The sequence below is a fragment of the Erpetoichthys calabaricus genome, chromosome 1, assembly GCF_900747795.2.
Source record: "Erpetoichthys calabaricus chromosome 1, fErpCal1.3, whole genome shotgun sequence".
Taxonomy (NCBI): domain Eukaryota; kingdom Metazoa; phylum Chordata; class Cladistia; order Polypteriformes; family Polypteridae; genus Erpetoichthys; species Erpetoichthys calabaricus.
This window is the reverse complement of record NC_041394.2, coordinates 61,723,773-61,795,861: the sequence shown is the minus strand read 5'-3', so window position 1 is coordinate 61,795,861 and position 72,089 is coordinate 61,723,773. Positions and strand designations below refer to the sequence as shown.

Sequence of the window (72,089 nt, the reverse complement as noted above, 5' to 3'; positions counted from 1 at the left end):
GAAAGTGAAAGTAAACATTTTGTTAATGAAACAATGATTATCCTAAACGGAATAGAGTTCTATATAGTGTAAATGCTTAGTGTTAGCTTCACTAAAGCTGAGAGAAAGACATTCTTGGGGTGTACATCTGATGATTTTTGAAAGAACATTATGAATTGTCGCTTATTGTTAGAAAAGGAATAAAGTAGTCAAATGATAAATAATCAATACATTGTATTTACCTTGGCTTTAATAGCATGCTTTTTCAAATAACATTTTTCAAATGAGAGCCGCCATTACCAATACAGACAGTTCAGCATATCCCATTTAACTGACTGTATATTATACGGGTATTGGATAAATCTTAATGAATAATTCGGCGAACTTACCCCTTTTAAATGTTTAATGCTGCCGACTGACAATTGCTGAAAATCTACACCTTGTCTCGACGTTTTGATATTTTCTGGTGTTCTTACGGTTCTCTATGTTTCGAACATGTAATTCGCACTACCAGTAGATTGATATTTATCCAAGCGCTTTAAGTGTGATGAAATGGTATTCGTCTTCACTGGGGCACATTAAACTTAACGCAACGAGTGCCTGAACAGCGAGTACGCGAACTATAGGACATGGCGACTGAAACTGATTTTAGTATTCAACGTATATACTGTACCCCAATCCTATCCACTCACCCCTTCCTAATACTCACATTCTTGTGCCGCACCTATTAATCTTATTTTGACATTTCAAACTACCGTAGCTTCATGATTCCCTCACTTTACAATGTCATCGGTCATTTCCTCCTCTTGTCCCTTTTCTTATTCTTACCTTTGCCTGTCAGTCAACTCAGTTTGATTATTTCACTGGTTGTGACAGGGAGGCTGGTCTCGTAAGGAATATTTTTTTTACATTTTCGTGCCACAGAAAGGAAATCTCGGTGATGATATAAGAGTCCAGCTCTTTGTGATACGGTTGAAAACTATACGCATGCGCATAAAGCAGTGGGGAATTCTCATTTTCATGGAGATCTAAATTCTTAATCACAACAGCGTTGTTTCGCACGGTAAATAGAAGTCGATATATAATTTGCACTTGGACTAACTCATGACATGTGGCGACCCATCATAAACGTATCTCCATAGTTTAAGAAACACTTGTCTAACGGTTTGAACAGGACGCTTTGAAACAACCTGTTGCAATCCTGACCACGCGTGCATGCTACGTGGATTGGTAAACGTGAAATGGTGAGATTTCCCACTGCTCCCCAGCTCATTCCAAACAGTTGCTACGCTCCTCGTCTCTATAAAGATATGGGGACTGGTTTATACTAAAACTGACCAGAAATTATAAGTCATTCCAATTCCTTTAAAATCAACATTTTGGGTGATCTCGAATTCATGACCTACAGAAAAGTTATGAAGCCTTTCTTTCACTTTTCACAACTCATTAAATATTACAGTCGCGTGCATCAGTCAGGAAGTGTAGGCGGTGGTGATTGGTAATTAAATAAATATCACCAAAAATTACATATTATTGTAATTCCTGAAACAGCGACTTTATTGCTCACTTTTTAATTAACATCATGCACTTCCCTTGTGAACAGTTTAATTCCCCTTCCACAACCTTTAACGTTTCCCTTCTACAACTTCCCATTATCCATCCATCCATCCATTTTCCAACCCGCTATATCCTAACACAGGGAGTCAAACCCAGCCAACACACGGCACAAGGCAGGAACAAATTCCGAGCAGGGCTCCAGCCCACCGCAGGGCACACACAGGATCACCTATTCACCATGTCTTTGGACTGTGGGAGGAAACCCACGCAGAGATGGGGAGAACATGCAAACTCCACGCAGGGAGGACCCGGGAAGAGAACCCGGGTCTCCTTACTGCGAGGCAGAAGCGCTACCACTGCGCCACCGTGCCGCCCTCCTACACATCCTCATAAAGGTAAAGGAGCTGGATATACAGTAAACGGTGGAATACAAGTATCCAGAAATGACACGTCATTTTTTTTAAGGGTAACTATGGAGTGAGTTCTTGTTTTCACAGTCCTTCCATAATGTGTAAATCTTTAATGTTACTTTTCACAATCTGTCAAATTTAACAAAACTGTGAATCCCACTGAGTGTATGTGAACAGGCTTTTGCAACAGAATGAAATTGTCCAGAAATAAGAAATAAGAACTGGAACTTTAAAATGGAAAAAAAATGTCCAGGAATACTATCATTTTAATTCCTCATGAAATATAGTAACATGGGAATCAGATATTTAATGTATTTCCCACAAGTTGTGAATGTTTTGTTTTTATTCTCACGAATAACCTGAAAAATACTGTGCTTCTGTGTCCCTCTAAACATATTAGGATTGCAGTTTTTAACTGTTTAACTTTGTTTTTACATGACACATCATTTTATTTACTTGACAAATGGCATCTTCACTGCCTTATATTTAGTTCACAAGCAGAAATGTACTTGTGATTCAGTTTTCATAACTTATTAAACATTACACTTCATTATACTGCCATATGAAGGCATAAAGATTGGAATTTTAAAGTGGGTTAAAATTTCCTAGGATTGACACGTTACTGTAATTTCTTTTGAAAAGGCAATTTAAGTGTTTCAAATTCACACAACCTTCATTGAATTTGTGAATCTTTTATTTGACTTTGATCAACTTGTCAACATTTTTTAACTCTTCTTTTCTGTGAAAGAATTAAATTGACAAGGAAAAACATATCATTCTAATTTCTCCATTTTCACTTTTTAGAATACAGCGAAATATTGCACTGGTATGAAAAAGTTTGAACGAATTGTTAATCTGCTTGAACGAGTTAGTAATTTCTTTGCACAGATTAATAATTAGTTCGATTGGATTAATAATTCATTCGAACGGATTTTTTTTGCTTGACTGCTACGGGGTTCCGTACATTTGAAAGCATTGGGACTGAAGTGACAAAACACTGTAAATTTCTTCAAGGAAGACCTGCCATTCCAGTCCTTGTCTAAACAGTAACATAAGGGTCTGGATTTCAAAGTATCTCCCTCATACTTTTTGATAGTTTTTTTGTTACTCTTCACAACTTGTCAAATATTATACTTCTATGCTTACCTGATAGGGACCAGAAATGAGAAACATTATAAATCTGTTCAGAGTTCATAGCTAATTCTAATTTGTTTTAAAAAAGTTTTGTGGGTGTCTGGTCTTAAATTCAGTACACAGTTGACTTTATTAACTTTATTAACCTTTATTTTACTTTTCACAACTTGCCCAATATGGCACTTTTATGCTTCCTATGAAGGTAGGGACTATACAGCTTAAAGCGGAATAATGTCATTCAGGAAAGACATATCTTTTTAGTTACTTTTGTGGTGGTTGTTTTCAAAGTCAAGTCAAGTCAAGTTGAGGAGCATGCACTGGTACCGTGTGTTGCTGCACCCACTACACAACGAAACAATTTGGGATCCTGGTTGGCAACCCCCCAGGCAGACTGGTGGTCCAGTCCCACTCTCCAAAAATGACCCTCTATCTGCCACAGCCAGGTGTTACGTGGGTGACCCCTTGGCCTGGTCCAGCCACTTGGGTCCCCAACAATGAGGATCTTATGAGCCGGATCACCTTCAGGGAAACACACCACATGGCCATAGTGCCGTAACTGACGCTCCCTCACAATGCAGGTAATGTGCCTCATTCGGGACTCCATGACCAACCGCTCATTCGACACAAAGTCAAATCAACAGTACCCATGGATTTTCCGGAGAGACATAGTACCTGTCTCGCAGTTAGGAGATCCGGGTTCGCTTCCCGGGTCCACCCTGTGTGGAGTTTGCATGTTCTCCCCGTGTCTGTGTGGGTTTCCTCCAGGTGCTCCGGTTTCCTCCCACAGTCCAAAGACATGCAGGTTAGGTGGATTGGTGATTCTAAATTGGCCCTAGTGTGTGCTTGGTGTGGGTGTGTTTGTGTGTGTCCTGCGGTGGGTTGGCACCCTGCCCGGGATTGGTTCCTGCCTTGTGCCCTGTGTTGGCTGGGATTGGCTCCAGCAGACCCCCGTGACCCTGTGTTCGGATTCAGCGGGTTGGAAAATGGATGGATGGACACAGTACCAAAGGAGTCCAGTCTTTGTCTCAGGTTACTGGATAGTATCCATGTCTCGCAACCATATAGCAAGACAGGAAGCACCAGGACTCTAAAGACTTGGACCTTTTTTCCTTTTGCATAGATATCGGGAGCGCCACACACCCCTTTCCAGTGACCTCATGACCCCCCATGGTCTCCCAATGCATCTACTGACTTCATAGGAAGAGTCACCAGAGACATGAATGCCATTGCCAAGGTAAATAAACCTCTCAACAAGGTCGACACTCCCTCCGCAAACAGACACACTGCTGATGGCTGTGCCTAAGAGGTCATTAAAGGACTGGATCTTGGTTTTTATCCAGGACACTCACAAGCCCAGAAACTCAGACTCCTTGCTCAGTCTCTCGAGTGCCCCAATCAGAGCCTCCATTGACTCCGTGAAGATCACAGCATCGTCAGCAAAGTCAAGATCTGTGAATCTTTCTTCGCCAACAGATGCCCCAGAGCCACTGGACCCCACGACCTTGCCCAACACCCAGTCCATACAAGCATTGAACAGAGTAGGAGCAAGAACACACCCCTGATGAACCCCAGAATCAACTGGGAAAAATGCAGAGGTCCTGCCTCCGCTCTGCACAGCACTCACTTTACCAGTGTATAGGCTGGCCATGATATCCAGCAACCTCGAGGGAATCCTGCGAACCCTCAGGATGTCCCACAGGGCAGCTCGATCAACTGAGTTGAACGCTTTACGAAAATCAACAAAGGCTGCAAAGAAGCTCTGCCGATATTCGCGTTTGCACTCCATGAGAACCCTCAGTTCTAGGATGCGGTCAATAGTAGACTTTGTAGGAGTAAAACCAGACTGTTCTGGTTGCTGATAGGTGAGAAAGTGATCTCAGATGCTATTGAGGACGACCCTAGCAAGGACTTTACCCGGCACCTAGAGAAGTGTTATCCCCCTGTAGTTGCTGCAATCCAGGCGATCACCCTTCCCTTTCCAGATAGGGAGAACAAGTCCCATTTTCCATTCAGTTGGGATGATGCCAGTCTCCCAAATGGAAGCAAAGATATCCATGGACCATGGACCCAGAGATATCCAACGTCCTAGCTGGAGGATCAGCTTTGAACATCTGGTCAAAGTAGCCAGCCCAGCGGGTCATAACTGCAGTGTCATCCTTAAGGACCATTCCATCAGCCGCCCTGACTGCTACTCTCCGAGGAACAGATTCAGATGTGCGTAATGCTTCGATTCCTCTGTAAGCAGGACGTGGGTCGCTAGACCACAGATGGTGTGTCACTTGCTCACAGATTCCTCTAACAAATGCCTCTTTATCTGCCCTCAGAGCCCTCGCAGCCATCCTTCTCAGTTCCAGACCAGAATTACCATTAAGCCGTGTGCTGCAACTCCTTTCAATGATATCCAGGGTGCCCTGCAAGATGAAACACCTCCTTCTTGGAACACCGGTAACACCAACACAACCCTCAGCAACCTTCAGGGTCTTGTCACGGAAGGTCTCCCACATCACATTAGGATCGGCAGTTGCACTCAAACCTGCAAGTTCCTCACACAAACTGCGTGCAAACTCATTAGAAACAGCCTGGTCTTGGAGTCTAGCCTAGTCCAGGCTCATTTTCCTAGTAGGTGGTAACCTACAGGACCTAAGCTGGATCCTAAGAGTAGCAACAACAAGTCTGTGGTCAGAATTCACAAACTGGGCAAAGACTTCTTTAAATATGTAAACATTTATTGGTGGTCGTGGTTGGGAGCATGCACTGATACAGTGCGTTTCCACAAACTGTCATTATTAATAAAACTATGCACTATAATGAGGATATAGGGACCAGGCTGTGGCAATGTAATTAAATTGTCCATAGGCAGGGCCGGATTAAGAGCTTTGGGGGCCCGTAGCACATTTCAAATTTGTGGGCCCTTTTGGTCTGCATCATCTGAAGTTTAGATTCTGAACAGTTCAAACCGGACTAAATAATTATTTTACTCTCGATTATAATAAGAATCTTATAATATTTATGTGAATTTTATGTGTTGGGCCCCTAAAGTTTTGTTGTGTAAGAAATTTACAGTTTAAAAACGTAAAGATAATATTTTTAAAGACCAGTTTTTCAATGCTACACTTTTTCATTAAATATTGGGTCCACCATTTGGGGGCCCCCGAAATTGCGGGGCCCGTAGCATATGCTACATGTGCCTATTGGTTAATCCGGCACTGTCCACAGGTGATTTTTATTTTCAACCTGTAGTTAGGATGTAGCGGGTTGGATAATGGATGGATGGATTTTTATTTCCATTGTAAACTATAACTATCTGGTCTGGTTTTCACAATGTGTATTTAAGATGTTCAGTACATCACATCCAGTATAGGGACTGCAGTTTTACTTTAGAATAAATCTTTCCAGAAGCATCGTAATGCAGTATTTGAAAAGCTGTAAAAAGTTAAATAAAAGATTAAAATAAAAGTTAGTTTTGAATTCATGTTCTGATATTACATTTCTGTTTGTAATAGAATGGTAATGACATGTTATTTCTGTACATATTTATTCAGACGTAAAACCCCAAAGTCTTCATACCTTCATTGAGATACAGTACATTGCTGTGTCAACTTCGACACGCTGAGAACAGTATAATAAAGGATTGGCAAATCATCTACAGATTGTGATTTCAGAAGTAGACCCTTAAATTTCTGCTGCTGAAAAATGTGGTTAATTTTCAAATCTTCTGCTTATTTCTTTCTATGGCTGCATACGAGTAAAATCTTTAACATGCCCTTAAAGCTGAAATAAATGAGTCACACAGTAAATTAAGCCTGTGAAATTAGTACCAGGTACTAATGGTGCTATAAAAAGGACATAAAATATCAAGTCATATTCGGGAGACGTTTATTCCTTTGCAAATATACAATAACTATGTCTTTATTTGGATTATTGAAAGTGTAAAGTTTGAATGACTGTTGGAAACGAATAGACGAATGTCAGAAAAATATTTGGGACAACTGCCGGTGATCTCCCTGTATTGAAGAACAAAATGAAAAATAGTTTTTGCAAACTCAAAAACAAGCCGTCTTCTCAGACGAGAGTGTGATAAGGCAGGTCCAACGCTCGATAAGTAAATGAAGGTCTACACTCGCGTCCTCGGGTGGGTCGTGGTAGTGTGGCAGGAGCGGTGGGGGCGGACGGCCTCGCACTTTGTGCGCAAGTGCAGGAGCGCCCGCGACCTTAATTAGCTCTGGAGCTGACTGCAGAGAGCAGTAAGAAGTGGCTGGGTCTCTCCTGTTGTGCGATTACGAGAGAAGGAGCCATTGTACTGATTTAAGTGAACCCTTGCCGGGAATCGCCAAAGGTGTGAGGATAGAGCAAGGTTCGGAGTGGGCGCCTCATGGTTGCACCCTGGGGACACGGACGAAGGAAGGCTCCGCAAGTGACCCGTCTAGCGGCAGGAAGGATGGGGAGGCGGGACGAAGTCCAGATTTGCAGCTCCACGAACTCGGGCCAGTGAGGAAGGGTGTCTGCACCTGCTGATGGACTTCTCCTCTGTCTGAAGGTCCGAAATGGGCAAGACGAGGAGGAGTCAGATTTTTAAAGGGCACCGAGGCTCGATGGTTTTAAAAGGAGAACACCCGTGTTGATTTTTTTTTAAACCTCGTTTTAATGGATTTTTTATTTGATTTTAACCTCCACCTGGGGATTGTTCTTTTTATGGATTATTTATTGCAAGATTTGCGCTGCACTTTGATTTGAACACTGTTTTTTTTTTAAATAATAAACGGTGGCGGGTTCAAAAGGCTCCTAAAATGAAGTGGGAGTATGGAGCTAACCAGCTTCGTCACATTGAGTCCATGAATTGACAGGTGGGGAGTTGTATTGCTTCTTGACCAGGTGAGGTGGGACTGGAAGTGACATCACAAATACTCAACATTTTGAGCTTTTAGTGTGTATATGAAATAATCATAAGATAGGAATAACAGCAGTCGCTCTCGATTCGTGGTAGAAATTTTGACGCTAAACAAGCCCCCCAAATGTCCCCTATTGGCACGTGCGTGGTGCTGTCAAAAGTGAAATGAATTATTCGCAAATTACATGTGTGTTGTGAATTCAATCTAATTTCCTTTTTACAATTTCAAAAGAAATTAGAATGATGTGTAGATCATTTTAAATCATTTCAAAATTTCAGTCCCTATTCCTATAAGTGTATTTGCTATTCTGAAAGGTGAAATAAACGATTGACAGTTCATCAGTTTGTGAATTAAAGATCTGATGTCTATGTAACTTTTTCTATGGGAATTAAAAAAAAATACCTTCCTGTTCTTGTTCACTCAGGTGGATAAGCTGGCCTCCTGGGTGTTGCTGTACTTTATAGGTGCCCCATGCTGCCATACTGTTTCTTTATCACTGGCATCTCCTCCATCCAGATTTGGTGACTCATGGCCTAGTACAGTGGACATTCTTGTAGTAGATAACCTGTTGTCTGGCTGCTCATTTTGCATGGGCACTGGTCTGACTGACCAGTCTTAGACTTGGTGTAGAGATGGTGGTTTAGGTCTTTGTGGCCTGTCCAGAGCCTGAAGATGGTTAACTGCTCAGATCTTGTAAATATGTAGTCATTCATATTACAGCACCGGTGCTGATGAAACAGCCTGGTATGTGTGTTTATTGGACAAGATGATGATTCTAGATTGGTGATAAGTGGTAGACTTGTCTTTCTGTTCTTTTATAGGTCCTGACTTCACATTGTTGTGGGACAGAATCTGCAAAAGAGTGACTGAGCGGACTGTGCATAGGTAAATAACAGCGGTAGACAGAGTACAGCACTTTTTTTCCCAGCAGACTGCAGGGCCTGCAGAACAGACAGGGTGTCTGTAAAGAGCACAGAGTCATTAGAGGGGTCAGTCCTGTTTTTTACATTGTCTGCACCAGTCTAAATAGCCATTGCTTCATCCTTGAAATTGCTGGAATAAATGTTGATAGTAAAGGAGAGCCTTTCTTCTCTGCCCCCTGGGTACTTGATAAAGTTTCCAGAATTGCTGTTTTTTGCTGCAGGATTTGTTGAGCTGTTGGTAGAGACACATGTCCCTTTGTCTGAAATGTAGTTATTCTGGATGTATTCCATGGTGAAGGTCTTCATCTCAGCACTGCTCTGAGAGCCTTTATTGCTGGCACCTTGGATGCTGCAGTGAGTTATGGGTGCATTAACGTTGCTTCATGCAGGGATCTCAGGATACTAAGAGATTTCTCAGGGATCATGGTCCAAGATGTCCTGGTACCTCCATTTGAGGATTTTTGTCTAATGATTGATTTTTTACCTTTTCAGTCTTCCTTTTGTTGGTGAAGACAGCCTGCCTTTCATAGACTGAACTAAAATCCAATTTCAGAAGCATTGTATTCATTGTAAAATTTCAGTTCCTATATCTCTTTAGGTATTCATAAGAGTGAACAATCTGACAACTTATTGAAAGTGAAATAAAAGATTCTCAACTGAAATGCACATAATGAAATTAAGATCAGCTCACTTTAGTTGCTGTTGATGAGAATATTCATTCCAATAAAAAGCCTGTGCCCTATACCTTCATAAGCGTGCATAGTTTTGTTAAGTTTGACCAGCTGAGAAAAGAGAAAGTATAATCCAAACTAAATAAGGACCATCAAAGCAGGAAGGCTGTCCTAACTTAATGATTCAAAAAGTAAAGGATTTATGTTTCAAGAGAAATTAGAACGATATGTAGATAATTTTAAATCATTTCAAAATTTCAGTCCCTGCACCTACTGTATATTGTGTAAGGTGAAATAAAAGTTTGACAGTTTATCTGCAGGATATGAAAGATCTGATGTCTGTGTAACTTTTTCTAAAAGAATTAAAAGAATACCCTTCTTCTTGATGTTCGCTCAAATGGACATGCTGGCCTCCCAGATGCTGCTGTACTTTGTAGGTCCACTGTACATCTACAGCCCCTTTATTTTAACACATATCCATAAAGTTGTAAGTTTGACATGTTGCAATAAAGAAATAAAATGGAACTTATGAATTTAACACCAGGCACCAAAGTCACTGTTTCCAAAGGATATTAGAATGGTATGCAATTCTTGGGCACACGTATCACATTACAAATCCCCAAGGCAAGGCACAGAAGTATAAAAAAGTACTTAAGACAGACCAAAAAGTATATAAGACAGACCAATAGTTTTGCTCCAGGTTTCAGATTCACAATTAGGCCCTGCTTTCACTCTAAAAAGAGAAAAAGGGCTCTTTTTGATTTAAGGTAATTTTAGTAGTTGTAATGAACTATATTATTATGTTTGTTCACCTAACGTAATTTTTTGCTTTACTTCAAACTGAAAAACCTTGCTGTTGCTTAATGTAACTTCTATTTAGTCTAAAGCAAAAAATCGCTTTGGAGACCTTGCCGGCTCTGACCCCTGTGATGTCACGTCCGGGCTCGCACCAATGGCAGAAGACCTACATGAGCTTTGACTTCACTTCCTGTCTCCCCCTTTAAAAGCCTCCACCTTTTCCCTACTCCCTCAGTTCTGTTTGGACTCAGTTTTGTGCACATCAGTGCTGTATTATTTTGAAAAGCAACTTTGCAGCCAGGAAACCAAATTATACGGGTGGCTGCCCCAAACCTTTATATGACTCTGCCTCGAGTTTTGACTATATATATATATATATAAAATTTAAGTTCGCATTACAGTGAATACAATAATGGACAACATTTTAATTTGAGTTCATCCATCCATTATCCAACCCACTATATCCTAACTACAGGGTGACGGGGGTCTGCTGGAGCCAATCCCAGCCTGGGCAGGGTGCCAGCCCACCGCAGTTAATTTGAGTTTTTAAAGAAATTTGGTTTGAGCTAAATACATTTTTTGCTTTTGTTAAAGTTTTTGAAAAGGTTAAAACAAACTCAAATACTTTTTAAAATTTGAAAGAAATCAATTAAATTGCTTGTTACCTTGTGAAGTCATTTATTTAGGTTGATCCAACAAAACATTTTTTACAGTGTTGAAATGAATTTGAATAACAGGTCACTTTTCAACACATTTATTGTATTATCAAACCTTAGTCCTTACACATTCAGAGGCATATTTTTAAGTGTAATAAATATGTGCAAAATTAAATAAAATATTCACAAAGTGAAGGTTGTAAATTCAAAACCAGGAATTCAAGTTTCTGTATGGAAAGGGATAATACATCTTGTTCTAGTCAATTTTGTACCATTTTAATACTTCCGTTTTTAATGCTTATATAGTGATATATATCTTTTGATGTTATATAAAAGGATTTGAAAGATTTGCAAATTAAATAATGATTGTAAATTCAAAATTTACACATTAAAGTTAAATTAAAGGTACTATTTTGAAGGGGATTAAAATTGTATATTTTTCTGCATGCATTTTTTCAAATTCAAATATTCAGTCCCTGTTCTTTCTTTCATTGGATATATAGCGGTGTAAACTTTGACAGGTTGTGAAAAGTGAAGTAAAAGATTCACGGATTTAACATTTGTTGTGAAATCAAGAAAAGTCCCTCAAATGGCCATTTCAAAAGGAACTGGCAATAGATGTCATTTGTGGATCCACTACAAGACACCAATCCCTACAACTTCACAGTGATGCACTGATTGGTGATATTTGAAAAGATGTAAAAGTGCAATAAATGATTCACAAATTAAATAAAGGCTGTGAATTCAAGATCATTCAGCAATGATTCAGAAGTAATTACAGTGATTTGTCACTTTTGAAAACTTTGAATCTATTACATACATATCACACCCTCTAAAGCTTTATTCAGGTGCATATAACTGAATGATTGTATACATTGAAATAAAAGATTAAAAATATTAAATAAGGGTTGTGAAAACCAGACTACATAAATAGGGATGCATAGAAGCACAATATGTGTCAAGCTGTGAAAACAGAGATAGAAGATTAACAAACTAAATTCAGTTTGCAAATTCAAGTTCTGAATTACTGTTTTAAAAGTAATCACAATAACACTTCTTTACTATGGTGGCTGAGAAGTGCAAAGAGGATATGTGACTGCCATACTCTTCTTGTGAATTTCATTCCATTTTAAATCTTCAGTCTTTATTATGTTTTTACAGGAAAGAACAAATGTGAAAACTTTGACAAGCTGTGAAAAGTGAAATAAACGATTTACCAATGACTGTAATTTTGGCTGTGAATTCAAGCCTATAGGCACCAAAGAATTTGAAAAATTTATGAAATGAAATGTAATTCTTGGACCATTATAAAATGATTTTAAGACTCCAGTTCCTGCTTTCATATAAAAGCATAGACATACGATATTTAACAACTTGCACCTAATCTTGTTTGTTGTATGTTTTATTTTAACCTCCTTTTATTTCATTTTGTAAAGCACTTTGAGCTACATTGTTTGTATGAAAACATGCAATATAAATAAATGTTGTTGTTGCTGTTGTGGAAACAGAAATACAATATGCACAAAGTAAGTTAAGGTTGTTATTTGACGATCAAACTCCTACCTTACTCATTCAAAAAGACTGAGAATGATATGTTATTCCAGGGCCATTTTAATTCATAGCAAATTTCAACGTGTATTGGTGTATAAATTCTGAGTGACTGTCCAAACTGATATAAGGTATTTTACAAATTAAATAAAGGTTGTGAATTACAGATCAGGCTCATAGTTACTACTTTACTTAAGATGTATCTAGAAATTGATTGGTGTCCACTCAGGGCAAATTGAGTTGATTGGACGTTGTTTAGATGGGCACACAATATTTTGTATATAAGGTCCCAGAATTTGCATGTCAGGACCAAAACCAAGTCATGAAGTCCAACAAACTCTTTGCAGACCTCCGGAACAAAATTGTGGTGAGGCACAGATCAGTGCTAGGTTATAAAACCATTTCTAAATCTTAAAAATTAGTGGATCTGTACAAACATTTTCAAAACCTGGCAGGATCTAATCAATAACATTTTAGAATAAGCATTTAAATTGAGGAAACAGGTTCTCTCCCCTCTTTTACTCCATTTATCTTTATTCATTTATTATTTTATCTATTCATTTGTTTTTACTAGCATAAAGTTTTACACTGCTGGCCTAGCTCTCTTTCTCAGGAGTGGGGGTTGATTTGTTTCGAACCTTTTTCCTTTCTTTTTCTTTTTGTAAAACTTGAGTTATGCGTATGATAGATAGATAGATAGATAGATAGATAGATAGATAGATAGATAGATAGATAGATAGATAGATAGATAGATAGATAGATAGATAGATAGATAGATAGATAGATAGATAGATACTTTATTAATCCCAAGGGGAAATTCACATACTCCAGCAGCAGCACACTGATAAAGAACAATATTAAATTAAAGAGTGATAACAATGCAGGTATACAGACAGACAATAACTTTGTATAATTTTAACGTTTACAAAGCCCCTCACCCCCCCCCCCCCCCCCCACCCCCCACCGGGTAGAATTGAAGAGTCGCATAGTGTGGGGGAGGAATGATCTCCTCATGTCTGTCAGTGGAGCAGGACGGTGACAGCAGTCTGTCGCTGAAGCTGCTCCTCTGTCTAGAGATGACACTGTTTAGTGGATGCAGTGGATTCTCCATTATTGACAGGAGCCTGCTCAGTGCCCGTCGCTCTGCCACGGATGTCAAACTGTCCAGCTCCGTTCCTACAATAGAGTATCAATATGGAGTGTTATTTGATTTTAATAAATTCAATAAAATAAAATAAAACGAACATTTCTTAATCTTTCAGTGTTCCCAGAAGCACAGTAGCCGACTTGTGAAATGGAAGAAGTTTAGAACCACCAGAACTCTTCCTAGAGTTAGCTGTCTAGCCAAAATTAGTAACCTGGCAAGAAGTGCCTTGGTCAGGGAGGTGACCAAGAACCCAACTGTCACTCTAAAAGAGAGTCAGAAGTTCTGTTCTGAGATGGCAGAAACTTTTGGAACGACCGCCATCTCAGCAGTACTCAAATCAGGCATGTGACAGCCCACCCAGAGTATGCCAAATACCAATTAAAAGAGGAGGAGTAAAATGTTCTCTGGTCTGATGAGACAAAAATGTAACTCTTTGGACAGAACACAGAGCACTGTGTCTGGCAGAGACCAGTTACTGCTTGCAAATATCATGCCTATTGTGAGCTGGGGGGGCTAATCGTACCCCTACAGGTTAAAAAACGCTGAAAGACTACCTTCACATTGCTCCCTTGCTTGCTGGGCTTACTTGCGGCCGATCTATCGCGCGATCCACTCAGTACTTCGCAGACTTAAAATCCAAACAGCACCTGTTGATTTTTGATTGATCGTTTGTCTTTTTCTCTCTCTGTCCTTCCCTGCTCATGAGGCGCACTCCTTTGAAGAGGAACATATGTTTTCATTCTTTTAATTGTGAGAAGGAACTGTGATCTCTGTCTTGGCAAGGAGCACGTTTAAACTTTTGAAAAAGAGACATGTTTGTTTGCAGTGTTTGAATAAAGTTCCTGTGTCTACAACCTCCTGTGTTTCTGTGCAAATCTGTGACCCAAGCGTGACACTATGAAGCATGTTGGTGGTAGCATCATGGTATGGTGGGGTACTTCTCTGCACCAGAGACAAGGAAACTGGTCAGAATTGAGGGAAGGATGAATACAGTGAAATACAGAAAGAACCTCGAGGAAAACCTGCTACAGAGGGCACATGACCTCAGACTGGGGTAACAATTCAAGTTTCAGCACAAAGATGACCAATAGCATACAGCCAAGACAATGTTGGAGTGGCTTCAGGACAAGTTGACTGTCGTTGAGTGGCCTAGCAAAATCACACACTTAAACTTCCTAGAACATCTGTGGAAAGACCTGAAGTTCGTAGTTAACAGTTGCATCCCAGCCAATCTAACAGAGCTTGAGAGGATCTGTCAAAAAGAATCAGATAAACCGCCCAAATCCAGGTGTGAAAAGCTTGTAGAGATTGATGCACCCGGTTTCCACAGCCCGGTTTCTTCACCATTCCCAGGAATTCAAGATTCATTAGGGTGAATGAGGACACAACCAACAAGAGTTCATAGTGTTTATTCCAACCAATCCATTTCCAAAAAAACAAACAAAAAATGCAGCGAAAAAAATCTTCCAATCGTTAAACCGTAAAAACAGTGTATTTGGCGATTACTATCAATAAGTAAATGAATTTCTCGAATCCAAAGCCCGTCAGCCCATTAAGCGACAGGCGGCGTCTTCTAAGGTGCAACGGATACCGTGGGGCGCCGTTTAAGTAATTATGGAATACGCGCCCCGGACATTGTGGGCGACCCATATACCGCTCGTCGATGTCCCGTAGTACTGACTCCGATCTCGGGATTACAGAGTGGAATTTCTCCCCTGGTAAGAACTAATATGGGCTTGTAACGTCACTGCTGGAATGTGCTAATGTGTGCATGTATCTGTCTGTCTGTCCATCTTCTCCTTCTTCTTCTAATACTTCCTTTCTGGTCTTGATCTCTTCCTCCCCCTCATCCTTTTCAGATACTTTTTATCCTTGTAAGCGTGGCTGTCACTTTGTCATTATGTGTTATTTGGGAAAAAAATTCCAAATGTTCTATTTAAACTTAAATTTACAACCCTAAATTATGCAGAAAGTGGAGGACACTGAATACTTTCTGAATCCACTTGTCTTTCCTTAATTATTGTATTCCACCTTTAATCTTTAGTCAGTACTTTCATATGAAGGCACAATTGTTTAAATGTTTTGACAGGCATTTTTAATATAATCTGGGGACGCTTAAGGGCTTCTTTGAAAAAAAATATATAGTGAACACTTGTGAAATTTGAATCAATTTACAGTTTAGATGACAATATGATTTAGTTTTGGGAGATATGGGGTTTCAAAGTGGGAATGTCAACTAATTTACCTAGCTGTTGAACCGTCAAAAAGCGGTGCGTGTACATTGGCAAACAGCCTGATTATTTTTGGTGCGGAGCACGAGTTTAAAAAAATGGAAAAAACGCGATTATGGTGAGCAAACACACGTTAATGTGCCTGCTCTGAAGCAAAACACACGGGAGACATCGATATATTCATATAAATGTGAGAAATAAACGTATGGTGAATCTGAACCTAGCTAACATTGTATTTTTATTGGCATAAATAATCCATAAAACTGTATGGACAGCGTTTCCTTCTAAGAAATGAGCAAAGGAGTTCAATGTAGTACTTTCACTTTCGACAGTATTTAAGGTCTAACTGTAAGGAAGAGGCAGCCATTTCACATTTTGCCGAAAAGGAGAATCATGTCTACACTCCTACTATTATCAGGGCTTCTCGGATACGCAGGAGTTGCTTCTGCCGGTAAGCAATTAACGCAACCGGGTACAGGGATTTGGTTCAGACGTTTTAAAAGTAACACCAAAAATGGCATCACAAGTGTATCGGGTACGTGATTTAAACACCGAGGGAGATTCCACCAATCCTCTCTAAGAGCTAATATGGGTTTCAAACATCACTGCCGGAATGTCCGCGTGTGTCTGTCTGTCTGTCTGTCTGTCTGTCTGTCTGTCTGTCTGTCTGTCTGTCTGTCTGTCTCTCCTTCCTTCATTTTCTTCTTCGCCTCCTCCCCCTTCTTATACTTCCAATCTGATCTTGATCTCTTCATTGTCCTCATCCTTTTCAGACCCTTTTTATCCTTGTGAGTGTAGCTGTCACTTTGTCATTATGGGTTACTTGGTGTGGATTGCTGGGCAAAAATTGTAAATGTTCTATTTATAATTAAATTTACAAATCACTAAATTGTGCAGAAAGTGGAGGGGTCTTATTAACGTTCTGAATCCACTTGTCTTTCCTTAATTATTTTATTGCACCTTTAATCTTTAGTCAGTACTTTCACAGGAATGCACAATTGTTTAAATGTTGACAGGCATTTGACAAGTGAAATAAAAAAAAGAAAAATTAATTACAGTGAATATGAATTTAAGATAAGGCCACTAAACTGCTTATAAGCAATGAGAATGTTAGGTCAGTTCTTCTTAGTTATATTACATTACAGATATAAATTCCCTACATCTTAACAGGTGTGTGTATACAGTAAGTGATATTTTACAGATTATAAATATTGAAGGAGTTCAGTAAGAATTTACCTGAATAAAATAAATCAGACACTTTAAGCACTGATCAGTCTGAAGTGAGGGTTCATTGCTAGACACACTCAAACACCCTGTGCCCTGCTAGGGCCCTGCTGTAGCTCCTAAGGTGAATGTGTGCTCCTTGCATTGAGCAGGCTGCTTTTATAACTTCACACATACATCATCATGTACTGTATTTCTTAACAAGTGTCATTTCATTGAAAGAACAAAATGATCTAAAAACTAACAGAAAGGCTAATTTTGAAACAAGCTTCGTAGGCAGCTTTGCTAGTGCAAACCACATAGAGGAACTTAAGGGTCTTGTTGCTGCATTATTTTCATAAGTCAGTGAATGTATAAATAAGCTAAGGCAAGAGATAGAAATAAGCAAACATGGGCTAAAGTAGTTATGAGTTAATACAATTATGGCCACAAACAAAGTATAATTCAAGACTGCTGCATGGTTCAAAATACAGTTTAACACCCCAGAATGTCACCTGTCCTCAGTCATTCTCTTTCTTCTGAACAGCAAACTTAGTAAGCATTAAAACATTGTGTCTCATTTTGTTTCATTGTGGCTTACTTCTAATGTAGTGTCATGAGTTCATTTCATAGTTGTTTGTGTGTAATCTGTACATTTGACTAATGCATAGCAGGCAGCCACTGTCTTGGACTGGTGGCCTGACTATCACAGTGATGGTTATGTATAGTATAATATCCATCCATTTTCTATATACTCTTATAATATAATATTAAAAAATAATAGGTAGTGGTAAGAAAAACAGGCAAGTTTCCTTTTGCATATTGTTTTGCAAAATTGACACTGTGTTTCATGTGAATTTGCAAGCACAGTACTAAAGCAGGTTTAAAAGTTAGCTATTCAGGGGGTTCAAGGAAAGAAACCTTGCTCCTTAAGGGTTTGACAACACTGTATAAGCCCCTTTTGGACCCATATATTTCTCTGAAAAGGGTCTAGATTAAAATAAATGGGCAAAAACTATGTTTTGGAAATTAAATATGGCTAAACACTGTGTATGATGAGATCGGAGAAATGATGTAAAGTCATCTGTGTTGCAGAGAGGGAGGAGCTGATCTATGTTCACATTAATAAAATTCTGTCTATAAAACTAATACTATGTAACAGTATAATTTTTGCTCCTAAATACTGTTGAATGGGTCTTGAGATGCAGTTTGTTTTGGAATGAATCAAAAGAAAAATACCCACACAGATTTAAAACTTTCATAGAAAAGGTGACATTAGATCTTACAGAATGGACAATACACTGAGGTTTGATTTGAATTGAATATCTGTAGAAAAAAAAGACAAACTACTAAATATGTTAGAGAGGCAGCACCAATCAGAGTGCACATCTCATGTTTCAGGGTGCATGGACAAGAGTATTATGGGGTGTTAGCTGAGAGAAATAGATGCACATGTACTAGCTATTTCTGCGTACAGTTGTAATATTTGAAATTACTAAAAGTTTGTATTGCATCAGCACAGTCAGAAAGTGGGTGTTTACTGACTAGAAACCACACAGAAACAAATACATGTACACTTATTTATTTACCAGCCAATAATTTATCCATAATTTCATTCAGAGCTGCTGGGTGGAATATTTGGAATCTTGAAACCATTTTAACATCATTCTGATCGACACTCTGGAATAAACGCTGCATGTCCTGATCCCTTTTTATTTATACGGTTTTCCTCTGCCACAAAACACCAGAGGCTTTTAGGCAAAATTTATTAGAGACACTCTGCCAGATATGCAGTCTACCCGGGCCGGGACTGAATCTTAGCAACTGTGCCACCTTCTGTGCCACAGTCCACAAACAGAACCAACCTGATTATTTGGGCTAAATTTGATTTTCTTTACTGCAGAAAGTTATCTGTGTAGTTAATTGAATATACAGCACCAGATATGTCCTACCCTCCAATATTTAGATAGCCATCAATATAAATGTGACTGGAGACGACGACTTAACTACATGTGAGGTCCTTAACTGACATGCATACATTTAAATCCACTAATAATAATTTATATTTCTGTTATATTTCTCTTCACCACCTTAAAAGTGTGTACATCTTTAAATGTTCAAAGGTGTATTCAAATAAAGGAAACATTTGACCTCTTTCTTGTTGATGCTGAAGCATTTTGAATTACTTTATAAATGTTTAAACATTGCAACAATACTTCTATCTTGTATGTAATGGTGTCAGAATTAACTCTGACTCTGGTGATACTCTAATGCAAAAAAGTAAACAAAATGTATTTACAAATTTATAAAATGATGACAATAATCCAAGCAAATTACCAGCACTGTGCAAAAAGGAGTCTGAATTGGCCTCTTTTTTAACCTTTGCTGTGATTCACTTGGAATTCAAAAGACAAAACTGGTCAGCCAAGTTATCTCAACAGTAATTTGTGTTGACATATCCAGTCAGACAAGTAACAATTTCTTGGCAACAAAATATACTTTATCAGTTTCACTCAGTCCCCTGTGAATTGACTTGAAAATTACTGTTAGAGTTGGAAGAATGTGAATTGTCAGCAATGTAATGTGCAATAATAATATTTTTAACAAGAGGAGTCTGGAGTCAAACAGTTTCGATTTTGTGAAATAAAACATTTATTTAAACCTCAAACACACAGTGCAGCTTTATATTTCACTGCTGGCAAAACAGCAGATTAAAGTGAGAAAGTAATAAACTTTATTTTTGGAATAGTGTGCCGGTGACTGAAAGAGATTGGAATCTTTGAATATTTTTTAGATTTCTAGCAAGGAATGGAAAGCATCTATAGGGTAAAAAGTAGGATGTGGTCAGAGGACAAGCTAGAGGTTTGAAAGTCAGAGAAGGTTAAAGAAAACTAAGGAGACATAAACATGAAGCTTTGTTTTTGGCTCTCATGTGCGAAATTTAGAGAAACACATACTTTAAATCAGACAAAATACACTTCAAGCCTAAATGTTAACAGACTTATTTCTAATTTTTTTTTAACAATATACATAATGTGAGAAACAAACTTCCTGTGAAACCATGGAAAAGTGAATGGCACTGATTATTTTTTTTGTTTTTTCCTTCTTTTTCAGAGACAAAATCACTGCAATACTGCATCACTGGGTCCACAAAAGGGTCTAGCTTACCGGAATTCATTCTTGTAGGCATGGTGAATGATATTGTTCATGAGTATTTTGACAGCAGTATGGATACCGGAGTTTTCCGTATTAAGTCACTGGATGAGTCGTTCGACCTCAAATTCAGGCAAACACGTTCTTTACTGGCAGTCTCGGAGCAAAAGAGAATGAAACAGAAGCTAGATGCCGCAATGCAGAAATTCAACCACACTGGAGGTGAGTAAAGAAACTAATATTGTGAGATTGTTACAGTATCCTGCGTATTTGTATTTTTATATATAAGAAGTCCCATCTAAATTTAGCATAAACTGTTACAACTAAGTTTTTGACATTATATTGATCCAAATATACATACAAAATACGATTTTCTTTAAAGCTGAAACTGAGATTTAAGTTTAATACCTAATTTACTAAACTGGCATCAACCATATAATTTGAATTAGTGTCCAGTTGTGAGATAAAAGGTTTTAATTGATTGCAGGTATGTCCATTTTGTTAGTAAGTGTAGGCACAGTTATGTACAGTATGTCCTATAAACATGCCTACAATGGGTAAATTGTTTAAGAGTCTCTGCTGTTTCTAACAACTGTAGTGTCAAGATTGCTGAACCAAGCAATACTTTTTCCTACATATCTCTTAGTTTATCTGTTGTTCTACAGAATGTCCACATCTTCATCCATAGTCATGAATTAAAGGCAAATGCTAAAAGAATAAGATCATAAGTACAAATGACGGGAATTGATTTTCTCTACAGAATTTCTGGGCTTTCTGTCCTTCGCAGGGTGAGGAGCTCCTCAGTGCAGTGGAGGATGCTGGTGTGATAAGTGATCTGGGTGTCTCTGGGCCATTCCGACTCATGGTGTACTGTATTGTCATTTTCCAACAGTGTTGCAGTGGTTCTGTAGCCTACAGTATACCAGCTAGCATAGTGCACAAGGCAGGAACAGACCCTAGACAGGGTGCCAGTCCATCACAGGGTGAATACACACACACACATACACGCACACACACACACATCACAGTCACACACAAGGGCCAATTTAGTATCGACAATCCACCTAACCAGCATGTCTGTGAATTGTGGGAGGAAACAGGATACCCAAACAGACATGTGGAGAACATGCAAACTCTATGTGAGGAGGATGCAGGACGTGAACCCTGGTCTCCTTACTGTGAGGCAGCAGCATTACTACTGCACTACCATGCTGCCTCATGGTGTATTGGGCACACGGAGTCAATGGACTTCAAATTCAGGCAAACACATTCTTTATTGGCAATCTCATAGCAAAAAAGAATGAAATGGAAGCTAGATGCTGCAAAGCAGAAATTCACCACACTGGAGATGAGCAAAGAAACTAATATTGTGAGAATGTTACTGTACCCTGATTATGAATGCAGACACATGACACTAGGATTAAATGCTTACAAATTTAGGTGCATTGACAATCCTGTAATTGTCCCTAGTGTGTGTGCTTGGTGTGTGTGTGTGTGTGTGCCCTGCGGTGGGCTGGCACCCTGCCCGGAGTTTGTTCCTGCCTTGTGCCCTGTACTGGCTGGGATTGGCTCTAGCAGACCCCCGTGATCCTGTGTTAGGATATAGCTGGTTGGATAATGACTGACTGACTGAACTAAGAAAATGACTTCCGGAAGTCTTGCAACATACTGGAGGAACTACATTTTATCCTGCCTAAGAATGCTTGGCAGTCTTCCAAAATTAGCAGTCTGGCGTTGGAACGAGGGAAATCAGAACTACCCAACTCAGCTTCTTCATCAGGACAGAGAGAGAGAGTTAGGGGCACGTGCTGATACAGCACATTGCCACACCCACCACATGACAAACCAACTCAGGATCCCAGGTTAGGACCCACGTGCAGCCATGCAACGGGTGACACCTCATCACCACACTAGTTCAGATGGAATGGAACCAATGTGAGGCTTTTTATGGTGGCTGGAGTGACAATTCTGCCACCAACCCCCAAGTTTATCCCTGCAGGTTGGAGTGCCTACATGCAGGGGTGGATGCAGATCAACGTCCTACCCAGGACAGAGCAATTGCAAGCAATATAGAAAATGGGTTATGCAGAGAGAGGGAGAAAGAGCTCAGCCTGATATCACACACATGGAAGTGCACTGCTTGCAGATTACAAGTCCTTCAATCCACAAGTGGATGTGTGGTTCTCCTGTTGCTGTAATGCACAGTTTGTGAGCATGTCTTTGGTCACTGGTTTGCATATTTGGAGCAGTGCCAATGGTGACAACCACACTGCAAATTCTTGGACTGAAGAAAAAGATGCTGTGACCAGGGTTCATTATGTCAGGCTGTGCTGTACACTATGCCGACTGCAGGCTGATTTTAGTAGACTGCAATACAGATGAACATTCAAGATCTGGTCACCTGTGAGTGACTAAACCAGAGCAGGACTAACACATCAGACTGGTCCTTCTGAGGGATTGTTTCAGATCTGCCACCTGTGTTGCTGAACATTCCAGTAAGTACAATGACCATATCAGTGAAAGGACAATAAGGGGCAAGCTCCATGTTGTTGGCCTTAGAGCAATTAATTCTATTAGAAATCCTCTACATACATCTCCTAGATGTGTGACTTCTCAGCAGAACAATGCTAGGCAAGAATAATTAGAATTAAAAAGAACAAGAAACTCGAAAAGAAAAAATGTATGCATCTGAATTGTTGCTGAATTCAAGAAAAATAAAACAATCAAACACGGAAGTACCAACTTGATTAATTAACAAAGTAGTCCAATTAAAACTAGAAGATGGTTGGAATGAACACGGGCAGCCACAGAGGGCCTCTAGGACAGAACTCCAGAACCACTTCACTGCACGGTCTATACTGTATGTTCATCATGGTAAAGTTTCTACCATATTTATTGATGGCAGATAAGAAAGTTGGACAGGTTCTTTTTCCCATAGTTTATAACTTTCACATCGTAAAAGTAGAGTGTTACTGGAAGGTTATATTTAAGGCACAAAGGATAAATATTTCTGATCAAAATATAGGTCTCCAAATGTCCAAATACCAAGCAACTTCTGTAAATTAAACACAGTGCAGATTAAGTACAGCTGGAATATATTATTAATGTGTATGGGAGCAACTGAAAGTGGTAAGTTGGCCTTAATGTGTCTTATACATTGGTAAATTATTATAGATAGATAGATAGATAGATAGATAGATAGATAGATAGATAGATAGATAGATAGATAGATAGATAGATAGATAGATAGATAGATAGATAGATAGATGTAATGAATTATTATTATTATTATGATAGATAGATAGATAGATAGATAGATAGATAGATAGATAGATAGATAGATAGATAGATAGATAGATAGATAGATAGATAGATAGATAACATTTTTTTGTCTCAAAACAAAATTTACATTTTTGCTGAAGTTTAAGAAATACAACAAACAAACAATGACAACCCCATTTCAATAAACGCAAATTTTAAAAAAAGAAACAAACTTAAGACTTGCCTAAAGATAAAAGAGCTGTCACAGTAAAGCATTACAAATACATATTTCCTTAGATATGAGGGAGTCCCAGTCTCATTTCTTTACATACAGTACTTCTGTTGAATAATGAATTGGCTGAAAGTCCTCACTGTTGGTGTGTCAGAGAGAGGATGTGCAGCATTGTTCATAATGCCACTTTGTTTTGCTTTAATTTTCTCCTTCTCTGCTAATTCCAGGTAGTCCAGTGAGAGTCACATAGCCGAGCCTGTCTTTCATTTAGCTTGTTGATTCAGTGGGCTTCACTTGAAGTGATGTTACCAGGCCAGCACACCACAACATAGAACATCACACTGGCCATCCGAGAGTTATAGAGGATGTGAAAGATGGGATTTACCCACATTAAAGGAACACAGACTCCTACAAAAATGAGTCTGCTGTTCCCTTTCTTATTTAGTTCCTCTGTGTTACTAGACCAGTCCCTCTTGCCGTTGATGTGGGCTCCCAAGTACTTGTAACAATGCACCACCACCACCACCACACCCACTCCTAGCACAGTGACCTGCACAGAGGCTCTTTGGTGCGGTAAAAGTCAATAACCAGTTCCTTGATTTTGCACCAAGAACAAGTAATTAATAATAACTGAATCATGACCTTAAGATGGTGCTTCAGAGTTTCGCTGATGTCCTGGTTGCTTCATTAAGATTGTGTATTTACTTAAATTTTTTAGTTATTTTTTGCCACATTGCTTGTACAAACTACCACTGCTTTGATTTTTCTTTTCATTTCATTGCATGTTATACCTGTATAACAGTGTGTGTGCTGAATACAAGTCTTTGAATCTTGAATCCTGAATCTTAAAATAATAAAAAATTTCAGCCTAAGTGTTCATATATAAAGAATAAGAGAATAATATAGTGGAACAGATGAACAATCTGAGATTAGAGTATGGTAGAATTATCCATCCACCCATCCATTTTCCAACCCGCTGAATCCAAACACAGGGTCACAGGGGTCTGCTGGAGCCAATCCCAGCCAACACAGGGCACAAGGCAGGAACCAATCCCAGGCAGGGTGCCAGCCCACACACGCAGGACACACACAAACACACCCACACACCAAGCACACACTAGGGCCAATTTAGAATCGCCAATCCACCTAACCTGCATGTCTTTGGACTGTGGGAGGAAACCAGAGTACCTGGAGGAAACCCACGCAGACACGGGGAGAACATGCAAACTCCACGCAGGGAGGACCCATGGTAGAATTATGAATAGTACAATTCTTACAAAAGAATGAAATTGAAATACAGATTCAGTCAGGTATATTTAAATACAAGATAGAATAAGTCCTTAAATGGCAGTTTAATGAATAAACCTAGGGAAGAAAGTACCACATAAAAGAACATGGTGTAGTGTCTCCTATGTGCCTCAAATTTTGACAGATAAACAGAAAATGCAGTGGCTTGAAGTTGCAGCTGTTGTTTCCACAAATGAACACATGCTTATCAGGAACAAAATGGCATGGAATGAAAAACACAGTTCACCACAACACAGTTCACTAAATATCCTTTCAAGGATGTTTAGTTTTAATGCATAACCACGGTTTACTTTCAAACACTGTATTGCATTTTGTGCCTCCTCTGCCTTGCAATTATTTTGTTTCTTTATAATGCATTTAGAAAGTACTCAATGATATTTTCCTAATTTTCATGAGTAAGAGCTGTACTGCAAAATTTATTAAATTCATCAGTCTGTATACAATACACCATTATCAAAAACAAAACCAGGTTTTTACAACTTTTTGTAAATGCCTTAATAATAACAATATTAAATATCAAATGTACAAAAATATTGAGCCCTTTTGCTATGACACTCAAAATTTACCTCAAATGTATCCTTTTTCCAGTGATCATCTTTGAGATGTTTCTACAACTTGATTAAAGTTCTCCTGTGCTAAATTCAATTGTTTGAATATGAAGCTAATAAAGTATAGCTGTGACTGTTACATAATAAAATGTGGAAAAAGCATAGCATTTTGATTACTTTCAGAATTCACTGTAGTTGGTCAATTGATCATTATTCAAAATGTAAACTGCAGGCTGTGAATTTCAGCTTTCTAGTCAGTCAGTAAATGTTATTATTCAAAATGAGTACTTTTATAGTAATCACTGCCAAATATTTGTGTGAAGTAGGCAATATCAAAGTGAATATTTTCAGTCAGCAATATTGAAATCGTACTTTGTCATATATTTAAGCCAACACGTCATTTTTACAGTCATTACTACTTGTTTAGTGCATTCATTGGAATCTCTGTTACAAAGCATTATGCAATGAGTGAAGAGTAAAATTACAATACTTTTCATACTGACCATTATCATAAAGCACTATAACGATCATGTATAGAAAATATAACATTCAGACTTATAAAGTTATTTCCACAGACAGCTCTGTTAGAAAAAAAATGGAAACCAAATTTGAATCAATATTACTACCAGGTTTATTTTATATTTCTGAAAGGCTGGCATGGTAACATTGTGGTAAGCACATCTACCACACAGCATCATGATACTAGCTACAAATTATTGGCCCCATTATTGTTTATGTGGAGTTTACAAATTCTCCAAATATTTTTATTACTTTTTTTGGGTTTAGAGGACTCTAAATTGTCACCCTATGTGAATAAGTGGGAGTGTGCCATGCAATGGACCGGTGCTTGTTAATTTCCACTTTGTGTTGATAATACTGGCATAAGGTCCCGCCCCCCCACCCATTACCCTAAAATGTTTCAAACAGGTCTGAAAATGAATGGATCAAAGGTTCTTATTGATCAATACAAACAAGTGGTATAAAGAAATTAATCATTGTTTTTTATACCACCTCTTGTAATATTCATTTGAACAAAATACTGTAAGCACAATCACAGGAAACCTAGAGCCTCTCACAAAAAACATCAAGTGCAAAGCAAGAAATCAACTAAGCCACATTGGACAGAGAACACATCGCTCACAGGGAATCACCACATATCCACGTTGAGTTATGGAAGGAAGCATGAATAATTAGAGAAAATGGACATGGACTCAGTATGAATGTGTAAACTCCACATAGACAATAGGCAATCTGGAAATTGAACCTAGGTCTACTGAATTGTAAGACAGTAGCATTAATGGCTGCACCAATGTGCTTCCCATCATTTTATCTTATTGCTCTTTATTACAAATATTTTGAAGGCACAATCAAGAGAAATATCATTATGTTTGTATAATACATTTTATAGGAACCTCATACTCTGAGCATTGTGTAAAAACATACTGAAGAAATCTGAGTGGATTATTTAGGTTCAGTAACTGCTTTTCAACAGGTCAATTGTAAAGTGCTTATTTTAAATCGCTTTCCATTTCAAATGCCAATTTTAATTTATAATAACCTGTCACTGGATTTATCTCTGAACATTTATGGTCAGGAAGACAAAGAACAGTTAACACTTTTCCACAGAACAAGATTTTTTTGCAAGTGATGCCAGCTGCACATACAGTTTAAATGAAAAATTCTTCTGAATGAACCGAAGTGTATAACATATATTAGAGAAAGAATTTGTACTACATCATCTACTGGTAAAACACAGAATATAGAAACCTTATCTGTGGCCTAGACGTGCTTGATGCTGTATGATAAATAGGGAAATTCCCAGGGAGTCAGAAGTGTAACGTAAAACTAGACGTATGTTTCCTTTGTGTAATTCCAATGACCTATGGCCAAATTAATTAATGCTTCAATGATAAAGAGTTCTATTATTTTACCTATAAGATTATTCTTTTATTAGCTGTATAACCAAAACATTTACTATGTACTCATTTATTTTTTTTTCTTCATGATTCTCTTCCAGGAATTCACACTTACCTCAGAATTGCTGGGTGTGAAATGGATGATGATGGAACCAGAAGAGGCTATATGTTTGATGCGTATGATGGAAATGATTTTATCAGTTATGATTTTGAAACAAATAGCTGGATTGCTGCTGTTCCACAGGCAGTGTTCGATAAACAAAGGAGAGATGCTGATGCAAGTTATATGCCATATATGATAAACTTTTATCATTATGAGTGCATTGAATGGCTTAAGATGTTCATTGCCTATGGAAAAATGTATTTAGAGAAAAAAGGTAAGATTCATCTCTTAGGCTGTCTGAAAAATACTAAAGTGTATTGACTCTTATATGATGTTACACTAAGGCAATGTTAAATGTTTTCAGTGTCTGTTGACATGACTTAGATTATATTGATTCTGGGATCTCCTTTTATGTGATATGGTATTTTATCCTGAGTATAGGAGGCAGTGGACCAGGGCATGAAGAAGAAATCAGATGTTTGTACTCATAGTGACTCAAAAATCATAGTGGCACAGTGGCCTCCATGTTTACAAATTTGACAGTCTGGTAGGTCAAATAATGAGAAATATGATGGCATAGAGGTGAGTGCTGCATCTTCACTGCTTCAGAAGGTTGTGTCAAAGTGCAGCTTCACCATATATATGCAGGATTTTTTTTACTCCAGGCTTACATTAGATTGATGACTTCAAATTGGTCCCATACAACCGAGTGTAAGTGTGTACAGTGATAGACTCAAACATTATCTAAGTTTGGTTTCTGCCTTGCATATGCTGCTGCTTGAATATGCTCTGGAACCCAACAACACTGAACTGGAATAGGCTGGTTTCAAGGTGGATGTATGGATGGACTAATACTAATTACCACAGATTTACAGCCAATGAGTTTCATTTGACTACAACAGGTAAAACTAAAAGGTGCCATATATGTTAGTTGAATTGGTCATCAAGAGCTAAGCACATTATGTTAAAAAAGAAAAGACATTTCATAGGGTGTACTTACTTTTTCATAGGACTGTAGTTTAAAACTAATATCAGAATTAACACAACTAATCCTAAATTTAAGTCTTCCTCCTTGTTGCCTATCCATATTACTAACCGAGAATGCTAAACCGGATGATGGACGCAGGCACATCCGGCAATGGGCCGTAGCTGCAAAAAGACGTACTGCGCAGGCGCAAAAAGAGTCCGCGAGAGTCGGCTGAGGAGCCGAGAAAGGCGGACAAAAGAGGGCGAGAGAGGCGGATGAGGGGCCGCGAGAGGCGGACAAGACCACAGAAAAAAGGAGTGAGCACAGGAAAAATGGAGAAATGAGGCGCAACGAGCACCGAAAAAAGGAAAAGGCACATAAAAAAGTAGTCAAACGCAGGCAAAGCACGAAACACATTGCACACGAAACTAGACCCAAAAAAAAAAAAAAGAGGCTCGCGCACAACAGCAAGGCACCCCCCCCCCCCCCCCCCCCCACAGGCACCGGACGGGAGACACACCAAGAGGGGGATTCAACAAGCCCATGGAACACAAAAAAAAGAACACAAAACCACCCCACAGACCCTACAAGCAAGGGACGGGACACACACAAAGAGGGGGATTCAACAAGACACAGGAACACAAAAAGAAAGAAGACGCTCGCGCGACAACAATCCTCAACCCCCATCACACACATCCATAAGAAGTGACACCCACAGCCACATATTCTAAAGTGAACATCAACACCTTCACACTAGACAGCATAGGTGTCAGCATTGGTAGATCTCCTTACAATAAAGCACTATTAACCGTTCAACTGCAGAAAAGGAAACATATTAACAGTGACTGCGATCCTCCTTATTACTTATCCATATTTCGCATGCTGAGAAAGAAACAAGTCATGAATACACGGTCACGGGTACAAAACGAAAAGGAAAGGATAACAGGAACAAACACACGAACACGAAAGAAACAACAAAATAGACGGCTATGCAGCATAGGTGGATCTCATTACAATAAGGCACTATTAACCGTTCAACCGCAGAAAAGGCTCCATATTAACAGTGAGTGCAATACTCCTTATTACTTATCCATATTTCTAAAAGAAAAAATGTCTCGACTCCAAAAACGCAAAGCTCAACTAAAGCTTCTAACTAACGATGTACCTAAAAGTAAAAACTTTATGAACTGCATTAGATCCTACAATAGTTCATTTGCTTTTGCATCTACCGGAGTAAATATCAGACCACCAAAAGGCAATGGCCCATACTGCTTTCGCATATGTGCACAAATACTGCATCGCATTGGAACAGTGCACCCTGAAACAAATCAACAACGCAAATAAGCACAAATCTACATCCTAGATCCACATGACGCAAACTATCAATCAAAGTGCTGCATCGCAACAGGCACGGATTCAAAACGAAACACCTCCCGTCTCAGACATACGTTAATGGCAGCGAAGGCTACAACGGGCTTCTCACACAGCACAGGCAAATCGATTACAGCTCCAAAACAACACGTCCCAAATACTACACATGCAACAACGCGCCTCTCAAACGGCACAAGCAAAACATACACCAGGAAAATTCATTCGGATTAATGAATGTCATTTGCAATCATTGTCATTCAGTTCACTTCCCAGAAGGAACAACTGGCAATACAAGTTATACATTTACACGTTGTTGTCAAAAGGGTCAAATTAGACTGCCTTCTTTACATTCATATACTGAATATCTACAGAAGCTTATAACTGACGATGTACCTGAAAGTGAAATCTTTATCAACTGCATTAGATCCTACAAATCGGTATCCACTATGAACATTAACGGTGGCACTGCACGTGACATCCGTCTTGAAAAAATGTTGTTTATTGATGAATGTTCAATGGCATGAAGTCACTTACTCAACACCATTCATAAACTTCTACAAACGTTTATGAATAATAATATTCGATTTGGAGGAAAGGTACTTTTATGAGGAGGAGATTTTAGACAGTGATTAGCTATTCTTCCAGATGCCATGCACTCAGCTATTGTTCAGTGCACCTTAAAATACGCAGACAATTGGCATTGCTTTCAAAAGATACAGTTAGTAAAAAAGATACGATGTCCAGAACCAGATCATAACAATTGCTTATTACAACTGAGAGATGGTACACTCACCAATACAGTGTCCAAAAAATATTAATGTGGAAAACATAAATACCCAAGTCATTCCATTACTTCCTGGAGAGACACAACTCTTTCTAAGCTCTGACAAACTTGACTCTGATCACAACAATAACCATCTTAAATGACCTTACAAGTTCTGAGCTGGAATTACCTTTTACACTGAAACGGTGTGTACAAAGAAATTTTCAAATAAACCTTTACACTGTGCCACACACTTTATTGTTTGCTTTCTATTTGCATCATCTACACCGTCACACTATTCTATATCTCATTCATACATCACGCTCTTTGTCATTCCCAACACCAGGGGTTGGCGAGCGAAGCGAGCAGTGGGCGGAGCCCCCTAGTATCTGTATAAAATGTTAGTCTAAGTCTCTCTTTTCTCTTTTGAGTGTTGAGTCAGTTTTCAGCTCCCTGTTGTAAAAGGGATAGCAAAAGCAGTTTCGCTTCATGTAGATGCAAGTGTAATTTCTTTGAGAAGGTGTTTTCAAATTACATAACAGAATTGTGTTTATTTAAAAGGATATTAATCTATACTCACACAATACCAGCTGGAGGTGAATCAACATTTGCAGCAGACTGTGTTAGAAATGTGGCACAGGATGGAAGTGCTTGAACCAGTGTCATCTATACCACACCAAGATTTAGTTCCTTTTTCAAGGCCAAAGCTCACCTATCAAGCTTTCCAGCAGACTCAGAGTTGACCTTCTCCCATCCCCATTACAGACTAGGTCTGTATTATATCAAGATAACTTAAGCACACTTGTTTTAAGAAAGTTAATAATACAATTTATTGATCAACACAAGGATTATAGAAACATGATAGCTGCATATTTATTGACGCAGACAGACTAGCCAGACAAACATATAACACAAAAGAGGCTTGCTGTTTACTGGTAATATAGAGTTCTAACTTAAATTGGCACAGGTACGCAGTTTTACGGTATCAAGTCTTTAACAATAATGTCCGATATTGGGTGGAGTTGTTGCTGTTGTTGCTCCAGGTTCAAATGGGTGACTTGCATTAGGTTGCACTCTTTATCTTTGCAACATGATCTTTCGTCCATATTGAGATGCTGCCTTCTTCAGCTCACCGTTAAGCTCTTTGCAATGCTTTCTGCAAATTTATAGGGAAAAGTGTTACTCTTTCTGGCACAAAAGTGCATGTGCTGAAATTCCCTTTTTGATGTAATGCTGCATCTCAGTATTCTCAGACAGAACACAGTCACTGGCACAGAGGTTGGCTTGGCAGTGTGAACTTTAGAGCTAGTTCAGGACATCCAGCTCCAAAAGAACAGGGCATTTATCTCCCCCAAAGAGAGTAGCTTGTTAGCGTTTAGGTCCCCAAAGGGCAGATAATCAGCCTTTAGCTCACCAAAAAGAATGGATTGTTAGTTTTCAGGTAACCCAAAAGAGGCAGAAGACATGAATGCAGCTGGTTTGAAGGAAGGTGTAGCCTCAGGTGATTGGATTAAAGTCCCTTCCAGTTACAGATTCAGGGCCTGCTTATAGGAGAATTGTTATGTCCATCACATCCAGGTTTCAGTTCTTGGTCAAAAGACTAAAATGAATATTCATTTGGGTGCCTTTTTGTCTGAAGGTGTCTCTACAAATGTGTCAGCTTAACTCTGACTTATATCTTTGTTACTATCTGAAGAAAAGAGCTAAGCAAAACTTTAGTATGTGCTGCAGTTCAGTTATTCACACAGGAATACAGGTGGGTTTTTTTAGGAATGTGCAGCTGAATTTTTGCATCCCTGTTAATTCTGCTGTCTTAACAGGCCTTGTGTGCCACTAAGGCCTAGCAAAACAGGCAATGCCCACTTTGTCCTGCACCAGGCAACTCAATGTTATTTAAAGAGTGTATATAAGGCCTATAAATAAAGGCATCTGAGTCCTGTGTGACATGAGTGACAGATCATTATTGGAAAAGACTCCAACCGCCTCTAGCAGTGAGACTTTATTTCTGAACATACCAGCCAATGGCTATAATGTCCTTCTTAAGGTCAGTAATATTTTATTGAACCGTCAACATTCACTGTCAATTTATGACATTTAAAATGATGGTTAAGAGTATAACATTCACCTTATGCAGCAGCAGCCCAACAGCTCTAGCTCAAGGGTGAACTAGAGCATTGGTTCCCAACCACTGGGGCACAGCCCAAACTGGGTTTTGGATGATTTACTGTTGGGTTATGAGGTTTTTCCTGTAATGAGTACATAATGATCATTAAAAGTCATGTGCAGTATGGAGACCTCTACTGTCTGCTTTGTGCAGCGAAGGTCAGGTTTATAGGCTATTAACACTAAGAACATACTGTACTATCTTTCAAACATTGTTATGAGAGTGGATTTTATTGGACAATCACTTTAAGTTAACCACTTGTTCTGGTTTAAGTTGTTACTTTGTTATTTATCACAACTGAAGACTAAGTCAATTAAATGAAGAAAATTTACTCATTTTTTAAAAGAAAAAATCTTAATGATTCAGGAGAAATTCCCAACCACTTCAAAGGTAGTAAAGTGTTTTGTGCATAAATATAATCCTGACTGCATTAAATATGGATTTATCACATATCCATGTTTATGAAAAACCACCCTGTGTGGAGTGTGGGAATTGAATGAATCCATGAAACCCTTGAAACTTGAATAGCATTTACAGTATTAGCTGTCAACATATGTTAGGAAATCCATAGATTATTTTATTCGAAAGAAAAATCCGCTTCAAAAACAGCAGAGTACTGTTGGAAAGTATTAAGAGAAAGCGCTGCTAGTAAAGTACAAGCAATTACACTTTCTAATGATTATGTTAGCTGATGAATTATTAATATGAGTGAAGACATTGAAGTGCAAATTTTAGATTGTGTAAGAGCAAATTCCATTTTAATATCCAATTTGATGAATTATCTGATGAAATACGTGAGGATTTACTGATGTGAAAAGATCTCGTAACTGGGATGACAGCGGACAAGGTTTTCCTTTCCTTTGATAGCTATGTCACAGAGAATAGATTGGACTGGAACTACTGAGTTGGTGTTCACCAGATGGTGTGACCAGTATGACAGGAAAATACAGTGGGATAATGCAAAATATTTTGAACAGAGCACCTGCGGCAACATGGATTCACTATTTTTACACTGTGAAATGGCCACTGGTGTTAGCAGCACTAAGCTGACTGATCATGGATTTTGCTGTTAAAATGATCAGTTTAGTAAAGAATAATGCCCTTAAGTTTTGCATGTTTTTGTTTTTGTGTGACCAGCTTCAATCAGAACATATTCAATTGTTGTTTCACAGTGAAAGTAGGTGTCTGTCACGAGAAAAAATATTAAATAGGCTTTTTGAATTGTATTAAAAGATGGTTACATTTCTGTAACACAAATAGCCCCCACTTGTAAAGCACTATACCACAGTAGAATTTCATGGTAAACTGGCATACATGTCAGACATCTTCGATTAGCTACATTTGTCTTTTCAAGGGAGAAGCAACTGTGTTTTTTTGATGGCTGACAAAATCAAGGCAACCTGTGCTATATTTTTTTAAAATACCGCCATCTCTTTTTGTACCTATCCCATGCCTGTGATTGTTTCATGTTATTTACTGTAACTGCCTTGAATCATTATTTAATCTAACTTGATTTCTCTTACACCGTTGTTTCTGGTGGATGTTGGGACTGCAGCTCAGCAGATTTTCTTACTTATTGTGGTCCTTATTTATCTCTTGATTAGTTAGCTCTTACTAAAATTAAGAAAGTCTATTGTTCTGTAACAACCAAAACATCTCCTCATAGATTTTCTTAAATCCCGTAGGCTCCTGAACAGAGTAGGCAGGTCACTTCTTTTTTGCTATTCCACACCCTCATGCAGCTATGTCTGTTTCCACATTTGAATCATACATTGTTTGAATAACCACTCCTTACTGTGATCTGTAGTTCTTCTTGTTCAAATGAGAATGAACTGAATTAAACTAATTTCTTATCAGATTTGTTGATCCAGGTATTTTTAGGTGTCTTCAGAATCCATCCTGATGGTGCTAGCACAGCTGATTTCTTTCATTTTCTCTTCTCATTATCCTTTCATCTTTGTACCTCTTCTCCTACTCACCCAAAAAGCTGTCAACTCAGTCACACTTCTTCATTTTCAATATACCTATGCATGAATACCCATGTCATAGTTTTACAAAAATAACTTGCACCTCCACACTTAGCTTAGACTGTTGTCTACCAACAGTAATGCACAATTGTTACTTATATTGTGTCATTCACATTACAAGTACAGACAAAATGTTATTCAATACAATATAATAAATGAGATATGTACAAATGATTATGACACATTATACTCATCACAATCCATAATTACTAGTAAATACAATTCTTAACTGACCTGAAATAAACTGAAGTTCATGAAACTCAAAAAGACTTTAATATGAAACTAGGCTTCAAGGCTAAGTACGAGACTTGGAAACACTATCAGCCAGATAGCAAACCTAAAGTAAGCTTTATAGCCTGACCAAGCAAAAATTATGCCATGGCTGGGAAAGGGAAAGGGAAATTATAACCATATTAACCTACTAGAAAAAACAATGTTCCTTGATATAAAGAGATTATTATTTAAAAAAAACTAACCCAAAAACAAGAATAAAAAGAATAATCAAGATGGTTAGCCCAAAGAGGTAAACAAGGAGGGAAACAAAACTAAGTCTGTAAACCCAAGACAGAACCAAAGTTGAAAGCAATGTTCAAAAAATCACAAAAGTACTGGCAAAGACAATAAGTAGTAGAGTCCCAAAGAACAAGTCAAACAGATTTTTATTTTCATGGGAATTGTTACATATGCATAATGAAACTAACTATTTTACATTACAGTGAGTAATTAACCATATTAAAAAATAGTAAAATGTAATCATTTGAATGTAAATTATGTTTCATGTTGCCTTAGAATTATTTGTTGTGTTATACGATTTTGTTCCGTTTGGATTTGAAATTAACACGCAAATACTTTTTAAACTTACACTTTTAATGTAAAACTTCAGTAAAAACAATTTTTTGAAATAAATTTTCGTCAATATCGCATTGAATTTTGATTCTGTGTTTGGATTGTCATCATGACAATGCAACGTATAACTGAATTTCGTTTGTTTCTCTCTATTAAATACAATGACTTTTTCGAATATTTTGCTCTGAGATTTGTTAATTGTCTTTGCAAAAACTATTCTAACGGGAAACTGTTAATGTTTTAATACAAATGGCATATCAAGATCTCCTTTGTTGTCTAGTGTTATTCGTGGAAGATTTACTAAATTAAGCTATCCTAATGGGAAACTGTTAACGTTTTAATACGAATGGCATATCAAGATCTCCTTTGTTGTCTAATGTTATCCATGGAAAATAAGTACATTACCTTACTTGGATACATCCTTCGTTCTACAGTAATTCTTGCGGTGGAAGACCGGATGGTGTTAACGGTTGTAGATATTCTTTGGGATAATGTAAATTGATGTTTTCATGTTCTGCACGATCACCACCAACTGTTTCAGCATAATCTATTGATACACATTTAACCAATTTGCCATGTAACCGATCGACATTTTTGGCATTAATTCGTTTGACTTCATCATTTCTCGGTGCTAGGGTTGCTCGTGTACTCATTTTTTCAGTCGATAACCCTTTGTGATGAAATTCTTCAATAAGATTTGGACAGAATATGTCTTCTTTAATTGGGAACTTAAAGTGAGTAAAGCGTTAAAATTTATAAGAGCTTAGAGAGCAGGAACTGTGTCTGATAAAAGCATTCACACAAATGAGAGGTGAGAGTACCATGTGTGTGGTTGAATATGGTTGAGAGGAGGGTGTGACTTGAAAAAATCTCATGGCCAAAGTCTTGTCTCGCGGGACTTGAAATTATCTCTTCCAAATAGTCTTGTCTAGGATTTTTTTATATAATAGAGAGATATACTGTTATCAGATACTAGCAGTTCCAGTGATAGCATTTAGGTAGACTTTATTGTCACAGAGGGAAATTTGACACTGTTACACAGATACAAGAAAATAAGCAAAATATAATATTTGACAACTACTGTTATCATAAGCATACACACTCAACATCAATACAAAGCTTAATAATTACCTTTACCAGTACACAAAATAGTAATTCAGAATTTAGCTTTTAGCAGCATCCCCACAAGTAGCAGAATTCAAAATGTTTATAGCTCTGGGAATAAAAAAGTTCTTAAATCTGTTACTCTTTACCCTCAGCAACCTGAACCTGTGGCCTGATAGCAACAGCTTAAATTTAGAGAAAAGAGGATGGTAACTGTCTCACAAAACTGACTCAGCCTTCTTCCTAACTTGATACAGCTCAGTAACAGAGGTCTGCTGAAAATCAGTAATTTTGCTGCTGGTTTTTACAATGTTGTTAAGGTGGTTTATATTCTGTTGAGATTGCCAAACCAATAAATAAAAGCATATGTGACAACAGATTAAAAAAAAGGATTTATAAAAGAGCTGTGGTGGGTTGGCACCCTGCCCAAGATTGTTTCCTGCCTTGTGCCCTGTGTTGGCTGGGTTTGGCTCCAGCAGACCCCCGTGACCCTGTGTTTGGATTCAGCGGGTTGGAAAATGGATGGATGGATGGATTTATAAAAGAGTGTCATTATGGTTTTGTCAATTTTGTGAAAAAGTTGTGTCTGCCCCTTCTTACAAATTTGTTCTGTGTTAAAATCAAAGTTTAGCCTGTTATCAATGATTGATGCTAAATATTTGTAGTGCTCTACCATCTCCACTGTCTCACCTTTAATTAAAGCTTAGACAGTGAAAGCCCCTAAAATCTACAACCATATCCTTTGTCTTAGAAATGTTTAGCTGTAAAAATGAACATCTGCACAATTATTTTAACCGATGCTGAAATGTCTGCTGTGGTGGGCTGGCGCCCTGCCTGGGGTTTATTCCTGCCTTGCGCCCTGTGTTGGCTGGGATTGGCTCCAGCAGACCCCCCGTGACCCTGTATTAGGATATAGCGGGTTGGAAAATGACTGACTGACTGACTGGCTGACTGAAATGTCTGCATTTTAAAGCAATTTTATTAGGGGTCATTCCATGCAAATGAAAAATCACCAAATTTATCATGATAGGCTCTCCCCCTGTGACCATGTATTGGATTTAGGGGGAGTTAAAGGGAGACAAGGTAATCAAAAGAATAGTTGGGGCACCAGGGATGATATCCTTAAATGTCCCAGGTTAGTTCTAAAAAAATGAAAAGTTGAGATCATCATCATTGACATAAGTTTTTAGCTCTCAGAGAGGTCCTGTCTTCTTGAGTGCTTGGTCCAGTCTGACGATGATCTCCTGGGTCAAGTGGCCTTAAATAGTGAGGTGGACATGAAAGAGATGGAGCATTCCTCATGCTGGGCAGCAGTGATATCACTATTCCGCCAGATTGTCCTCCTCCATTCTAGGGCCAACTAAAATTTTGTAATGGCAGTGTCAAATCCATATCCTTTCCTGTAATATTATATGTCCCAAATTTTGATTGACAAGCTTGAGTATGTAACAGGGGTTTGAGAATGTTATGCTGTGTCACATACAATACATAGCAGATGACATGGCTGTGATTGGATTCATTATCCTATTGTTTTCTTCAAGAACATGGGACGTTTGTTAAGAACAGATACATTCAAATTAAAGATATACAGTATTCATTTATTTTAATGCAAGCAGGACAGTCACCCATCTTACTCCATCATCCATCACCTATACAAAATTAATAGAAAATAAGATGAAAAGTGTAGTAATTGTACCAGCCTCCTGACTGATAATGGCATTTCTTTCTTTTTTATAGACTTTTGTTTATTACTACCACATCGTTTTGTTTAACCTTTTAAATTTATCAGATAGTTAGTGCTGTGGATAGGCTGTTTAAGTTTAAAAAAAATCTGCATGTTCAATGTGAATACTAGGTCTTATCATTTTAGCTTATAGCTGACTAATGTAGTCTAATCCATTAGATTAAAATTAATATTTAGCTAATGTTCAGAATGTTAAATTGCTTCAATATCTGAGTTGAATATTTGTAAAATCAGTAGTTAATTTTCTTATTACAAACAAAGGAGAAAATACTCAGAAGAGGATTTGGGGACCCAAACCATGCCTTGTTTATTGTCCAGGAATACTTTAGGATATCTTAGGACAATAAGGAAAAAATATAGTAATACAGGTTAACTAACTATCGAACAGTTTAGAAGCTGGTCTAATAATGAACGCCAGCTTCTGGTTGGCAGGTGGTTTTTATACAGTGGGGACTGAAAAAGGTGGGGCTAGAAATTTTAGGGCAGAAGTGAGGCCACTGTGTTTTTGTGGACTTCTCCTTCACTCTAGGGATAGAAACAGAAATGAGGTTACTGTTTTTCCCACAGTCTCCCAACCTGTGAGATACTCCCAAAGCTCAAGTGTTTGACAGTACATATTTCTGTTTTGTGTTACAAAGAAGAGGAAGGCCTCCAAAAACACCCACAAACAAAGCCTACTCCAGGCAGTCTGACCCAAAACTCCTCAGGCCTAAAGGAGGCCCTGGCTTTTAAAATTCAAAATACTTCCAAAATATATAAAAAATGCTCTTCTGGTTGGAGGACCCAAAAAAAATTCTAGCTAGCAAGGACAAGTCAAAAGCAAAATTTGGGCTAGTGCCCTTTACACAATTGCTTTACGCCTTGCACTCTGTTTTGCTGGGTCAAACTCTGACCATCATATCCATTAATGAGATTGTGCAAGTTTGGTAATGGATAAAATGAGTACTGGACAAGTTTTGGACATAACTGAAATAATGTAAAAATGTAATTTACATTTTCTTTTGTTTTTCTTGTCATGCTGTAGTTTGTCCTGAAGTGAAACTGATAGAAAGGATAGGAGTACAGCCTGAATGGATTAAAGTCACATGTCATGTGAGTGGTTTCTACCCACGGAACATTGAGGTGAGATGGCTTAGAGATGGACAGCAAACACTCAGTGAAAGAGAATTAATTGGAGAGACATTGCCTAATGAAGATGGGACATACCAATTGAGAAATACCCTGACATTGACACTGGAAGAAAAGACAAAACACATATTCACATGTGTCATACATCACAGCAGTCTGGAAAAGCCACTAGAAAAAACATTGGGTAAGATTTTATTTTTTGCACTTAAGAGTTAATCTTATAGGGAACATACAGTAGTATAGTCATTTCTCAATATCTTCCAAGCTCCACTGATTTAGCATCTAGTGTGGATCTATTGAGGATGCATTGTTTATCATTTCACTAAATACATATGCTGTGCATAGAAATAAACACTTCTTGGTTTTACCATATACTGCATTTTCAAACAAATTTCATTTTTTTGTCAACTCAGGTTATGAAATCTTCAAATATTTTCTTTTTATCGTATATGAAGAACAGTCATGTTTTGTTCTCTTATAACTGGGAAAAAATGTTTTTTCAAATAAAAAAAACAAAGATCAGACTAGTGACATAATATGATAAGAACTGGTTTTCATTACATGACATCATCTCTTGAAAAAGTTGTCCCAGACTCGCATTTACCTTTTCAGAGATGCTAGAGATGGCAGAAGAAGACTCGTTTGACTTTGATTTGAGTGTGAAACCAAATACATGTGCAATACCTTTGGTTTCCATGGAAATGACTGCTGCATGTGTGAGCATGAAATGTTGCCTGAATATCATTATTTCATACATTAGCACTGAAGAATGAAACACAAGTAGTGGAACAAATAAAATAAAATTATGTGATACCAATTCTTCCTAATACATGTGGCCAGTTTAAGTTTTTTTATGGCAGTTGACTATTAAAATTCAAGGGAGGCCCTGATTATTTCTCCAGTGGGAAATGGGGTGAGAGGTTCCTTATGCTGTTTTCCAATCAGCAAAGAAATTTGTAGATCCACAATTTACCTTTTCCTCATGGATAACAAGACACAGGTTCCTATGTGGAGATTTCATACTGATGCAGCATTTAGCACTAATCACAAATCGTGGGGTGGGAGTGAAGGGGACAGAGATTTCTAAATGCAATAAATAAATAGTTATTAACTGTGAGCTCACTCCCCCAAAATGCATTGCACCTAGGCAGAGTCCTACATAGTTACACAGTTACATAGTTACTACAAGGGCTTTTTTTGGGAGTTTTCCCTTGTCTTCTTAGAGAGTCAAGGCTGGGGGGCTGTCAGGAAGCAGGGCCTGTTAAAGCCAATTGCAACACTTCTTGTGTGATTTTGGGCTATACAAAAATAAATGGTATTGTATTGTATTGTATAGTCTCTATTGTTAATCTGGCCCTGCTTTTAATATGTGTAATCTGCAGTGCGTATGGCTCCTCATTCTTTTTCATTGATCTGTAAGTTAAAAGCAATATAGAGAATCTCATGATATAAAGCAATATTGTCATACTTTTCATTCATCCATCCATCCATCCATTATCTCCCGCTTATCCGAGGTCGGGTCGCGGGGGCAGCAGCTTGAGCAGAGATGCCCAGACTTCCCTCTCCCCGGCCACTTCTTCTAGCTCTTCCGGGAGAATCCCAAGGCATTCCCAGGCCAGTCGAGAGACATAGTCCCTCCAGCGTGTCCTGGGTCTTCCCCGGGGCCTCCTCCCGGTTGGACGTGCCTGGAACACCTCACCAGGGAGGCGTCCAGGAGGCATCCTGATCAGATGCCCGAGCCACCTCATCTGACTCCTCTCGATGCGGAGGAGCAGCGGCTCTACTCTGAGCCCCTCCCGGATGACTGAGCTTCTCACCCTATCTTTAAGGGAAAGCCCAGACACCCTGCGGAGGAAACTCATTTCAGCCGCTTGTATTCGCGATCTCGTTCTTTCGGTCACTACCCATAGCTCATGACCATAGGTGAGGGTAGGAACATAGATCGACTGGTAAATTGAGAGCTTCGCCTTGCGGCTCAGCTCCTTTTTCACCACGACAGACCGATGCAACGCCCGCATTACTGCGGATGCCGCACCGATCCGCCTGTCGATCTCACGCTCCATTCTTCCCTCACTCGTGAACAAGACCCCGAGATACTTGAACTCCTCCACTTGGGGCAGGATCTCGCTACCAACCCTGAGAGGGCAGTCCACCCTTTTCCGGTTGAGGACCATGGTCTCGGATTTGGAGGTGCTGATTCTCATCCCAGCCGCTTCACACTCGGCTGCGAACCGATCCAGAGAGAGCTGAAGATCACGGCCTGATGAAGCAAACAGGACAACATCATCTGCAAAAAGCAGTGACCCAATCCTGAGCCCACCAAACCGGACCCCCTCAACACCCTGGCTGCGCCTAGAAATTCTGTCCATAAAAGTTATGAACAGAATCGGTGACAAAGGGCAGCCCTGGCGGAGTCCAACTCTCACTGGAAACGGGTTCGACTTACTGCCGGCAATGCGGACCAAGCTCTGGCACTGATCGTACAGGGACTGAACAGCCCTTATCAGGGGGGCCGGTACCCCATACTCTCGGAGTACCCCCCACAGGATTCCCCGAGGGACACGGTCGAATGCCTTTTCTAAGTCCACAAAACACATGTAGACTGGTTGGGCAAACTCCCATGCACCCTCCAGGACCCTGCTAAGGGTATAGAGCTGGTCCACTGTTCCGCGACCAGGACGAAAACCACACTGTTCCTCCTGAATCCGAGGCTCGACTATCCGACGGACCCTCCTCTCCAGGACCCCTGAATAGACTTTTCCAGGGAGGCTGAGGAGTGTGATCCCTCTGTAGTTGGAACACACCCTCCGATCCCCCTTCTTAAAGAGGGGGACCACCACCCCGGTCTGCCAATCCAGAGGCACTGTCCCTGATGTCCATGCGATGTTGCAGAGGCGTGTCAGCCAAGACAGTCCTACAACATCCAGAGCCTTGAGGAACTCCGGGCGTATCTCATCCACCCCCGGGGCCCTGCCACCAAGGAGTTTTTTGACCACCTCGGTGACCTCAGTCCCAGAGATGGGGGAGCCCACCTCTGAGTCCCAAGGCTCTGCTTCCTCATTGGAAGGCATGTTAATGGGATTGAGGAGGTCTTCGAAGTATTCCCCCCACCGACCCACAACGTCCCGAGTCGAGGTCAGCAGCGCACCATCCCCACCATATACAGTGTTGACACTGCACTGCTTCCCCTTCCTGAGACGCCGGATGGTGGACCAGAATCTCCTCGAAGCCGTCCGAAAGTCATTCTCCATGGCCTCCCCAAACTCCTCCCACGCCCGAGTTTTTGCCTCAGCAACCACCAAAGCCGCATTCTGCTTGGCCTGCCGGTACCTATCAGCTGCCTCCGGGGTCCCACAGGACAAAAGGGTCCCGTAGGACTCCTTCTTCAGCTTGACGGCATCCTTCACCGCCGGTGTCCACCAGCGGGTTCGGGGATTGCCGCCACGACAGGCACCGACCACCTTACGGCCACAGCTCCGGTCAGCTGCCTCAACAATAGAGGCACGGAACATGGTCCATTCGGACTCAATGTCCCCCACCTCCCTCGGGATGTGGTCGAAGTTCTGCCGGAGGTGGGAGTTGAAGCTACTTCTGACAGGGGGCTCTGCCAGACGTTCCCAGCAGACCCTCACAACACGTTTGGGCCTACCACGCCTGACCGGCATCCTCCCCCACCATCGAAGCCAACTCACCACCAGGTGGTGATCAGTTGACAGCTCCGCCCCTCTCTTCACCCGAGTGTCCAAGACATGTGGCCGCAAGTCCGACGACACGACCACAAAGTCGATCATCGAACTGAGGCCTAGGGTGTCCTGGTGCCAAGTGCACATATGAACACCCCTATGCTTGAACATGGTGTTCGTTATGGACAATCCGTGACGAGCACAGAAGTCCAATAACAAAACACCGCTCGGGTTCAGATCAGGGGGGCCATTCCTCCCAATCACGCCCTTCCAGGTCTCACTGTCATTGCCCACGTGAGCATTGAAGTCTCCCAGCAGAACGATGGAGTCCCCAGAAGGTATGCCCTCTAGCACCCCCTCCAGGGACTCCAAAAAGGGTGGGTACTCTGAACTGCTGTTCGGTGCATACGCACAAACAACAGTTAGGACCCGTCCCCCCACCCGAAGGCGAAGGGAGGCTACCCTCTCGTCCACCGGGGTAAACCCCAATGTACAGGCTCCAAGTTGGGGGGCAATAAGTATACCCACACCTGCTCGGCGCCTCTCACCGGGGGCAACTCCAGAGTGGTAGAGAGTCCAGCCCCTCTCAAGGAGATTGATTCCAGAGTCCAAGCTGTGCGTCGAGGTGAGCCCGACTATATCTAGCCGGAACCTCTCAACTTCGCGCACTAGCTCAGGCTCCTTCCCCTTCAGAGAGGTGACATTCCACGTCCCAAGAGCCAGTTTCTGTAGCCGAGGATCGGACCGCCAAGGTCCCCGCCTTCGGCCACCACCCAACTCACACTGCACCCGACCTCCTTGGCCCCTCCCATAGGTGGTGAGCCCATGGGAAGGGGGACCCACGTTGCCTCTTCGGGCTGTGCCCGGCCGAGCCCCATGGGTGCAGGCCCGGCCACCAGGCGCTCGCCATCGAGCCCCACCTCCAGGCCTGGCTCCAGAGTGGGGCCCGGGTGACCCGCGTCCGGGCAAGGGAAAACGCCGTCCAAAATGGTTTTTCTTCATAGGAGGTTTGTTTAACCGCTCTTTGTCTCATCCCTCACCTAGGACCAGTTTGCCTTGGGTGGCCCTACCAGGGGCATAAAGCCCCGGACAACAGAGCTCCTAGGATCATTGGGACACGCAAACCCCTCCACCACGATAAGGTGACGGTTAAAGGAGGGGTACTTTTCATTCATTGCCATGAAAATCAGTATGCTCATTTATATTTTCATGCTTTTATCAAGATTAATCAAGTCTTTTTCCACCTGTAGTTTTTGAGAAACATACTTCATATAATAGAAATTAGTTCCAATCACAAGAATTCAAGTTTCTTACTTCCCGAAAGTTTGAAAGGATAGGTTAGAGATAGGGCCAGATGTTCATGCTGCCGCATTGATTCTTAATTCTTACACCTACACTACATCCTATGATATCACAAGTCTCATTTTTCCTGGCAATTTTCATTCAAACAACTGCATCCTTTCACATTTAGCAATTTAGTATGATTTAAAGATACTGTAGCAAGACATGACTGTTCCCTTTAAGGCAGCTCTTGATGGATTAATGCATGTGTTGGACAATCTTGCCATGAAATGTTTTATACTTTAAAAAACACACCTCAGGGACAACAATCTGCAGTGCACCATAGTGGCCCCTGTAGCCAATATACTTGTAAGCAATCCAGAGCATTTAACAAGCAGCTTCTGTGGTTGTTTGTTAAAAAGAGATAAATAATCCCATTCTCTCCATGCTAACAAGTTTCATGTTAACAACCAGATTACAGCCAATTCTCCTGGACCCCACCTTTAAATGGACAATATGGTCTCATTCCTGAGTCCGAGTCTTGCACATCCCTTCATTCTTCAGGAAGTGTTTTCTCCAGCCTATCCTTTTCCCCTTACTATCTTTTTTGACACAGGGACAAGCATCGTTGATCCTGCTGAGCTGCCTAGCCTCCAGTGTCCCTGTGAAAATTGAGGGTATCTTTCCAGGTTGCATTGCCCTTTTTACTTTTGTGACGTCACCTCACTGACCTTCTAGCAATTCAAGTTCATTTACAGGACATACCACACAGTAGAGATTTATTTTTCCTGTACTGTTTTGGTGATGAGCATTGCCACTGCTACAGTATACTTTAATCATTCTGTATTTTTTAGTGCTTGCTTGACTCTCCCTCTGTCCTACACTGCATATATATATATATATATAATATAATAGTATTATAATAATAATAATAATAATTAAAGCCTCCAAAAACATTTTCATTTTATTTTCTATTAATTAAGAAGAAGTGCAAAGTGATGATGAAGACTGTGGTCATTTCAAATGCTGGAAATCAAACCAGGTTATTTGTGTTTAGTAATACTTCCATTCTTAATATTTATTTTTTGTAGCATCATTTACATGTGCTGTATTGAAGTGTAAAAACTAAAAAATAGAAAGTTATATATTTTGCTTGCTTGCAATACATGAAAGAATTCAGCAAAATGTAGTATTTTACATGTCTTTGCTAATCTTCGCTACAAGGGTGTAATTTGGCCCAGCATGAGGTTATATATCACTACACTGGTCTGTTAGTTAATAGATAATTCAAGAGCGGCTATTGTATGTGTGTTTTATGTGTAAGTTCTACCCAAAACGATATGCTGTACTATGTGTAGTATAAGGTGCACATCCATACGAACGTGTGCTGTTGACTTGAATTTGTCATTACACGCTGGTGCAGCAATGTCATTTCAATTCCCAGATTACATTTGCTGGGAAAAGTACCTTACATAAAAAAATAATAGCATTCTGGACTAATGAAAGAGTCATACTAATGGTGGATTCTAAAGTGGCATCTCTTGGAGTCAGGTTTGCTTATGACTTTCTAGATAATATTGAACTGTTGTTAACTAATTTGATTGATCAGTCCTCACTGCAGTCAAGGTCTGTGTGAAATCATACTCTGTTTCGTTGTCCATGTGTGTTTCACTAGATATCTAAATTTTCTTTAAAAGACATGCATGTTACTGCATGTTAATTTATAACTTGGCGTAGATATGTGGAGCAGTGTGTTTTGGAACTGATTGGGGTCTGAGGGTCGGGTCCTGGTTTGTATCTAGACTCAGTAGAATTGGATCTAGCTCTAAACAAGTATGTAGAAAATAAAGTGAGTTTGGGAAATGGATGGTTAAATTAATTTTTTGGTTTTGTCTTTACCTGTGAAACTCCTGACACTTTTTGTATTGTCAGTCATTGCCAGACTGTTATCTTTTACTTTATTACTTCCACTTAGCACCAGGCATATAAACCTATAAGTATCACGGTCACGTCAATTAATATAATTTTTGTTTTTAAAAGTTTCAATTTCTCATGATTTTAAACACTAATAAAAAATCTGCTTTATCTAAAAAAATATCTTTTTCCAGTTCCTCAGACGTCTCATACAGATTTCACTGTTATCGGATGTATAATTGGTGCAATCAGTCTGATCTTTATTGTCCTTGGATTTGTTGCCTGGAGAAAGTTCAATGCAGGTAATTCAAAAAGTTTTGTCACTTCTTCCAATGTAGATTGCATAGATAACCAGTGAATAATGTAGGTGTATGGTCTGGTATTCCAACATAGCCAAACTATAGGCAGTAATGACCTTGGATAGTTGTGCACTACTGTACTCTGTAAAAACTGAAACCTAACAATGACATGTTTGCCAGTTTTAGTGAAATTAATTTAATGGGAAGCATAATCCTCTATTGAGAACAGCCATTTTAATGCTTGAGAGGTGGCAACACTGATTTGGAAAACACCTTCTAGAATCACAACGTATGTGATAAGGTGATGGATCTTCTTCTTCTCTTCAGTGCAAGTAGCAGATTTACATCCTGTGGTTTTCTCCCACTTTGTATTCTGAAAACAATATGTTTGTTTGAAGCCACCCTTTAAATAGACTATACTGTGTCATATATATTTTCATTTTTACAATTCCTACCTGAAGTGCTTTTCAGAAAAAAATCATTTTCATTCTTCATATATGACTCATTCTATTTGCAATTCAAGAATTTCACACTGAACAGCAACATGTAACTCTGATCCAGCTACTCCATATTCCTTACGGTTTTCCTCCATTATTTTTTCAATCAGTTAATTGAAGAAGTCAGCCCATAGCATCTTATTTATGTCTCCTTTTCATCTGCACAACATCATCATCAGATTGATGATTTTTATTAATATGAAATACTCACAGCATTTTGGTAAATATAATTACAACAACAACAACAACATTTATTTATATAGCACATTTTCATACAAATAATGTAGCATGATGAAGAAAAGAGAAAAAAGACAAAGTAAGAATTAAAATAAGACAACACTAATTAACATAGAATAAGAGTAAGGTCCGATGGCCAGGGAGGACAGAAAAAACCAAAAAACTCCAGACGGCTGGAGAAAAAAAATAAAATCTACAGGGGTTCCAGACCATGAGACCGCCCAGCCCCCTCTGGGCAATAATCAAATAAATTTAACGAAATATATATTTTTTTAATTAAATAAAACTTGGGTAACACATTTGCATAGTGGTAGTGCTGCTGCCTTAAAAATAGGAACCAGGGTTCATGTCCTGGCTACTCCTGGTGTAGAATTTGCATGTTCTCTTTGTTTCCATATGGGTTTGCTCTGATTGCCTCCAGCAGTTCAAAGATATGGAAGTTAGATATACTGACAATACTAAACTGACCCTAATGTGTGTGTGTGTGTGTTCACCCTGTGATGGAGTAGCACCCTGCCCAGGTGTTGTTTCTGTCTTGTTGTTGATGATTGCTGGGATAAGGCTACAACTGCCCTGCAACCTAAGCAGGTAAAGAAAATGGATGGATTCAAGGATTTAAAAAAATTGCTAAAAATGAAATCTCTATATTTCCTTTTCGGGCACTGGCAAATTAGACCAAAGTTCAGATCTATAAATGGCTTCAGAAAATCTCTTAGGAAATATGTGTGACCAGGGGACTGTTGAGACCCATGTAAGATATAATTTTATGCATCCTGCCCCTTATCAGGGCTGGCACTTTATTTCTACTATAAGCATACGATGGTAAATAAAGAGACCATAAGAGCCACATTTTATCAACAATATTCCTCTTCTCAAATACCAAGCCAGCCAAACATTCAGTATACAGTATATGTGCCTCTTTGAGCAAGAATTTAGATTTCTGCTCCTATGTTCTCGGGTTAGACCCCATTTCATACAGCATATACCCATCTCTGCTAATAAAACTACTTTTTCAAGAGCGAGAAGTTAACTGTCTCCAAACACAAAAATGTGTTAATTTTATTTGATTTTTTTAGTACATCACTTTTAAAGTATATTAAACATATTTAAACTCAAAAGTAAAGAATATGATGTATGGAGTCTATTTTAGTTCACTTATAAAAGGGACAATGTTGTATATTTGTACTGAAGAATTTATTTCGGTTTTCATCAGTTTAGATGATAGATAGATAGATAGATAGATAGATAGATAGATAGATAGATAGATAGATAGATAGATAGATAGATAGATAGATAGATAGATAGATAGATAGATAGATAGATAGATAGATAGATAGATAGATAGATAGATACTTTATTAATCCCAAGGGGAAATTCACATACTCCAGCAGCAGCATACTGATGCAAAAAACAATAATAAATTAAAGAGTAATAAAAATGCAGGTAAAAAACAGACAATAACTTTGAATAATGTTAACGTTTACCCCCCCCGGGTGGAATTGAAGATTCGCATAGTGTGGGGGAGGAATGATCTCTTCAGTCTGTCAGTGGAGCAGGACATTGACAGCAGTCTGTCGCTGAAGCTGCTCCTCTGTCTGGAGATGACACTGTTTAGTGGATGCAGTGGATTCTCCATGATTGACAGGAGCCTGCTCAGCGCCCGTCGCTCTGCCACGGATGTCAAACTGTCTAGCTCCATGCCTACAATAGAGTCTGCCTTCCTCACCAGTTTGTCCAGACGTGAGACGTCCTTCCTCACCACAACCATCTGATAGAACATCTGCAGCATCTTATTGCAGATAAGTCACTTCTCAGGCAACTGGCCGTAAGTTCAGCAATACCTCAGACAAGCTTCACTCCATCAGGCCTGCTATGCTGGAAGCCATTAACTGACCGATGAGGAACTACATTCAGTTTTTGTATGGTGTGGGTTTGCATGCATAGAACATGTTTTTGCCATCATAGAAAGATAACTGGAGCAATTTAATTAACACATATTGCAATAAGTGCACCTAGCGTGAATGAAGCAGCTTTTGTTAACCATGAGCAGTGACAAATAACGCACAAGTCATCTATGACGCCCAGATGAACCTGACAAGCATTGTGTCTTGGTGATCTCGATCACCCTGTGATTCATTTTATCTTGAGTAGTGTTGGCTATATGTGATGGCTGGCTTGTTGGTAAGGTAACTGGCTGAACCCAAAATTTTTCATATGGCCTGTACTATTCACTGTAGCAGCAATCATGTCATTACATGTGCCAGGTGATAGTGGGTATCCACTCAGACACTGGAGCATTACACCTGTCTCTGTCCTCCAGAACACAGAGGAGAAGTGCTACAATGCCATGCAGAGTGCAGCATGCATCAGGTGGGAGGCTGCTCCACCAGCCAATGAAGTTCTGAAGTTCTGCACCATCGTGACTACATACAGTGCATCCGGAAAGTATTCACAGCGCATCACTTTTTCCACATTTTGTTATGTTACAGCATTATTCCAAAATGGATTAAATTCATTTTTATCCTCAGAATTCTACACACAACACCCCATAATGACAACATGAAAAAGGTTTACTTGAGATCTTTGCAAATTTATTAAAAATAAAAACATTGAGAAAGCACATGTACATAAGTATTCACAGACTTTGCCATGAAGCTCAACATTGAGCTCAGGTGCATCCTGTTTCTCCTGATCATCCTTGAGATGTTTCTGCAGCTTAATTGGAGTCCACCTTGTGGTAAATTCAGTTGATTGGACATGATTTGGAAAGGCACACACCTGTCTATATAAGGTCCCACAGTTGACAGTTCATGTCAGAGCACAAACCAAGCATGAAGTCAAAGGAATTGTCTGTAGACCTCCGAGACAGGATTGTCTCGAGGCACAAATCTGGGGAAGGTTACAGAAAAATGTCTGCTGCTTTGAAGGTCCCAATGAGCACAGTGGCCTCCATCATCCGTAAGTGGAAGAAGTTTGAAACCACCAGGACTCTTCCTAGAGCTGGCCGGCCATCTAAACTGAGCGATCGGGGGAGAAGAGCCTTAGTCAGGGAGGTGACCAAGAACCCAATGATCACTCTGTCAGAGCTCCAGAGGTCCTCTGTGGAGAGAGGAGAACCTTCCAGAAGGACAACCATCTCTGCAGCAATCCACCAATCAGGCCTGTATGGTAGAGTGGCCAGACGGAAGCCACTCCTTAGTAAAAGGCACATGGCAGCCCACCTGGAGTTTGCCAAAAGGCACCTGAAGGACTCTCAGACCATGAGAAAGAAAATTCTCTAGTCTGATGAGACAAAGATTGAACTCTTTGGTGTGAATGCCAGGCGTCACGTTTGGAGGAAACCTGGCACCATCCCTACAGTGAAGCATGGTGGTGGCAGCATCATGCTGTGGGGATGTTTTTCAGCGGCAGGAACTGGGAGACTAGTCAGGATAAAGGGAAAGATGACTGCAGCAATGTACAGAGACATCCTGGATGAAAACCTGCTCCAGAGCGCTCTTGACCTCAGACTGGGGCGACGGTTCGTCTTTCAGCAGGACAACGACCCTAAACACACAGCCAAGATATCAAAGGAGTGGCTTCAGGACACCTCTGTGAATGTCCTTGAGTGGCCCAGCCAGAGCCCAGACTTGAATCCGATTGAACATCTCTGGAGAGATCTTAAAATGGCTGTGCACCGACGCTTCCCATCCAACCTGATGGAGCTTGAGAGGTGCTGCAAAAAGGAATGGGCGAAACTGGCCAAGGATAGGTGTGCCAAGCTTGTGGCATCATATTCAACAAGACTTGAGGCTGTAATTGCTGCCAAAGGTGCATCGACAAAGTATTGAGCAAAGGCTGTGAATACTTATGTACATGTGATTTCTCAGTTTTTTTATTTTTAATAAATTTGCAAAAACCTCAAGTCAACTTTTTTCACATTGTCATTATGGGGTGTTGTGTGTAGAATTCTGAGGAAAAAAATGAATTTAAGTCATTTTGGAATAAGGCTGTAACATAACAAAATGTGGAAAAAGTGATGCGCTGTGAATACTTTCTGGATGCACTGTATGTACGACGTTGATTAGCATAGTCCATATATGATTGTTCTATGGTGGCAGCTGGGTGGGGTTGAAGGCACATTCACATACACACATTTAAAAGATTTTATAAAAGTAAACTGCGTAAGAATTTGTGTTTATCAGGTTGTATAAAACAGTTTTTTTAGTGTGTGCACTTTCCTGTTTTTTAGCGCATGAAAATTTTTTTAAATGAGACCTCTGGACACTATCTTGGCAGCACAAGGTGCAAGCCAGAAATCAAACCTCAGTGGTAGGCCTGTTCACTGTAGTTTATCTTATTTGCACAGGGAAATAGCATGCAAATGCCACGCAGACAAGATCTGGCCAAGAATTTTGAACCCAATACTTTTGGAACTTTGAGACAGCCATCCTATTTATGACACTATTGTGCCATTTTACACATCATATTCAGATCCATTTAATTATTCTTGAAGCTAAAATTTAACAGAATTTTTTTACTCATGAAAAAGTTTATGTAAATACCCAACTGCGTGTTCTTAGTCATAGTGTTATACTAGACAAAGTATTGTATTAATAAGTAAAAACAATACACAGCTATAAATAAGCATTTAAAAGAAATATGAAAAAAATTAATATATTATTTGTGATAGTTAATTCATTCATTTATTTTCCAAGCCTGCTTGTATTAATACTGGGTAACGGCAGCTGGATTCTGTTCTGAAAGTACATGGGCACAGGGCAAGAATCATCTCTGGATACCAGTAGGATACCAATCATTCACGTAGCATATTCACTCATACTCACTGATAATGGACCAGTTTAAAGTATCTGCAGGTTTACCATTAATAACATTTATTATGTATATAAATTTGCTGTGGGCAATTAATGTTTGTATATTTCTCTAGTGATGCATTATTATATTGTACTAACTGTTGTATATGGCTTCACCTGGGAATTTTTTTAAGACATTGGGACTCAGTTATAGTGTCATTGGTTAATCCTAAAATTTCTACTGTCTCAATGGATTTAAATAAATGTCCACCGACCAAAAAAAAAAAGTTCCTAATTAATTTTTTTTACATTTTATTAATGTTATTAAAATCAAATAACATTCCACACATGCAAGTCAAGTTTAACAAAACTAGGTTTGAAACAAATCGACCCCCACCCAGGGGAAAGAGAGCTAGGTCAGCAGAGTAAAACTTTAATAATAGTATAAATACAGTATGTAAATAAATGCATGAATAACAATAAATAGAATAAAAATAGAGGGGAGAGACTCCACTTCCTCAATTTAAATGCTTATTCTAAAATGTTACTGATTAGATCCTGCCAAGTTTTGAAAAGATATTGTACAGATCCTCTAAGTGAGAATTTGATTTTTTCAAATTTTAGATAATATATAACATCAGTTACCCACTGACTTAGAATAGGAGAGTTAGGATTCTTCCAGTTGAGCAAGAGAAGTCTACGTGCCAATAGTGTAGTAAAGGCGATCACAGTTTGTTTGTCCTTGATTGCAGAACTTGATTGCAACGTTTTCAGTTTGGATCTTGCCCTGGAAACATTTTGGACAATTTTAAATGAGACAGATGCGCTCGATATATAATTTTAATTACTCAATCAAAAGCACAGTCCTGTTCTTTTCTTATCATAGTCTGAAAAACAGCATCTCAGTCAGCTATAGAAAAAAAATCATGCTTCATTGATCTTGGCTTGGTTCTGTCAGTTAATTTGTGATTTTTTTCTTTCTTTTTTCTTTCCTTTGCTTTGTTTTTTTTCTTCTTTTTACTTCAGTAGAGCTTATCATTGATTGTTGATTTGTATTGTGAACTTAATGACGATATACAGGTGGCAAATGTGTTGCCTTTTTCATGGGTTCAAGTGAATAGTTCTTTAATACACACTTCTTGAAATAACAATTCATCCAGCCAGTACACAGACTTTAAGTGCTTGCTTTCCTTCTTTTCTGCTCCTCCAATGGCTTTGCGCTGCCTCCCGGGTCTGACTCCCTGAGCTATGGCAGCAGAATCCTTTTAAAGTGGACCCGGGAGCAGTTCCGGTGACATAACATGGCCAGCTGGAAGTATTTCCAGGTTATAAGAAAGCCAGGGAAGTCCTCTTCTGGCAGCTCCCTCTATTGTTCTCCAGGGATCCCTTCAGGCTGCACTTCCGAATTCCAACTTCCATGAAGCCCTGTGAGTGTCCAGACTGGGACTCTAACACCTAGTATAATGGGGGATGAACTAGTCCCTTTCATCATCTCTTGCCATCCAATCATAATGAACCCTGGCTGGGTAATGCCCCCATTTATTCCATTCTTCAGTCATGGCATTCCAGCCAGGTAAGGAATTCACCTCAATTCAATAGATAGATAGATAGATAGATAGATAGATAGATAGATAGATAGATAGATAGATAGATAGATAGATAGATAGATAGATAGATAGATAGATAGATAGATAGATAGATAGATAGATAGATAGATAGATAGATAGATATTCTTACTACTTTTATTTAAGCATGATTGCCCTCTTAAAATAACAATAGTCTTTTAAACACATGCTTTGTGTCATTTTTACTAGGTGCAAAGAAATCCAACTATGAACTAACACAAGGTAAGTTTTATTGTATTTTGTTCTAAAATTCAAAGTTTAGATAGTATATGCAGAAATAAGTAATAAGAGATAAAACAGCTTAGTCTCCTCTGCCAAAGCTACCAAAGACATTGTCACTGTTTTAACTACTGAGGCCCAAAATGAGTCATGGCTTTGGCTGTGATCTAAAATAGTGGCTATATTACTACTGAGACACACTGAAAATCATTTACCTGTAATTTTCATTTTAATACAGTATATGGAAGTATTCAGTAAAGTATAATGGCTTGTTTGAAATTCACACTTACTGTAATTTCCACATTTCAGTTTGCCATCTTCTCTTCAAAGTTCAACTAATCAAGTGTACAAACTGAAAATCTAATTTCATTTTTATTTGACAATGTGTAGGAAGATTTTTATGACTATTTTATCAATGCTGTGTAACAACCTGTAATTCCACACAGTCTGTGACTTGGTTTTAGAGCTGCTCTTATGCAAAATGTCTTTGCGAAAACAAGGAACCGCATGTCAGGAATCATGAATGTATCAGAGCATATGCAGGGAGCAATAAGTATAACGATTTTTACACTGTAAAGACTGTATATATAAGTGTCAAAAATTATCTTTAACAATGCAAAATACAAACAGATGATTCACTAATGAATCCACGTGCTATAACCTTTTTGGTCAGTTACTGACTGGTTAATAAAATGTCCACACAATCAGAAACACCTTTATATACAGTCAAAAAAAAGGGGGGGGGGGGGCTTCTACATAACTTAAAACTCCGAAAACATTGATTACTTACTTCTTTAACACTTCACACTCAGTAGTAAAGTGCAAGTCAACACAATTGTATTACCAATACTTTTCAAAAAGCGATTACATTTCCTTCCTTCTGCACTGGAAAGGGCTATTGCCAAGGTAGCTTTAAAACAATGGAGGGCAGACTTGCAGTTCGCTGTAGCAGCTGTGCTGTGTCAGTCAGAGCGCAAGAACTAATCCAACAATTGCAGAAACATCGCTTTAATGTTGAAATTCCAGGACTACACATGAATTAGAACAGCTGTACTGTGATGTAAATAAACATTTTAAATATATGACCAATGGATATCATGCTTAGCAAAATAAAATAAGGCAGATTTAAAAGAATGGTTACTTGCCAACTGAAAAAGTGAACTGCATTTGGGTGGAGGTATAGTTACTCTTCTTGTCCACTTTCTTTGAAAATATTTTTCAATTAATAATGAGGCAAACATGATAACGAAAATAAAAAGCACAACACTAATAAACAGCAACAGCAGTAAAATGCAGCAGTAGGACCGGTGGTGTATAGCGCAGAATTTGTGTCACCACGCGCGCCCCTCACAATAACGGAGGTGGGGCACATTCATGAAAGAAAGTATTTAAAACAGAACCCTGAATTAAACTTCCCATATTTAGCATTTTCACTCTTTTTTGTTGCTGTTGCTGGCATAAAACAACTATTATCTGAAGAAGCGGGAGTCCTACATTTTTTTCTACATATCCTGAATGTTTCCTCCGTGTACAAACTGACTAAACAGTTTTGTCAGACGGATGCAAACTAAAAGACTGTGATTGCTGCTCTGCCTCATACGTAACAGTTTAGTACAGGGTGCGTGTGAATTCGTCAGTCCTTAATGGCATCCCGACGGATCTCTTCATTGTCTTCTCGCAAGGTTATGCAGATTTTCTCGCATTCGCCTGTCTGCTATTTTGTAGCGTCGCGCCACGCGATGCATCAGTTTTCACTGTTTCGTTTAGCCTAAAATGCACAAAATATGCTCTTTCTTTTTTATATTTTTTGTTGCTTACTTTGTTGAGGTCTGTTGTAGAGGCACTTTGGGACTGGTCTATAACCAGTCTATTGGATGGGCGAGCAATTTAAAGTTTTAGCTGGCATGGGCGTGCTTTTTCATCTTTTGTAGATGCAGATTCAGATTATGACCCATTTGATTTGGATGGTAAAGTTTGGATACACATTTAACAGAGTACTGTATTGTTTTTGGAGAAAGTGATTACAAATAGTCCTCAGGATTGGTTCCTGCCTTGTGCCCTGTGTTGGCTGGGATTGGCTCAGCAGACCCCGTGACCCTGTGTTCGGATTCAGCGGGTTGGAAAATTGATGGATGGATGATTACAAATATAGGAGGATTGGTGTGTAGTTGAAGTAAAACTTGAAAGCGTGATTAATGGTTTTGCCACAGTAATTCCATTTCAAATTCGTTACTGCGAAGACGGCAAAAAATATATCACTTGATATTTCGGTGCGTGTCCCCACTTGCACCCCTTGCCCACCCATTACCCCCTCGAGGTGACGCCCATGATTCCCATTACACACATTAAGGGACCTGAGCGTCGTTAGATAGAAGAGTCTACTCTGTCACCCTTTTTTAACAGCACGTCTCTGTTGTTCATTCAATACAGTACGTTTTTCAACGGACCCCCAGGTATTTGTACAACGTAAGTTTGCATCACGTCCACGTCCTTCTTATTTATGGTGTCTGATCTCAGTGGTTCCTTGCCATTCAACTTATTTTACACAAAATATTTTCTTAAGATCCTCTTTGGCTTGATTAAAACTTAAAAAAAACATGTAGTTGGTACCAATATACTATGAATCCAGTGTTCAGATTGATATTCAATTCCCTGGTTACTGTTTGTGCAGAGTTTGCACATCCTTTCATGTAATGCTTAATTCCTAAATTTAAAAAGTACTTAACTGTAAACAGAATGTATTTTCTTTTCTGTAGTATACCTGAAGATTTCAGCTTATTTTAGTCCAAAATTGAAAAGATAGTCGTGGTCCGTCTCTATTAAGGACAGCTTTCACTAAGTTTTGTATATTTTTAAACATGTCTCATTAGTGTTTGCTAAAGTTTTTCACAGTGTGTGTTACTTTTACTTTGGTTATTTTTTATTTCTGATTTTAGGTTGTGGCAGCTACTTGTTATTTTTCTAATCTAATTTGATTTTTTTATCTGATTTCAGTTAAAGAAGAAAGTGATACATCATCAGCTGGCTCTAATAGCATCTGAAGCAGCTGTCTGTCTTTATAAAATGTGTCAAATTTCAAAATATTGTTCATTTAATATTTAATAACCTTTATGATGAACAGAACATGAGAAAGTTGGAAATGCAATAAATGATTACAACTTACCAGAGACAAAAAAGCACATGCTTGGTTTTAAAGTTCCGTTATGGTGGATGTTGCCTGTTTAGAGAGTCAATCTCAGATCCTACAGCCATTTACTTAATATCTGTTTACTTCTGCTAATGGAACTTACATTTTTTGTTTTCATTTTAATTAACTTGTTTTTATACTGAAAAAAAATCCTTCCAATAAAACATTAAGTAACTGTTTACAGTAGCATTTTTGAGTTTGATCAACATTACAGTATATTGACAACCAATTACAAAAATTGAGTTCACAGGATACAAGCTACACTATGCCAAACTAGAACATTTCAGTTAGCTCAAGTAAAAATAACTAATATGTAAAACAGCATTAAGCCCGTCCAACATAAATTTTACAGCTGTGCTGTCAAAATCATCTCTAATTGGTGTAACTAAAAAAATGATGTTGAATAAACTTAGTAAACCTAGGCAAATTTTAAGCTGCTAATTCAACAAAAAAATATATATATATACACTATATATATTTGCAAACTCAAGAAGTACATTGTAATCAGTTACTTATGAAATTTTAATATATTAAACAAAATATTCTATTTTAACAAAAAAAGGTCAGTTTTTTTGAAAGCAGTGCTGCTTTATTTTCTTAGATGTGGCATTACATTTTATTTTACTACAATACTGTGAAATATGAAAATGTCTTATATAAATAAATGTATTTATATTCAGCAGGTTAAAATTTTATTGTCTTTCATATTTATCAGAAACTATCAGAAAATAACTACAAGCCATGCAGTCTTTGATGACTCTTAATTTGAAAAGTGTTGATCAGTAATTCCAAACTGCAGTCTTTTTGAACAGAGACTGCACAGGGTAACGTGAGTCCATCATAGCATTAAAACTAATGTGCAACTGAGATATGATTTCACAAAAAAACAGTAGCTGTAGCAAAGTTAAGCCAAATCAAAAGAAAGCCATATCCTTATGCTACAGATCTGAGACACATTAGCCTTAAACATTTATGCAGCATAATCTGAAGCTAAAACACTCTATGTTTGTATGAGTCTCCAATATTCAGAAACACCTTCTGAACTGTTTCAAAAGTGTATTTCAGTTCTTTTGGGTACTGAATGTTTAAAGCATACAGAAGACTAATACATACGACAAATGTAGTTGTGAAGTTGGCGAGCTCTTCAATCACAACTTGACTTTCTATCATCACCACCACATTCATTGGCACAGTTCCATGATGGGTCTCAGGATGCCTCACAACCTCTAATCTTCATTTCTTTTGAATACATTTAGAGGTAGTCTGTATCCTATGCTATAGTAAAGGTGCACACCCCAGTTTTCCCCTATAAAAAACTTAGCATAAATAGAATTTACAAGAGAAAGAAAGGAGTACTCTAACCAGGAGGGGAACAGCCTTTACAAGGTGCTATGCATATGCACCCCAATGTCCGTAATAATTTACTAGAACAATTTTTAAACTGCCGTCACCATAGAGGCTTAAATGCCATCTTTTTATTTTTTTTGACTACTTGCACTTTTACATTAAACCAGCATTGATTACAATATTGATAATCCTTTATTCATTTAAAAAGAAATATTATCTGAGATTGCTTTACACTCTGATTGCCGAATGCACCTGAATAAAGTCTAATCGCCTGTGTCAGGTTCCTGCTGTGAACTTTTGTATGATGCCTGAAATGCTTGAGTCGGACACCGCTGCTACTATGGAAATGCAGAACACTAAAGTGAAAAAAGTGGTCTGATATCGGATTTGAGGTATAAAACCACAAGATTCGTTACAGTGAAAAAATAAAAGTCAGAAAAATCTCAGAGGTAATTCTGGTTTTCATAGAGAAATTAAATCCACCACAGTAAACACGACTATGTGATTTCATCTTATGATTATTCATTTTCAGATTCTTTTATAGTCATTAAAATTATCCATAACTAATGGACCCACCATTATTACACATTATAAGTAATACAAGCTAACATTAAACACATAAAAACTCATTTAGGTTTAACAGAAGATTATCGTCAATGGTCATTGAAGTTAAAGTAAGGTTACTCACATGATGACTGTTAAATAAATCGTACCCAGATTTTTTTTTTAACTATATAGTTTTCAACAAAGAAAAGTTCTACCCTTTTAAACGCATGTGCTTACGCTGGTTGAAGTCAGGGTTTTCAAACTGTTTATTAATTCTCACAATGCTGATTTTTATATTTGAACCTAAAAGAAAAATATAGCTCACATCTGCTCAACACTACGAAAAAAAAGATTGTCAAGCTAAACATTTAACACAGAAATACTGGAATAACAAATGTTTTTACATTGTGTAACAATCACTTAGTTACTTTTTTTACAGTGATAAGATTCTGAACCCTTAATCATTCCAAATAATAAAGGTGGACAAAAAGGGCCAACAGATGACCAGTTAATTCAGGGGTTCAGACTCTATTCCAAGAGGGAGCACCATTTTGACTCTAATCATTTTTAATTATAAATCAATTCTTCCTCATAATGAAATACGTTATTTCATCTGATGTCTTACCATTGATCTCATCCTGCCACAACAGACATTTCCAAAGCTCTTGATTTTCTTTTCTTTGGAGATCATCAGATTAAATAAATATTTCTCAGACCTTCACTTTTTATTTTCAAATATTTTATTAAAATAGAATTTGAATGATGAGATGAAGCTAGCTTGTCATTTGTTTGCTTACTTTGCTTCTCATTTATGTTTGACTGCTGGCTAAAGAAAAATAAATAATTAAGTATTTTAGTACAATGTAGTCAGTTACAATTAAGTAAACCAAAAATGTTTACCGTTACTAGTAGTAATTGATCGCTAATTAATAAAATGGATGAGAAGGAAAACCTGCACACAGTGCTGCCAACCAGGTTGTGAGTTTGACTCTTCTTAGAGATTGATGAGATCTTTCAATTAAATTTCAGAAAAAGAATTGCTTTCAACCTTTCATAAAACACATTCGAGTTCAATAAGCACCAAGTATACCATAATTTAACTAAAAGTTGTTCATGATTCATATGTATTTTGTCTAAAGTTGTCTAAAATTTAAGATGATCCATGAGTAATGTCATCAAGAATCTGCATTATTACATCACATGTTTTGGGAATGTCCTACACTTAATTCATTTTGCACCAAAAGTTTCATAAATGTCTCAGAGAGCCTCTAAAATAGCTCTTAATACTTTAACATCAATATTTTGAGCAATTGTAGATGTGATAAAAGTGTGCTATGAAAAATAAATAGTAATACCATATGCCACGCTACTTGCACATAGATGTATTTGCTGAAATGGAAGAATCCTAGTCCACCTTCTGAAATTCAATGGTACTAGGGTGTTGTACTGCGTTAGCTATGTAATGAGAAATCAAGTAAAATTACACCATTTATTGGATAACTAAAAAAATTATAATTTGCAAGCTTCTGAGGCAACTCAGGCCCCTTCTTTTGCTTGACCTTTCATTGAAACTCAAAGGAAAAGTGATGTTCTTTATTATATCAATTTGTAAAAAGTCTGATTACCTTTTCAAGGATCTGTTTAGAATTTTTCAGAACTTCGCAAGAACTCATTAATGTAATTCTAAAGTAACCATGCCAGGCCAGTATTATGGTGAACCTTTTTTAATCACTTTTTTATCTTATATAAATAACCACTTTAGATGGGGCTCTCCAGTTGTGTGGAGGTTGTTGCATTTTATGGATTGTCTTATTGTATTGTATTATTATTGTACTTTCTAACAAAGGTGATTTTCATTGGCGAGGTTGTGTTTTGTTAATATGTCTTGTCTCTTGAAAGAAAAAGATGCTGTGATAAAAAATAAATTTGGGCCTTGAAATGTGAAACCTCAAGTGAGAAAAAAGCAAGAAAATTAAATTATACTCCAGAAAAGTTTGGAAATGAAAATGATCCCCATTTTCCTCAGTTTTTGATACTAATCAATACTGCCAGAATAGGCTTTGGTTTTTCTCTGACCCTGGATTGGATTAAGGAATAAGTGGGACTAAGAATCAATGTACGGGTGAATAGGAAAGAAGGAAAAGTGATTTTTTTAACAACAAGGCAAATACAAAACTTAACAGGATTCCAGGAATAACACATAATTAACCCTTTTTGATGATAACACTCCAACCTGGTTATAATTAGCCTTTTTAGCACACTGAATTAATAAGTTTGTAGGTTTTCCAGGTGATATGTTTTTTTTTCTGTAAGAACTCCAGTTTTGTTCCTGCATCACAAAAACATGCAGGTTAGGTAAACCATCATGTGTGATGTACCCTCTGTTGGACTGGCATCCCAAGTAAGTTCCTTTCTGCTGAAATGGGAAGCTCCCTACAATTCTGCTTGGGGTGCTTCCAATCTTGATCTTGAGTAGTTTCATCGTGTGGTGTGTGCACTGTACCAGTGCATGCTCCCCAACCTGACCTGAGCTGATCAGTTTAAAAAATCAATGGATGTATTAAAGGTTATAATGTAATGGATTTCTTTTCTAGTTTTATTTTTTAGATTTTCAAAACAGTCATATGCTAAAAATGCAAAGCATGTTTTATTTTAATAATGTATCCCTAGAAACCAAAGTGATAAAAAGATTACAAGGTAGGTGGACAGATAAATAGATGCATGGTTCCTTAGAGACAAGCCATTTGACTTTTCTTAGGGTGAACTTTGAGTTTTATGATGTATGAAAACCACAAAGAGAGCATTAGCCCTTTTCAGTGCCTTCATTCTTCTACGACTGCAGGAAGTAAGTATCTCAGCAGCTCCTTATCTGCTTGACCGGGACGCTAAATGAGGGGAAGACAAAGCATCCTAAATGTTTATACCGGTCTGACCCAGTAACTTTGTTTTTACTCTAAAAATAAGCCTCTGTGTTGAAGGCACATTATAAATCAAAATAAATGACGGTGTTTTAAAGGTGAAAACATGTTGCGTTTGTTTTCCTTGCAGAGACTTTCCATCTTCAAGATGACAGCGGATGCTGGGTATTACAAGTCCAAACAATTTTGGTTTTATTTTCTTAAAGACACATCTTCTTACAGCTCTTCTCATGGCACACACTTTATGACAATTTGAAGGTTTCATCTCAATTAATCAGCAATCATCGCCCAAACCAAGGCATCAGTGTGAGGGAGTGCTGAAGCAATGGAGATCTGATGGCTTGTCCACCTGTAAATATTTACACAACCTACACATCGCATTGTGGTGCGATTTGAAGAAAAGATAAAGATTTAATGAGTGTTTATATAATATTGTATTGGGCATACGATACAACGTGTTATTTCAGTATTTTTTTTAATCTTTTTGCCTTTCTTTGGTCTGTTCTGTAACTTTTATTGTCCCCACTGACTAGGACTCATCATGTAAATCATGCACTTAGCAAACGGTTTGGGTATGGCTGCTGCCATTTGTGGATGTGCGTGGTGACGTAATGGTTAGCGGTTCTTCTTAATGGATATAGCATCCTTGGTTCAAATCATGTGTCTGTTTGTGTCTACTGTATATAGAGTGTGCATGTTCTTTATGTTGTTCATGTGGGCTTTCCTCCAGTACTCCAAGTTTCCTTTCATACCACCAAAGATATGCAACTGCTGATCCAAAATTAATATGTGTGGATCCTGTGATGGGCTCCTGCCCAGGATCTGCCTCACTGAGACCCTGAATTGGATTAAGTGGATTTGGGGTCAATAAGGGGATTTGTTTGGGGTCAGTAGGACTAAACCATCTTGAATACTGGAGAAGTGACTATGAAATAAAATCAAGTAATTTGGGTGTTGATATAATGGAATTCTACCAGAACTCACATGTCAGAAATTAGGGACAGAAAAAAATCCATAACTTTAGAGTATGACCCAATTAGTTAGGTGAAAAGGTCAAACAACATGGACATCAGCTCAGTCCCTACATAATTTGATACTGACCAGTATGCAAACAACAGGTAAAAAAAATTAAATTATAATCTAAACAAGTGTAGTAAATGTTAAATGACTTCATGCACTGTTCTTATAAGCTTTTAAGACATAACACACATAGGTCTGTTATGTTTATTTACTTTTGGAAAAAAAAAAATTGCGAGCCAGTGGTGTTGTGTTTTCTTTTTATTTCTCACTAATCAGATACTGAAGACTGAGTTACGTCAGTACTGTCACTGGCCATACCGTTTGCTGACTGAATGTCACCACAAGCCATGAGATAACTTTTGTACAGTTTTCCTCTGTGTTTCACTATTTTGACATCCCTTGAATTATTGTATAGTAGGAACTTTCCAAAGTATACCTCAAAATGCAGAAGATATAATTTCTTCAGATTAGGATGTGTATATTTAAATAATTTCAAATGTTTGTTATGAGGTTTACAATATTCATTCAAATGCCTTTAATTTTAACATTTTAAGGATTTAACACTGTTGACCATCTTCTGCCACCCCAACAGCGCCTCTGGATTTGTGAGTATCAGACCTCAGAATGTGCAGATTGCCTTTCCTGTTCACCTTTCCACTGCACAGTCATCCCACAGAGTATTGTACTGAGCCCTCTGTTTTACTCTTTATCAACCTACAGTATGACAGATCAACTCCTTCATTACATTTGGTGTTAATGCCACCACTGTACTTGTAAGCCTGATCCACAACAGAATGCTTACAGCCTTCTGGCACAGTGATGCCATGACAACAAACCCAAACCCCCACAATAGCAGAGCCAAGGAGCTAGTACACTTTAGGGAAGAGTAGGCAAAACACACTTCTATCTGTCTGAAGTGGACGCAAGGCATTTTGCCTATTATTGAAATAGCTCACCATTATTACCATTAGTGTAGCTTGCCTTGGAGCAACACAAAACGAAGGCAGGGACAATAAATGAACATAGATTGGTGCTGTAGTAGGCTAGCCTGCCCTAACTGCAGTTAAATTTACAAGGTTTATGAATTTCATCTTTTTTTGTCTGTTGAGGCATACAGTATAGTCACAAAAATGTGTTTAAAATCATAATAGAGGCAATTAAAAATATACATGTTATTTCTTTTATTCCTGGTAGACCCTTTGTTTAATCCTGGTGGGGAGCTAGGGTGACCCTATTCACACTTTCAGATTTTTTATTATATAGACATTAATCAGAAAGTCCAAAATCCCAACTATAGCTCTTGTTTATTTATTTTTACCAGTCTGGTCACTGTCAGGTTGACTGCTTCTGTAGTTATATCTGTAGACCCAGGCAATGAGTACGAAAACAAGCAAGAGAGATGGTCTGACTTTAATTCATATCTTATCGGTTAATGTAAGTATGCCCAAAAAGAAGCACATTACTGTAACAACATAACACCAATACAACCTGAATAGGAAACAGTTTGTTTTGTGAAAAGAGTAAACATCCAGTATGTTTAGACTACCAGGTGGCTCTGTTTCTTAATAAACTGATTAGTCTCTGGTCTGGGTGGTCTCTGATGTGGCATGTCCTCTGGATGAATAGATTGGCAGAGGCTTCTTTGCCATTTTTTCTTAGCCTAAATTTATGTTATGTGCTTCCTTGACACACCTCTTGGATCAATGGAGATAATGGTGAATTTACGATGACTCAGCTTTTTCATATTAACCCCCTGCTATGATAAATTTGTTTTTTCAACAGGTCTTTACTACACTCTTAACTATAGGACGTTCAGAAAGTTTTAACACTTTTTTTAACTGTATTTATTAAGAATTTCACAAACAAATTACATCATTGAGTTCATGTCTGTAAAGAACAACCTAACCAACTGTTTTCATAGTATATGGGGTGGATCCTCGAACCTTTCACTTTGTCATGTGTGTTCTTTTACAATAGTTAAATGACAATATAAAGAAAATATATGACTAAATCAGCAATATAAATTACCCCAAAGACTTTTACACAATATTATTATTTAGATAATTAGGCACTTAACAGTATATCAATTAGAAGTGGAGTTTCTTATGAAGTTTACCTGTTCCTTCTGTGTCTCCATGGCTTTACCTCCTGCTACTGTGGTTTTTCTCCCACATACATAAGATCATGTTTCTGACGCTGACTGGCAATTTCAAACTGGCGCAGTTTGAGTGTAAATGTGCAGGTGTGGATTGGACTGTCTCCCTGTCCAGAGTTGGTTCCATTCTTGCACTTAGTGTTCCAGCCCCCTGCAACTTTGATTTGAATTAAGCAAGTTTCAGAATTTTATGTTACATCATTCATTTATTACTTTGTGTATTCACAAGCATACAGGGATCAGACTATGAGCTCACTCAAGATAGGACTGTATTATATGATTTTACCTAAATTGAATAAGGCTTGTAAACTATTAAGGTACAGAATATTGCTTAATACAGTAAACACAATAAAACACTTTCCAACTCAAAGATAGTGTGCAGGTCTCTTCTAGCAACCTGTTTAGTTTGAGAAACATGTAGACACAGAAGAACACAATACAAAGAGTATTGCATCAGTCCAGAGTTCCTGCACAACTCCAAAATAGGAACCTTCAAACTAAATAGAAAAGGAATAAGTCAGGCAGTGAACAACTTTAGCACCATCTTAAATAACAAAATAAAACAAAAAAAGAGCAAAAATCTAATACGAAAAACAAAAGTTAGAAGAAATTGTTTAAACAGTGAATATGAGACAAAAAAAAAGACCAAGCGCTCACTGTCTAGCTGGAAACTCTTGAACCTCAACAACTGCAGAAGAATGACCACTAGGTCCAGAAGAACTACAAGAATGAGAAGAAAAGAAAAGCAACATTTCAACAGCAAACTAAACTCATCATCTGGAAACAAACTCCATGAAAACCAGGCAGCTAACAGAGTAATAACACATGGGAATCCTAAATTTGGGATGCTATACAACAAAATACTGTATCAAGAAATAGAAACTATTTATATCATTTAAGGTTGAGTAGGAGTCATAAACATATTGAAAGATGTATGAGATGTCCAAGCATACCACAAAAGCAGGTCAAGATTTTCTCTTACTTGCCCAAAGGAGACCCACCCAAATGCAGCTGCCCCACCAATTGCTTACAGCTTCAGCCAGACTCACCGAAATCTTTATAAAGAATTTATTAAACAAAATAGAAAAAAGTAACAAGAAATGTTCAAAAAGAGCAAAAATAAATTCCCTGAAAGGTTTTCCAAAACATCCAAATCTCCCAAACACCACCTTAACAACAACAACATTACCTATTTTTATAGCACATTTTTATACAAGGCGTATAGTTCAAAATGCTTTATAAGAGGTTAAAAATGCAAGAAAACAAGAAAAACAACAAATTAGAAATAAATAAGCATACAAATGAATAAACGGAATACCAAAAATAGTAAATAAAAATACTGTACTGTATTACCACTCAGGAGTGATGAAAGTGCAAAGGTTAAATGAAGGGGGGAAAGGGAGAACTTCTGTAAAAAGAGAATCTTCAAAGGGTGGATTAAATAAATAGGGAAAAAAGTCAGAAAAGCCAAGGTAAAAATAACTAATTCCAAATCTAATGCTCCTCTCCTATGCTTTCTTTTTCAAGGGCTTAAATAGCCAGGGAGTAGTCTCAGGAGTGGTGAGGTTAGAGGGGCCAGGCCTCTTGGGATACTACCCAAAGAGCATGAGGGACATAAGAAAACACCACATTACACATAGAAATCAAACAGAACACTATTAACATAATACATAATTACAATAACACCCTATCTGACAGACAACCAAAAAAAAGCTATATTTTTCACAAAAAATAACCAGAACTTTAAGGTAGTAAAATAACAAATCAAAAACCTAATGACAAATCAGTGAAACAAACAAACTTATATGCACATAATGTGTTTATTGTATGTTTATACGTGTTATCACACACACGTGCACATGGAAGGCAGCTAAAGGACTTGAATGAGAGTTATTCCATGCCAGACCAGGGGGTGGTGGAGTACACTAACTCTTTGACTCACTTCTCTGCAGACCAGTTACGGGAAATTCTGCCTGGCCCTGATGACACCACTCCATTGGTAATGTCATTTCCTCTGTTTGCCTTTAAAACTGCCATTTTGACCGTGTCTAATCAGTTCAGTTCTGGACTCCAATCTGTACACATCAGCACAATAATTCATCCAATTTTGCAGCCAGGAAATAATATATGAGTGGCTGTCCCAAACCTTTCTGTGTTTTTTGTTTATGCATATATGTGTACATGTGCATATAGTAAATGCAAACACGTCTTGATTTAGTTAAATTTAACTATTTATTGTATCTTTATCCTTTGCACAGAGCTTATAGTGCTTATTTATTTTGCTTTGACAAAATATGTGAACACTTGTCATGCCATTAAAACACTATTTAATCTCAATTTAAATTTGAGAGAAAGACGGCCAAATTGTAAACATTAATGGTTGCACATGTGCCAAATTGGAGGCAAATGAATTGCTTAGTGGCAGTTTGCCAAGTATGTGTTCTTTGTGCTCTGAAGGGTCAATAGGCACAGATATTGGCATAAGCTCAATAGGCAGAGAGTTGCAGCTGGATGGAAACAAGTGGTCGTGTCCCAGAAGACTAGAGGAATGGTCAACCATTAGTTGCTATTGCTGTCAACTGTAGCAACAGAGGAAATAACAACCCCTGGCTGTTACAGAGTATACAGTCCTAAAAGGAAAGAAGTGAAAGGTTGAAAATATCTATGAGTACAGGAGTTAGCTGAGCTGAAGGTTTTAAGGACACAAATTGAAAGTCTGGACCAGCTACATTTTTTCGCGTATGACCATATAAACATGATTTGCAATATACAGTATATTGGATTTATTTATGATTAAGCTTTACTTTATTAACTATTCTATAATAGTTATTAAATCTTAAATTTGATAATATTAAAATCATATGTTTATATGGCAAATTTTACATTTTAGAATATTCTTTTTGTAGAATTATTGTGTAATTTATTTATTGTTTCTTTATAACTTCATGAAAAGATGAAGGTGATGCATCTTCAAGTGGTTCTAAATAATATTTAAAATAATTGTGTTTTCATATAAGAACAATTGTATTACAAAATTAATCTATTACAGCATTTAGGACAGAAACAATAGGTTTCAAAGGAAAAATATTTAACAATGGTGTGCCTTCTGATTATCTGTTTGTTTCTATCCTTCATTGCCAAGACTGCTTCAAATCTGTTGAACCCTCAACAATATTTATGTTTGTGAGAAGCATGTACAATTCAATTCTGGACAGTTTAATTCTGGACCTTTAGTTTGTAAACATGTTTTGCTACCGTTCTTGTATTTAATTTTTGGACACCATCACACTGCCCTTTTATTCATAGTAGGCACAGCATCTTCATCAAAAAAAAAGTTTTGTTTTTTTTTCAAAATGCTCTGAAACAAAAGGGAGCTCTGTAGAGTGCAAAAGAAGTTACCTCTAACAAAGTCAATCAAATAGCAAACAGTTTCCCAAAACAGTAATCCAATGGCAAGTCAAGAAACTGAGCAGGTTCTGAAAATGACAAAAAGCACAAAGCAAAGCAAAAGACATTAGAACTCACCAAGTCCATTCACAATGAACCACAAGGAACTGTGGGTTGCCCCTTGCCTTTACTGGGCTATGGCCAGTTCCTTGCAGTGATGGGTAGGTGTGCCCGCCTCCTGAGGAAAACACATGAAACATATTAAACATAACACAGGCATAGAAAATACAGCAAATAATAATAACAAAACTAACATTAACATAAAACAATGACTCAAAAATGTATAAAAGAGACATAAAATAAGGATCTGAACTTCAGCCAAGGGAAGAGCTCTGGTTGAAATATAACAATTCCTAATTGTTGATTTGCACTTTTTATTTGGAATTCTTGGTTTTGAATCTCCACCCCAATCCCAACCCCCTCCTTTCTCTGGAGTTAAGGTACTGATCTCTGATTATTGGATTTTTTTGCTTTTAGGTTTACCTGTGTAGCAGGTTCTACACTTTCTTTTGGCTCCTGCCTTTGATTTTGTGGAACTTTTTGAATCCTTTTTCAGTGAAAAATTAAATATTAAAAGAACATTTGGAACATAGGTTTTAATGGTTTTCCTCCCTTTCTTGCAATCATTTTTGAAATATTAACTTTAAAAGCCTTTGCTCCTTTAAACTCTGCATTTTGATCTTGGGGTCAGACTGCCTGTGGTGGTGAGGCCTACTCCACTGGTACAGACCTGGTTTAAGAGGTCTGGCTTGTGTCTTTTTTGAGGCCTGCACTCTATTTTTAACATTTTATGCTCTGATGTAATGCATTTATTACTTCTTGTCTTTGTACAGAGCAGACTGATTGAGGGCATGTTCTATGCTCCATGCTTCACTTCCTTCATGCAGGAGTTATGTTGATTCCTCCTTCTCTTTTGGGAGCAAATCATCTCAGTCAGTGCTGCTGCCTGAATACAATTTTAAGGGATTCCATAGCAGGTCTCAGAACATTTTGCAACACTCTGTGGGGGATCCGATCATAAACTAGGATTTTAAACTTTTGATCAAGTATTCTTTTTGAGTGAAATCTTTCAGACAAATTTTTTGTCAGCTCTTGAAATTCTTCAAGAATTTGACTGACCATTGTTCATCCCTGTTCTTGTATAAAGGGTCCCAAGAAAATCCACTACTGCTCTTTGAATATGCTCACCATTTATGATGAATGGTTCCAGCACTAACATTGGCAGGATACTAGTAGCTTTCTCACAGTCTATAGGACTGTTTGGGGCAGAGGATCACTGGTGGGATGAAGAAAGGAAAGGACAGAGCTAAAAAGAGTAACTCAAGAAATGACAGGGAGCTTTAATAGTGCTGGAGTTCAGCATTCTTTTTAAACTAGTCCTGATAGAAGGGTATTGTCTTATTTGTCTTATAGATGCTTCCTTAGTTTCTTTATTTTGATATTATTAACATACCATTTTTTTTTAAAAAAAAAGTTTACTCCTTAAGGGCGGCACAGTGGTAGCGCTGCTGCCTCGCAGTTAGGAGACCTGGGTTCGCTTCCCAGGTCCTCCCTCCGTGGAGTTTGCATGTTCTCCCCGTGTCTGCCTGAGTTTCTTCCCACAGTTCGAAGACATGCAGGTTAGGTGCATTGGTGATCCTAAAATTGTGCTTGGTGTGTGTATGTGCCCTGTGGTGGGCTGGTGCCCTGTCCGGGGTTTGTTTCTGCCCTGTGCTGGCTGGGATTGGTTCCAGCAGACCCCTGTGACCCTGTGTTACGATATAGCAGGTTGGACAATGACTGACTGACTGAGTTTACTTCTTACTTTTCTGGGTATGGAAGAACACCACAAAAGTGCCTTTTTCCATTTCATTGTTCTTATTTATCATTTTTTTCTTAAGAAATTCCATATATGGCTTGCTCCATTTTCACTCCAATGTAAATATGACCTTGAAAAGAAGATTATGGAAAAGGACGGAGGAATGCTGTATTATTACAGTAAAATTATTCAAAACAGCAAAGTAACAGTGGATTTTCTTGAAAGGAAATGAGGGAAAGGAGCCTTCAGTTTACTAAATACATTGTGACAGACTTAAAAAGACAAACATGGAGCATCCAGAAAGGTTGAGGTGCCACCAGACTACCCTGTTTAATGCAGTTGTCTCAAGCAGTTGTAGCACAAGTTGGGACGACATGTGACTTGCTTCTGACTTGGTCATAGTTGACATTTTCTTTATGGTGAGGTTTGATTTATATGAGTGATAGGTTACGTGAGATGAGAGTGGATGCAAGGCTTGACGTTTTCAGCCATCTCTTGACTGATTGGACTCTTTAGTCTTGAGAGAGAAACAGAAATATTTATACTAGATCTTTCTGCCAGTTACTTATATCTCTTCACCGCAGAGAAGACCAACTATCTGTGCACAAATGACAATGTCCTTAATATAAAAAGCAATGTGTAGACTTGTGGAGGACTTTCGATAATTATACAATATGTCAATGAAGAGGCAAAATTAAATACATTTCACATGGGCAAGAAGTACCTTTATGAGAATAAAAAAGTTTATTATGTAACCTTTGAAAACAAATGTTTTTGAGTGTTTTGATTAGAAGAATAAAACAGACATTAGAAAGTCAATTAATTTGTCTGTTCAGTGTATAATGAACCCAAATTAAATAAGAGAAGTCTTTAAACTGTATACAGTAGAAAAACAAAGTAAATCAGATTACATAAGATCATAAGACATTTGACAATTGAGAGGAGACCATTCAGTCCATCAAGTGTGTTTATTTAGTGAATAGCTAAACTGTCCTAATATCTCATCAAGATACTTCTTAACTTTGTCACTTTCTGCTTCAACTACATATCAGTGTTCTTTGCTACAACTGTGTGTAAAGAATCCCTTCCAGGCTTCAGTCTTAAATACACTTGGATTTTGTAAGATTTTAATAGAAAAATCAAGGTAATCAGTGCATTACAATTCCATGGATCTGAGTGGAATTTCCAGCCTGACCACAGTTTCTATGGAATCATTTAAAGACTACTGGGTTTTCTCCTGTTTGGCACTCTCAAACTCCAATTTTTATTATGATGCATTATGAAAAATGGTGGTCACTATCCAAATTTTTCCATCCTGGGCTCATTTGGTTATTAAAACATT

General features: G+C 38.3%; 1 protein-coding gene across 1 annotated transcript; it reads left to right on the top strand.

Annotated features, from left to right (window-relative positions):
• The first annotated feature begins 16,259 nt into the window (after positions 1-16,259).
• Positions 16,260-58,092, top strand: LOC114650797 (major histocompatibility complex class I-related gene protein-like). The gene is made up of 7 exons (XM_028800665.2): positions 16,260-16,394; positions 20,261-20,521; positions 27,666-27,941; positions 39,678-39,965; positions 46,854-46,961; positions 54,300-54,332; positions 57,324-58,092. Exons 1-7 carry the CDS (start codon positions 16,337-16,339, stop codon positions 57,368-57,370), a joined length of 1,071 nt encoding a protein of 356 aa, XP_028656498.1. The 5' UTR covers positions 16,260-16,336; the 3' UTR covers positions 57,371-58,092.
• The last annotated feature ends 13,997 nt before the right edge of the window (positions 58,093-72,089 follow it).

Coding starts and splice junctions, on each gene's coding strand:
- LOC114650797 (XM_028800665.2), top strand. CDS start 16,337: ATGTCTACACTCCTACTATTATCAGGGCTTCTCGGATACGCAGGAGTT. Junction 20,522..27,665: donor GAAATTCAACCACACTGGAG/GTGAGTAAAGAA, acceptor ATTCTCTTCCAG/GAATTCACACTTACCTCAGA. Junction 39,966..46,853: donor GCCACTAGAAAAAACATTGG/GTAAGATTTTAT, acceptor ATCTTTTTCCAG/TTCCTCAGACGTCTCATACA.